At 35.0% G+C, this 70,196-nt stretch overlaps 9 protein-coding genes and 1 non-coding gene across 12 annotated transcripts; 4 read left to right on the top strand and 6 right to left on the bottom strand.

Moving 5' to 3' along the window:
- Positions 1–832: 832 nt before the first annotated feature.
- On the bottom strand, positions 833–2,392 carry LOC133291094 (probable sugar phosphate/phosphate translocator At5g25400). Its single transcript, XM_061489279.1, has one exon. It carries the CDS (start codon positions 2,169–2,171, stop codon positions 1,134–1,136), a length of 1,038 nt encoding a protein of 345 aa, XP_061345263.1. The 5' UTR covers positions 2,172–2,392; the 3' UTR covers positions 833–1,133.
- An 8,241-nt stretch (positions 2,393–10,633) lies between these two features.
- On the top strand, positions 10,634–15,108 carry LOC133291053 (beta-glucuronosyltransferase GlcAT14B-like). The gene is made up of 4 exons (XM_061489233.1): positions 10,634–11,290; positions 12,041–12,116; positions 12,259–12,374; positions 14,055–15,108. Exons 1-4 carry the CDS (start codon positions 10,735–10,737, stop codon positions 14,567–14,569), a joined length of 1,263 nt encoding a protein of 420 aa, XP_061345217.1. The 5' UTR covers positions 10,634–10,734; the 3' UTR covers positions 14,570–15,108.
- Positions 15,109–16,966: 1,858 nt separating this feature from the next.
- LOC133291089 (uncharacterized) lies at positions 16,967–20,371 on the top strand. The gene is made up of 2 exons (XM_061489270.1): positions 16,967–17,680; positions 19,759–20,371. Exons 1-2 carry the CDS (start codon positions 17,072–17,074, stop codon positions 20,119–20,121), a joined length of 972 nt encoding a protein of 323 aa, XP_061345254.1. The 5' UTR covers positions 16,967–17,071; the 3' UTR covers positions 20,122–20,371.
- Positions 20,372–20,555: 184 nt separating this feature from the next.
- On the bottom strand, positions 20,556–24,269 carry LOC133291090 (uncharacterized). 2 transcript variants are annotated; one of them, XM_061489271.1, is made up of 10 exons: positions 24,192–24,269; positions 23,879–24,006; positions 23,675–23,747; positions 23,120–23,227; positions 22,637–22,719; positions 22,438–22,476; positions 21,828–21,898; positions 21,636–21,750; positions 21,396–21,498; positions 20,556–20,891 (listed from the first exon to the last, which is right to left on the bottom strand). In XM_061489271.1, the coding sequence occupies exons 1-9, from the start codon at positions 24,235–24,237 to the stop codon at positions 21,424–21,426; spliced, it is 738 nt and encodes a 245-aa protein (XP_061345255.1). In that variant the 5' UTR covers positions 24,238–24,269; the 3' UTR covers positions 20,556–20,891; positions 21,396–21,423. The 2 variants fall into 2 exon arrangements, with proteins under 2 accessions (XP_061345255.1, XP_061345256.1); XM_061489272.1 differs by lacking the exon at positions 23,120–23,227 and having other exon boundaries at positions 20,560–20,891.
- Positions 24,270–24,429: 160 nt separating this feature from the next.
- Positions 24,430–27,654, top strand: LOC133291087 (protein BUNDLE SHEATH DEFECTIVE 2, chloroplastic). Its single transcript, XM_061489269.1, has 5 exons — positions 24,430–24,595; positions 24,714–24,811; positions 25,618–25,684; positions 26,528–26,624; positions 27,336–27,654. Exons 1-5 carry the CDS (start codon positions 24,538–24,540, stop codon positions 27,412–27,414), a joined length of 399 nt encoding a protein of 132 aa, XP_061345253.1. The 5' UTR covers positions 24,430–24,537; the 3' UTR covers positions 27,415–27,654.
- Positions 27,655–28,216: 562 nt separating this feature from the next.
- On the top strand, positions 28,217–28,298 carry TRNAS-GCU (transfer RNA serine (anticodon GCU)). The gene has a single exon. It is a non-coding gene; the product is annotated as a tRNA-Ser (tRNA).
- A 95-nt stretch (positions 28,299–28,393) lies between these two features.
- LOC133291113 (peroxidase 25) lies at positions 28,394–29,880 on the bottom strand. The gene is made up of 4 exons (XM_061489308.1): positions 29,683–29,880; positions 29,208–29,387; positions 28,921–29,083; positions 28,394–28,815 (listed from the first exon to the last, which is right to left on the bottom strand). Exons 1-4 carry the CDS (start codon positions 29,878–29,880, stop codon positions 28,394–28,396), a joined length of 963 nt encoding a protein of 320 aa, XP_061345292.1.
- A 26,150-nt stretch (positions 29,881–56,030) lies between these two features.
- LOC133291112 (G-type lectin S-receptor-like serine/threonine-protein kinase LECRK1) lies at positions 56,031–58,599 on the bottom strand. Its single transcript, XM_061489307.1, has one exon. It carries the CDS (start codon positions 58,555–58,557, stop codon positions 56,170–56,172), a length of 2,388 nt encoding a protein of 795 aa, XP_061345291.1. The 5' UTR covers positions 58,558–58,599; the 3' UTR covers positions 56,031–56,169.
- Positions 58,600–59,233: 634 nt separating this feature from the next.
- LOC133291120 (G-type lectin S-receptor-like serine/threonine-protein kinase LECRK2) lies at positions 59,234–61,851 on the bottom strand. Its single transcript, XM_061489316.1, has one exon. The coding sequence runs from the start codon at positions 61,831–61,833 to the stop codon at positions 59,434–59,436; it is 2,400 nt and encodes a 799-aa protein (XP_061345300.1). The 5' UTR covers positions 61,834–61,851; the 3' UTR covers positions 59,234–59,433.
- A 1,049-nt stretch (positions 61,852–62,900) lies between these two features.
- Positions 62,901–65,617, bottom strand: LOC133291080 (SPX domain-containing protein 1-like). Of its 2 annotated transcripts, XM_061489261.1 has the most exons (4): positions 65,071–65,617; positions 64,381–64,507; positions 63,419–63,612; positions 62,901–63,355 (listed from the first exon to the last, which is right to left on the bottom strand). In XM_061489261.1, the coding sequence occupies exons 1-4, from the start codon at positions 65,368–65,370 to the stop codon at positions 63,170–63,172; spliced, it is 807 nt and encodes a 268-aa protein (XP_061345245.1). In that variant the 5' UTR covers positions 65,371–65,617; the 3' UTR covers positions 62,901–63,169. The 2 variants fall into 2 exon arrangements, with proteins under 2 accessions (XP_061345245.1, XP_061345244.1); XM_061489260.1 differs by having other exon boundaries at positions 62,902–63,612; positions 65,071–65,615.
- Between the last annotated feature and the right edge of the window lie 4,579 nt (positions 65,618–70,196).

Consider the following 70,196-nt stretch of genomic DNA (forward strand, 5'->3'; position numbering starts at 1 on the left):
TGATGGTTTCTACTTTAATCTCCTAAATCTCAACAGCTGTAATTGAACGGTCTAATATTTTCCACTACGCCAACAAACGACGCACAATCAATATTTTAGGTTAGGCGTAATTGAACCGTTCGTATAAGCAATCCAGAAACACAGTATATCTCAACTTAAAATCACTTGGGATCCTGTGACAAGTAGACTTACATTGTCTTCCATTTTTATTCAACGATAATAATGAAAGACGCAAAGCTCCATTAGAGATAGATGCCCCCACAAGCAAATAGCAGAACATCGTATGCAGCATATACCCTCAGAAGCAACATATCAAGATCTACTACACAATGAAGCGAGAAATGGCAGCAACCACAACCAAGCAAGCAAAAGTGGAAGCTACAAATGCGTGATGAAAAGAATTAGAGGTAATCGCTCGTCTCACGTATGGTTACTACCAACTAGCGATCTCACATAAGTCCACTAAGTTCGAATGACCCAAGCAAATCCAACAAAACAGAGTATAGAAAACAAATGATGAAACAAGCAGGTCCATTCTCTTGTTTTTAGGAGGCGACCAGGGGGTTCCAAACTTGAAAACTGACTATGGATAGGAAACAATGTAGATGGTGTTTCTAAAAGAAACGAGCAGTGATCGTGCAGAAAGTATAACCTAAACCAAAAAAGATGTGTGTGCTCAGGTTACAGACATGATAAAATTTCTCCACTACTTACAATGCATCTTTTGTACGAGAAAAACAAGACATTTCAGGGGAGTGGAGTTGAAACAGAAGAATTGTTCAATATCACAAACACAAGCACAAACGCAAACTTAAGACATAACAATCATCAACTTTGCTATTCAATGATAAACTTTTGGAACATCCACAATGCTTAATTCATTCTCCAGTGGTAAACACAAACCACTGAATCAGTAATATAAGGGACAAATGTCAATCGCAGCCCCAAAAGGGTAAGGAAATTAAACAGGGAGAAGTAACAATAATAATAATAATACTAATAATCACCTAATAGAAGTACAGCGGTACACCACATACCCAAAAACAAAACCTGCCTCATCCAACATGAATCGAACAGTAACAAACATGTCCTCTTTGTATCCAAGAAAAGATATCACCAGTTCAATCAGTGATTCAGTTCTGGTTCTCGCTCTTCCTCCCAGTGCCTTCCCCTTCTCTCTGTTCCAACAATCTTCCAGCCTCTTCATCAGCCTGCTGAGCCTTCTTCTGAGCCTCAGAAGCCTTGAGAGCCTGCAACTTGGAATGATTATAATACGCAACCCCCAAAAACGCCAATCCATAACCAATCAAGTTAATGGGAGTGACCGTGTCCTTTATCACAGACCAAGAGAATGCAATCAGTAGCCAATCCTTGACAACCCCAGCAACATTCATTGTCAAAGCCGAAGTCTTTCCAACCAGCAAGAACACAGCGAGATTCAAAGCAAAAGCACAAGTGGAATTGGTCCCGAAAATCACAAAATCCAAATGGAAGCTAGAATTATCCCTCAACGAAGGGTACTCCACAATAAGCCAGGGGATAGACAAGAACACCAAACAACAGGGAGCAATGTAGTAAAGAGAGGTAATAGGGTTAAGCGAAATCCCCTTGGAATTAAGCAAAATCTGGATCAAAACCAAGCGAGTGGCCTCGAAAGCAACAGCCATAAGCTGAAGAGTAACACCCCAACCATCGAATTTGGCTTCACCATAAGCAGCAATCGCAACACCAACAGAGATCGAAACCATGTTTGCCATGGTTTCGTTCTTAAAACCTTCCTTCTTGAACAAGACCCCAATTGAATAGACAGCGACAGGCATAAGGGCTTTCAGCATCTGAATGAAAGAAACAGAGAGATAGATATATGCGGAATTGGAAAACCAAAGGGAGAGGGAGTAGAGTGCACCGATGGGGACCACCGATTTAAGGTACATCTCGCGGGACATTGAAACAGGCTCCACCAGCTTCAACACGCGAACGAGCATGTATGCGAGGGAGGAGCAGAACGCCATGTGGATCATGGTCAACGAGATCGGGTACGGCCAGTTGTACATCTTCCGATCTAGTATGTACTTGTTGTACACGATCACCGTGAAGCTCAGGCAGATCCATATCGCCACGTACGTGTATGACAGGATCACTTTCTTCACCACACTATCGGAGATCGCCATTAGAGATAACCCTAACCCTGACCCTAACCCTAACCCTGAAGTGATTTAATCAGGGACGGGTTTGGTTCTCGGTTTTTGAAGAGGGTGGAAACGTGCAAGAGAGGGGATCTAGCGGAGATTCAGCTGATCAAACATTCAATGCGATTGGGGTTTCGCCCAAATCTGAAAGGAGGTTATGAAATCGAAATTTCGAGTGATTCACTTTGAGTGGAGAAGAGACGACAGTAATGGATAGTTTAATATACGCTATAATACAATGTCCTAGTTGGTAACATGGGACTTGGGCTGTTTAACTTTGTTGGGCTTTCCTCGTTTTGATACCCAACCCCAACAAAGTTCGATGGGAAACGTTTGATTTAGGTGACGTTTAGTTGTGTTGTGTTGTGTGATTTGAAAAGTATTTGTCATGCAGATAAAATTATATCCAACGAGTTCAAAATGATATTATTTTAGGTTATAAAGGAGTGTATTAGATTGGGATTTCAAAGAATTTTAATGGATTATTTGTGGACAAAAAAATTCTTAGGTATTCGATTAGGATTTGAAAGGACTGAAAAAAAAAAATCGCATGGTATTCGATTAGGATTTTAAAATATTATTTTAGAGTCCATCCAAATCCTTTAGTATTCAATCAGAATTTTAAACAAAAGAAAAATAATCTTGTGGTATTCAAAAATCTTACGATTTTAATGATTTTCTATTGGTGTGGATTTCGTGAGACTTTTTAGTGAGAAATATGAATAGGATGTCTCTCTCACAATCTCACCCAAACCCCTATGATTTATTGATATTTCTCTATTGCAGTGTTTTCTTCTTTCTTTGGTGGGTTGACCCGCTCAAAACCGAGTTCCGCCATGGGAGCTTCGTTAAAGCTCAAAAGCAGCTGATTTTTTAGCGATTTTCATTACAAAACAATCCAGAAAAACAAACCAATAAGATTCTAATATAATCCATCTAAAAAACAGCATATTTTTTAGAGTTTTTGGAAGTTTGAAAAATGATTTTTCAAGTTATGGTCGCGATTTTTTTTTGGCACAAAAAACTATGATTTTTGAATTAAAAATAACATAAAATCCTCAAACCAATTTTCATTTTACATCAATAAAGCAAGATCAATCTAAAGAAAGATTGAAACTTTCTTAATATAAACCCTATATTTCATAACAATACATTCACAAACAAAATTCTTTCGCTATAGGAAATGATTTCAAACAATTTTTGAATCAATAGGTAACTAAATTTTTTTTTTTCAAAAGCCCAAAAACAATTTAAGGTTTTAATGTATCGATTGAAAATAATTTGAGAATTTTTCTAAACTTTAATGTAATAAAACCCATAAATTCAAATTCAAAATTTTCTTAGAATACTCAATGAAAATATGCATATGATATATGGTTAGAAAACTCTCATCACGTAGAACAAAAATCTCAAGATTTTCAGGATCAATTGCAAAAAATTCCAAATGATATTTATCATGAACTTTAGGTTCTATATGTAAATTTAGAATTATTTTAATAAATAAATAAAAATTAGATCTTATAATCATATATGCATAGCTTTGATACCAAATGAAGAAAATAATTTTAAACTCATTGGTCAAACCCAAGAGCATGAACGAGAAAATGTTAAAGCATGGAGGACTAGTATAATTTTAGATATGTGGAGAGTTGTTGCTAAGTGACTTTGAATGTTTGTTAAATATTATATTAAGTTTTATTGATTGAGAAAATTATATCAGGTTTTACTTTTTTTTTATTAATATCATTGCATTTCTTTGTTATTTTTTTATTGACTCTTGTAATTTTGAATGTTTCTTAAAAATTCATATGATTTTTTAAAATCTTATAAATTCATATTGTCCTTTCAAATCTTATAAATTCTATTAAAATCCTTTGAAATCTAATTTTATGAAATCTTGATTGTAAAAAATATCTTTTAAAAAAGTATTTAAAGTCCGTTCAATTCTAAACAATCTTTTAAAATCTTTATAGATTTTTTATCTCAAAAAAGTCTTTCAAAATCCTAATCTAATACATCCCCCTAAAATTAAAAAATCATAATGATAAGACTAATATAACCCTGCAATATATTAGAATTATAAAAGCACCTTGATTTCTGTCCTAAAACGACATCATTTTGGACTCACTGGATATAACTTATCTCCATTGACGGGAGAAATACTTTACCCAATAAATAAAGATAAAAATATTTAATTGTGTTATTTTAAGTAGGAGAAAGATACAAACTAATATTTTTTCATTTACAATTGAAATTAAAAAAATACTGATTTTCTTTTCCGATAATTTCTATTACTTATGTCATTCTCTTACTTAAAATGACATAATTCTATGTCCTTTAAAATGATAAACATCAAACTTATATACAAAGGATTAAAGACTTCTAATGTTATATAAGAAGAATTTATTCTCCTACACACACATAAGAAAGATGTAGATTCCACTAAAAAAATTTATCTTTCCTCTTTTCAATGAGATTGACATGTTTGTTATGTGTACAGGAAAAGATATTCTTTTCATATAATATCATAAGTCTTTAACGCATAAATAAACAAAGAGCCATCGGGGGCTTGATTTGAAATTTAATAAAAGGAAAATTACCTTAAAGACAAATATGGTAGGGTATCATTTAGTGGATGAATTATTGAGATTCCATGTGTCTTTTCCTTGTAAATGAGATGAGAATGAATTGATATAATACACTAAATTAGAGAATACTTAAGGGTTGCATCGATTAATTTAAGGAGGAACGCAAAGAATTGAAGTCATGTAAAGCCGGTTGGTTTGGTTGGTGTTAATTGTAACGCCCGCTAGTAAGAGGAGATTAGGAATTGGGGTATGGGCGCGAGAAGTATGCCACAAACAAACGGCGTATCACGTGGGGAACATAGGTTTGAAATTTGGGGATGGATGCGTACTCCCAACTTTGCCGTGTTTGACGATTTGTTTCACATGGGATGGGATACTTGACTTGGAGAACTTGTGACCAATTCAAGGACACATTAGGTTTCAGGATTCACTACCCTCATAAGCCTCCGATGCGGGGGTTAAATCAACCGGTCATGTTAAACTTTAATTTAAATAAGTTAAATCTATATAGAAATTTTACGCTTGACCTGGTTGAATAATCTGATGTAAGATTTGTTTCACTTATATTTAAATAAATAAAAGACCTATCCTAAATTTTTTAGCCTATTTAAATCTATGAAATTTTCAATATTTAATCAGAATTAAATTAAATAAATAAAATAATATTACTTTTATTAAAATTATTTAACTGATTCTTTTAATTAACAATAAACAATTCAATATATGAAAAAATTAACAGTAAACAATTAACAACTAACGAAATTCGACATAATTAATAGATAATTGAGTCTCTTAAGCATATTGGCAGAGGTTCAATTTGTAATTGAGTATATGAAAAAAAATATTATCAATAAAGATAAAACTTATTTCGGTAATCGCTATATCTCAAAAATTATTAGCCTTTCATTTTCGGCTGAGAAATACTCTACAAGAACTCAAAAAATTCAAACACGCCCATTCTCTCTCCTTGAGATGATGAGGTGTTCAAATTCAATAAAATGATGGCTGTGTTACTTAATAACAAATTACCGTTTGACACCTAGCTGCATGCCCACGTTACTCTCTTATATTTTAAAATATTGTTTATTTAAATACAAAAAATATTTTTTATTTAGTTTAAAACAATTATCGTTTTATACAATGACTTAGAAATTATTTTTAATCAAAAAAAATATTTATATTTAATTTATTTATTTTTTCACTTTACTAATATCCACTCTAATTTTATTTAGTGGAGATATTAATAAATAATGATAACATCAACAACAACAAAAAAGTTAATCCAACCTATCAAAGCTCAGCAAACAAACAAATAAAAGCCCCAAATTTAAGTAACAATATATTTACAAAATAAAATAAAATTAAGTAACAATATATTGTAAGGTGTAGGTGCACTAATCACCAGTCTCTGCATTGTTTGGCACAAATATATGGCAGTTTATTGTTCATTTTCTGAATTTGGTTCAAAAGTCACAAATGCATTCAGATTCCAAATTCAAGTTCCAACTACTAATCCAAATTAATTCCTCTAATTCTCTTACTTTAATTACAGATTCTTGTATATACAATCAATAATTTCTCTTGTTTTAAATTCCGCTTTTTTGTCTACCTCGGAAAAATTTCATCATCATCACACACAAACACACATATATCCTTAAAAGCATACTTCATGTAAATTTTTCATGAAAAATATATTACTTAAACTTATTAAAAAAAAAACTCAAGTGGTAACCAAATGAGAAAAGGTAAATACCCAATAGTTACTAAATCTAAAATGGAGAAGGGCAGTCGAATTACTCAATAACCGAGAAAAGGATATTATAAAGCTACATAAATGAGAAAATAAAAGGTAAGGGCAATGGTTGTCTCAGCAGAAAAGAAATACTTTGTGCCCTCACGTTGACTTTTGTGTCAAAATAAAAATAAAAATAAAATGGCGGCTCCGCAATTTTTTTGAGTAGGAGATAACTTTCTGTTTAAGTAGAAGATAATTTGTTATTTTCTATAAAATGAGTTTTTCTCAAAAAGTAAAGGGCTTTACTTCTCTTATGTAGTATAAAAGAAATTATTTTATGTTGTGAGATAAATAAAGTGAAATCCATTAATTTTTCTTAAAAAAAGAAGAAGAAAAAAAAAAAAAACACATCTTTTTATGTGAGTGTAATATGAGAGATAACTCTCATGTAATATAAGTGTATAATTTTTCAAAAGTAAATACAGAATAGTTAGGATAACTAAAATAGAGAACATGAAAATAATGTGAATTTATTGCTATTGAGTTTAAACAAATCAAAATTGGGATGAAAACAAAATAGTTAGTAAAATACTTAAGCCGTATATATTCACTAATTTGGAATTTATTTTATTAATCCTAATTTTTCTAGTGTATCAAATGTTGTGAGTAATAATAATAAGTGGCATGAGATTTTATGTTATTACCTTTTTAACACTTTCCATTTTTCAAATATCATGTGACTAAAAGATGACGTGCACAAATAATATACTGAAACTTCAACCTTATAAGTAAAATATTAACAAGGAGAGCGGCAAAATATGTAACCAAAACCTACCATGATGTAAACACATATTTTAAAACAAGTTGGCCTTGGTGGATTGGGCTCAAAGGAAACCCATTGCAGGTGAATCTATCAGCTTTACATTATATGGGTTAGGATGGAAACAAGCAGGCTTTGTACTTTGTAGGCCTCTGCTGCAAGCATTCCCCATCTCAAACGTTTTAAGTCCTAACGAAGACACAGTAAATCACTTAGCAAAAACTCCACACGTTTCAATGTTTCATGTGAGTATACCTAAATTCAATTTCACTCCATTGAATTAGATTACAAACACAATTTAATTTGAAAGTAAGTTATACATATTTTGTTACCAAACAAAAGCAAAAAAGGGAAAAGTATTTATCATTTTAAATGACAGAAACTTATGTTATTTTAATAGAGATACAGACACATAAAATTTGAATTTTAAATTAAAAAAAATCACATACTTTCTCTCTCTCATGATTTTCGTTTTTATGTGTCTATTTCTTTCTTAAAATGACATAACTTATGTCATTTAAAATGACAAACACCAAACCCTACAAAAAAAATGTTACCAAAAAAAGTTATACATATTTTATTCGTTTATTTTCTTCCACATAACACTTTTAATTTTAGTATCAACATTTTAAAATAAAAAAATCGTTCACGGGTATTTTTTGTTTCCTGAAACTTTGGTTTTCTACTTTGACTTAAAAGTGATCATCATTGATAGGAACTAAAGTGAGAAAAAAGAATGTGGAGTATTAAGATAACAAAATATAAAGCAATCAATTTGCATGTAAAATTTTCTTTTGTACATAATTAAAATTTATTAAATTTGTATAATGGCAATATCATTTATGCAACTTCTGTACATACAGCAGACCAGGATCTGTACATACAACATACCAGGATATGCTTACAGATTCTAGGATACACATACAGATCTTGGCTTTTTAAAAAAAATAAAAATAAATAGTAAAACCCACTTTATTATCTCAACTGGAGACAATAACTTTCTGTAGCGGCTATAGAGAAGCAGCTCCTTATAAAATATACAATAGCATAATTTTTAATACAATTCAATATTTTTATAAAATTAGAAATTCTTATTAATATTCTGCGTTTATAAAATTTTCGGATTGGTAAATATTCAGCAATCAGTATGTAATGGCCCATGATTTTGTAGCTGGAACCACTGATCCAGCGTGAGTGAGCGGTGCCCTTCAACTAACAGTAAGTGGGTACAAAATTGGTTGAGTGCACAATAATCGCGTTCCTCGCTCGTGAACCAGCTGCTGCCGACACTTGTTCACTTTAGCGGTCATGTTTATGCGCTGCTTTTGTTGGATTTGGATCCACACTGCATATATCCTCCTACACCTTTAACTTTTTTCTTTGCTCTTAAATTCACGACAGATGTATTATTTTATTTTATAAAATCCAGCTCAATCTTCTTCTAATCATGAAAAAATATAGAGAAATCTTATTACATATTTAAAAAATACCAGCTTACGTATTATCTTAATTAAAAAATATATCAACTTAATGCTTTAAAATAATTTTATATTTCTTTTTATTTTTAAAAATATCAACGTCTAAATTAAGAGAGTTATATTTCTCATTCAAAAAAATTTATTTTCACTAATCCTTTGATCTTTGCCCTTCTATATTTTGTGTGTGTAAGACCCACCCAAACTGTGTCTGCCAGAAAGATTTAAACTTATGCAATTAAAGGACAATTTTAAATCCCTTAAATTAAAGTTTAATTGCATCGAAATCATTTATTTTTACATTTGCTACTGGTAAGGGTGTAAATGGCTTGAGCCGGCCTACAATGGCATACGGCCTAGCCTATATTAAGTCAGGTTTGTCCTATTATAAATAGTAAAGTAGAACAGGTTTGAACTTTTAAAAAAAACTAGTTAAAAAATAAGTCATAGGCTTTTTTGTACAGATCGAGCCCATAAACCTACAGGTCGGCCTATATCATATTATTTATTTTAAATAAAATAAATTTATTATTTTAATAATTTTGAAAAAGTAATATTATTTTAGTTATTCTTTTAATTATTGAATGTTTAATAGGTTTAAACAAGCTAATTGACCTAGGTCAAGGCTTTTATTTTTTAATATTGGTTAGGCCAGACTTGTAATTTCAGACCTACACAGGCTAACAGGTCAGACCAAGTCCAATGTTTTTTACACAGAACTGACATATTTAAGTCAAAGCCGGACCTATTTACATCCTTAGCTACTGCCTACTGGCGACTGTCATTTGAAATTTTTCTTTAGTATTATCAAGGTAGTTAAAATTAAAATTTTACGTAAAATTACGAAAATAAAAAGGGGCAAGATATTCTTACACCAGTGTAAGAGTTTGAAGTCTTACACTCAATTTTGACCATTGATCCACTTGTATCCAATGGCTCACGTTACTAAAAAATTTGAGCCATTAGATATAAGTGAGATCAGTGGACAAGATTGAGAGTGTAACTTACACTGGTGTAAAATGATCCTGACCCAAATAAAAAATTGTAAGAATATAATTTTTTTTGGAATATTGATAAAATTATTTTAATAACTTTTTTTGTAAAAATATAAAATCACAATAATAAATTAAAATTTTAACTACTATGGATATTAAGGTACTTCCCTTTTCTTAAAAAAAATTTGTATCCTTATTTAAACTAATATTTTTATCTTTATTTTCTTCTAAATCCTAAATTTTTGAAACTCAAAAATTTGTTCCGTCATTTGCCCCCAGCAGTTCAGCTTTCAATTTCTGATCACCAATGTCAACGTTTTATCTTCCACCGTACTACGATTATGTTTTGCACCTTGCTAAATTTAATATCAACATCTCAAAACTAACTGTTACTAAGTTAGGGTGATTCAGTGACTCTAATATAAAAAGTTACATTTAATGTAACTTTTTCTTAAAGTAAGACAATAATAAAGCTTAGTTATAATCAATATGATTAATCACATTCAATGAGTGCCACGATATCTGTTAAGAAAGGTTAAATAATCAATGAAAATGACAAATCAAACAAAAAAAATTTAAATCTATGCACGTAGAGTATATAAAATTTTATTTGGTCCACTAAGCATTAAACCACAGATTGAAAGGGTCGTATAGGAATGTTAAGGGGGTAGAAAAAAAGCGACAAGGAATTCACTGACGCCTCAAACACTCCTCAACTCAAGTCAATTACGGATCTTCTGTATAATGACAAATACAAAACCAAAATATACTGTTAAATGTTGTTATTAGTATTAGTATTACAGTAACCTCTGTTTTTGTTTCTGTTTCTGTTTCTCTCTCTCTTTGTCTGTCCTTGTGACAGAAATACCCACAAAAGGGTCTAAGAAAAGAACATCAAAACCTGGCTCTTGAGTATCATCGCTCAAACTTCAATGGAAACCAACAAACAGCAGAAGAAAAAAAAGTGGCTTATGCCACTGGTTTTCTCTCTACTATTATCCACCTTGCTCATACTCATTTACATATTCGTTTCCTCCGATTCCTCTTCCTTGCTCTACCTCTACCGTGCACGATTGAGAGCTGAGGTTCCTGATTTCGTTGAGTCAAAGCTGAGGGTGTCTTCAACATCATCGAGCAACACTATTCCCAGGATCGCGTACTTGATCTCGGGTTCAGTGGGTGATGGGGATAGTTTGAAGAGGACCCTCAAGGCCCTTTACCATCCAAGGAACCAATACGCTGTGCACTTGGACCTAGAAGCTTCTCCACAGGAAAGATTGAACCTTTTTAACTTCGTGAGGAACGAGCCTCTCTTTGCTGAATTGGGTAATGTTAGGATGGTTGTGAAGGCCAACTTGGTCACTTATAGAGGACCAACCATGGTCACCAATACCCTTCACGCTGCTGCCATTTTGTTCAAGGAAGGTGGAGACTGGGATTGGTTCATCAATCTCAGCGCTTCTGATTATCCCTTGGTCACCCAAGATGGTACCCTCTTTCTTACTCCTCAAGTTTGAGTATAACGATGCATCGTTTTTGTTGGTTAGCCTCTGTGTGTGTGGTTTTTGTGGAAATTCATTGGTTCGTTAGTTATCTTTGAAATGAGGCAGGACAAAGACAAACAATTTATTTATTGTCTTGGCTGTTACCCAATTTTCAATTTTGTGTTTAATGATTTAAATGCTGTTTTGTTTTGAAGTGCATTCCTGAGAAGTGAAAACCTGATCTGCCTGTTTCTTAGTATATGTTAATGTTATTCTACCATTTAACAGCTGCGTTTTTGTTGGTAATTTTGCTCCCAGATAAATATAGAGACTTTTTGAATTTTAAATTTATCTGATCTGGTCCCAATTTGTTTTCAAATTGTTCTATCTTGTTAGTTTGCTCATCACTGAGTTGTTTGTTTTTATCGGCAGGCAGGCTTTTTCCTCTCTCTCCTTTAGCCCGGGGTGGTGAGGGGAGGAATACCAGGTTTAAGATAAAACTGCTTGAAATTCCACTAGTTTCTGCATTGATGTTTCTTTATGTTTAGAAGCTTAACCACTATTCCATGTATGTTGGATGAATACTAATATTTATAAAAGGAAAAATTTGTCTTATGGAAAATTTGATGGTTTGCTAGTGAGCTCTGTTAATAAGCTAGAACTTACAATAGAATGAGAACTCTGAACTATGTTGTCCTGTTTTCACTTTCATCCACTGATTTTTTCAATTTACTACATCTCTTTTGTTCAACAGATCTGCTACATACACTATCATCTATTCCGAGACACCTTAACTTCATTGAGCACACAAGTGATATTGGCTGGAAAGAGTATGTTGTTAAATCCTTTTGTCCCTTTTTTCAATTGCGTGGTTTACTTCATTTCCTTCAAAAGTAACAGGCAGTTTTGTGAAATATCAAATGTACCTCTTCTTTACTAGATTTATCATTTACTGTTTTCATTTTTCAATAGAGATCAGAGAGCCAAGCCTGTTATAATTGATCCAGCTCTTTATAGTGTCAACAAATCTGATGTATTTTGGGTGACAGAGAGAAGAAGTGTTCCCACAGCATATAGGCTGTTTACAGGTGAGAAACCCAGTATCTGATGCCTCTATTTTAATTCAATCTCTTTTGTTATTCCCCCCTCGCCAGCTTAATTATTTTGCTCTTTCAAATGTGTAGAATGTTTCAGCTGCATATGAGACATCTAACCCTTGAATAGATTGAAGATATTACAAAATCTCGAAGTGCTTTAAAAAATTCTGGATTGAAGTCAAATGGTCGTAATGAAAAAGAAAAAGAGAGAGAGAGAGAACAATGATGGTGATGTGAATCCAACTTATAAGAAAATGACTTCAGTAGCCAGTGGTTTTGAGTATGATTACTCAGAATTACAGCGCCTTTTCACTTTTGTCCATTCTTTTCTTCTCTCTTTATTATTGGCTATAGTTTTTCACATTTGTCTTGAACTCAATACTCCATGTCTTCAGGTAATCCAAATACAACCTTTGGCAAGCCTTTCCTCTTGAGCTGTGTATCCCTTCTCCTTTAATTCATTTCATTCATACATTATGTCTAATTGTGTAACATCCCAAGGGCTGACAAGAGCAGAGAGTGATCGTCGGTGCAAAAGAGGCACGGACAATGAGCGACTCATGCCAAATCTTAGGTATATGAATGAATCGAATCAATACCCGAAAGAAAGGGATTCTAGATACTGTGCTAGTATAGGATGGTACATTTGGGGATAACTTATAAGAATTAATTGGTACTACCTATATTAACAAAATGCATCTACTTTTCGATAGCTTGGAACGGAAGAACTCCGTAGTCAAGCGTGCTTAACTTGGAGCAATTTTGGGATGGGTGACCTTTTGGGAAGTTTTCCCAGGAAGTGTGTAAGTGAGAACAAAGCTCGCTGAAAAGTCTCGTGTTAGTTTGTGGGAACAGTCATGGATCTTGCAATGGTCGGGCGTTACAAGTGGTATCAGAGCAGGGCCTCTCTCCCAGTACGGTGTGGTTCGAGGACGAATCAGGCGGAAGGCATGTAACTTCCCAAGGGCTGGCAAGGGCAGGGAGTGATCGCCGGTGCAAAAGAGGCACGGACAATGAGCGGCTCATGCCAAATCTTGCAGATGGGAGTACATGAATGAATCGAATCAACACCCGAAAGAGAAGGATTCCAGATATTGTGTTGGTATAGGACGGTACAGTTGGGGATAACTTAAGAATATATATATTTTTTTGGTACATAACTTATAAGAATTAATTGGTACTACCTATACTAACAAGATACATCTACTTTTCGGTAGCCCGGAACAGAAGAACTTCTTAGTTAAGCGTGCTTAATTTGGAGCAATTATGGGATGAGTGACTTTTTGGGAAGTTTTCCTAGGAAATATGTAAGTGAGGATAAAGCACGCTGAAAAGTCTCGTGCTAGTTTGTGGGGACAGTCATGGATCTTGCAACCGGCCGGGCGTTACAAATTGCATAATTCAGTCTAGTGTCCTTACTCTTTATTTTAAGCTTGTTTAAACATGAAGCCATTTGCAGCTAAACTACCTCATGAGATCACCCAGTTTACTTGAATCAGTGAGATACATCTCCTTATCATCAATCAAGCTTTTTCAATAACCGTCCATAACTGGAAGACTTTGAAATCTGGAGAAATTAACTTGAAATCATTATTCCTAACTGTATGTTGAATATTACTACTTCATTTTTCAAGCTTTATGAGTTATATTTTGCTACTTGATTTTGCTCAGGTTCTGCCTGGATGATGCTCTCTCGCCAGTTTGTTGAATATTGTTTATTGGGATGGGATAACTTGCCTAGAATAGTCTTGATGTATTATGCAAACTTTCTATCTTCCCCTGAAGGGTATTTTCACACAGTCATCTGCAATGCTGAGGAGTTCCGTAACACAACCGTGAACCATGACCTCCATTTCATATCGTGGGACAACCCTCCAAAACAACATCCACACTTCCTTTCAGAAAATAACTACCAGAGCATGGTGGAGAGCAATACTCCTTTTGCTAGGAAATTTGGCAGGAACGAACCACTCTTGGATAAGATTGATACTGAACTCTTGGGGCGAAATGCCCATGGTTATGTACCTGGCAGGTGGTTCATCCAAGCAAATCCAAACATCACCAAGCCATATTCTTTTATAAGAAATATCACTGAACTTAGGCCCGGCTCGGGGGCAGAAAGGCTTAAACGCCTTATAAATGGTTTATTATCAGCAGAAGATTTTCAGACAAAGCAGTGCTCTTGACACACCTGTTATGCTCCTTGCTGCTTTTGCATCACCCAACCAGCAACAGGAAAACAATTGCTATGTCCAGTGTACACCTGAACTTGCTTTGAGACCCAACAGGAAAGATGAGAAAGAACCAAAAAAAGGATCACCTCTTCAGAAACACGGTTTACCTTCGACTATTATTTTTACACTAATTTTAACATGAACACAAATTTTTTAATCCATATATGTATCAATTGGTTCACATGATTTATTAAATTTTACTGGATGACAGTGTCAAGTCATCAATGCAATTGTTGTACTCTGTAGGATGTCTTTATAGGAAATGAGATTCAATTATATAATACACGGGCAGGACAAGCCCGTGAAAAATACTCACCAAGTCTTTTCTTCAAGGACATGCCCAAGTAGCTGCGGTATATCCTGTCTAGTCTTTTCCCTCCTCTTCTTATTCTTTTTCTTTATTTTTATTTTGAGTTATGACCTTCATGAGTTTATGTATAAAGGACCAGTAATTCGTATTTGGATTTTATTTTCATGAGTTATTTTCATGCTGAAGCATGTAAAATCATCATTTACTATTGAACCCATTCAGATATCCTCTAAATCCTCCATTTTGAGAAATGAATAAAGCAACTTGCCCATCTTGTGCCTGTGGATGAGAGTGATCACCAGCAGGAAACTCATCTACTACATTATCCTCCTCTATTATGCTGCCACCTTGTTTCTTTTTTCCCCCCTTTCTTCTATTGTGTTTTCCTCCACTTCCCACCCAGCTTCTCTATAACAGAATCGGCTACGCTCATATCAACCTTATTTCTCCTCATTATATTTCCAACTTCAATGTTCTTATAAATCAAGAGCATCCCACGAATTAGCATCATTAAAAGGAATGCTCTAAAACACGAAAAGCAGATTCAACACATCCACATTTTGAATACGTGTCCATTTAATATTGGATTTGAGTCATGATTGAATTGCTTGGCTTAGGACTGTAGCCACGACCTTGCATGAGCACAGGCATCGTCTTCGTAGCTGTGAATCTAGCTCTTCTAAATTCTAACTGTACATCTCACCCCTTTATTCTTTTGATGATGGATATTCTCACTCTCAAACTTTTTTACTACCAACTTACTACCTATCTAATCATCATTAGATTAATATTTTCTCTCTCTTCAAACATTTTTTAACATTATCTCTTTTTGATCTAATGGTGATGTGATGGGTAGTAAGTTAATAGTGAGAATTTTTGGTAGTTAGAATATTCTCACTTTTATTCTTTATTAAATCAACTTAATTTAGTTAAAAAAAAAAAATCCCCTTTTAGTCCATGTCAACATTTTTAAACTTATATTTTCTAACTTCTTTTTAATTTTTGTTCAACGTAAATTTTTTGATGAAACGAAGATCACATTTTTTGGTAAGAAAACCAAACATGCACGAACTTATAAAATGAATTTTGCGTTTTCATGTGTGTATATTTAGGGAAATATTTTTCTTATGCTGTTGGAGATGAATTATCTTATGTTAGTGAAACAAAACTATAAGAGGGACTCACAAATAATTGAAGAGAGAAAAGATAGAGGTGAGATTCACCTTTGTTATGTGTGTAAGAATTTGATTTATCTCATGTTGAATGAGATAAATATAACCCGTATATTTATAATAACGTAAACTTTGAACAAATAAATAAAACAATATTGATAATAATTCAAAATAATACAAAAAAGTAAATGACACCACACCATTAAAACTTTTAAAATAATTTTCTTAACCTATTATGGACCTAAGATGGAATTTCCGGTGATAGATGAAATTATTATTATTATTATTATTTTGGATTTTAAAATAAGCATTTTTTTTGATAGAAAAATAAGCATTATTTTGAACGCGAAAGAAATTGTCAAAGTATAAAAGAAATCAGAATTATCAAATGGTGGTTAGGTAGCAAATGAGTTAAGTAAGTAAAAAAAAAATTTCAATTTGATCTTTATATGTAATTTCTGGAAGGAGTTTAAATATTTTTATCTTTGATTCGTCCCACATTTTGAATTAATATCATAATTCGCTCAAAGAATCAAAGTTTGTGGGAATACCAAAAAGAGCCAACTCACTTAAAATAGTTAATTAGGATTGAGTTAACTTAAAAAATAAAAAAAATCAGAATTTGGTCTTGTTTAAAATTATACCTTTTAATTCTATGCCACGTAGTTAGTTACAGTTAAATACCTAATTAGTCACTTCTACTCCTCACCTAATAGAATTAAAATCACATTACTCACTAACCAACAAAAACAAAACACTTTACTCACTCAAGCACATTACTCACTTAAATGCATTTATCGCACGTGCATTACTAAGTTAAATACATTTATTCCACCAAACTTCTTTAATTTTGTTGCCAAGAGTTACTCTAGTTTAAGTGCAGTGTTGCTGTTCCCTGAAGGCTGAAGCAGATCCAAATCTCAATTTCATTGAGAGAAGCTGAAGCTTCGATCGTGATCACTGTCCTTTTCCATGGCAAATGCCTGGAAAAGAGATAAACCCACGAGACTAGTCTCTCCAAAGTTGCTGATTTTACTCTTCTCTTCCACTCTCCTCCTCTTGTTCTTCTTCTTCGGATTCCTCAACTCTCGTCCCTCAAACACAAACCCTGGCTTCATCACCGTCAACACCCATCTCTCCTTGAATGCAATTTCCCCTTTCGATTGCTTGAAATCACCGCAGGCCCACCCCGTCGTTGCAAGCACCGTGGAAGGGGTTCGTTACCCGTTTCTCTACTCGCTTTCGGATTTCGGAACCCTACCCGACAAGCCCCACAAGAACATCGTGAGGATGCTCAAAGGGAAACCTTTTCGCAAACCCGACATCTCGGTCACGATTCAGGATGTTTTGGAGAAGGCGAAAAGCGAAGGAAGAGATGGGTTTGTTGTGGATGTGGGTGCCAATGTGGGTATGGCAAGCTTCGCCGCATCTGCTATGGGGTTCCGCGTTTTGGCATTCGAGCCTGTTTTCGAGAATTTGCAGAAGATCTGTGAAGGGATTTACTTCAATAGAGTCGCGGATTTGGTTACTGTGTTTGAAGCCGCAGCATCAGATCGCCTTGGCAACATTACCGTTCACAAGGTGATATTTCTTTTTATAAGTTTCTTTTGTTCTGTGGTTTCGCTATGCTTGAATTGAATTTTGGTTTCTTATAGTTTATGGTGAGTTTATAAATTGCACTATTATGAGGGATTGTGGAAGAAGGCTTGATTAGTTGGATTACTGGATACTAATCTCATTAGCTCAGAAAAAAAATCCTCTAGAGTGCAGAGAGTAAAGTAGAGAAAATTGCAGTTGGGGGGGGGGGGGGGGGGGGGACAGTTTAGATTCTTATAACGTACAAAGCTTGATAATGATAAATCAATTTATGAGAACCATTTCCTTGATTTTCTAGAGTGGTTATCCACTTATGCTTTACACTGTATAAAGGGTGAAGGTGAATCGGCTCAAACTTCTAGTTGGACATTCCAAATTTATTAGATTGCAAAATTTAATGATGAGCTTACATTATATTCCCTTTGCAATATTGACCATGGAATGCCATATGTAAATATAGTTAATGAAAATGTTCTCAGAGTTGCTTCCTGTTTAAGTATAGGACGCAATTAGTGATATTTCAATTCTAGTTTCTTTAGTTTATCTTGGAATAGGTTCCGTATTAGAGAATAACGTAAGTCAAAGCATATTTTTTAAGCTTCTCTGGAAGTTATTAACATGGTAAGTAAGGTAGACCCAGCATGCCATTTGTATGGAGCTATTATTCAGGACATAACTGATCAACTTAATCTAAATCATATTCTACATGAGGCTAATCAATGAACAAATTTATCGGCAAAACATGACCCGAGTGAAGATTTATTGGTTCTTTAGCTTACTGATTGCATCCTCCTCCTCGGTTTTCTCTTTCCTTGTTAACTGAGAATTCTACTCTTATCTTCCTTGGGAGCTATCTTTTCTGTTATCTTCTCTTGTTTACCCAATAAAAGAGATGTTCAGCTTCCCATTTGAATTTCGAAAGATCTGATTCGCTCAGGTAACCATTGGGTTGGATGGAGATGTCAGTTCGGTCTTAGGTTCAGGTGATGGTAATGACTTCCGAATATTCCCCAAAAAATCCCTCAAATTGCTGATTCAAAATTTGTTAGGGCAGGATAATCCTAGCACCTGCCATATTATGAACAATGATTGGATGACACATTAAAAAATGTATTTAAAGAGCCAGCTTGTCTGCTTTAGTTGGATAAAATTGGATGAATGTCTTAACTCATAAGTCTCAATATTCTCCTCTTGAGGTAGCAGCTTGAAATGCGGTCTCCTAAAGTTTCTTATGTATAATTAACGATGGTTGCTTTCTATATCATCTTAAAAACAATGCAAAAGATGGTGTGTGCATTATGGTTGAAAAAATGTTTAATTATTTGGAATAGATGCTACAAAATTCTGTTTTTAGTTTTAGTTCTGATTATATGATGGAGAGCAGGCTTCAAGACCAACACCAATTCAGCCTTAAATATTTTTACAGCCCTAAATATTTTTACAGCCCCAGGACAAAACCAAAAAGCAATTAAAGGCAGTTACTGATTAGTCAGTCATTATTATTAAGGGTGAGCAATTAAAGACGGTTACTGATAGGGGAGGCAGTTGCTAAGTAGTCAGTTATTATTATTAAGGGTGGATTAAGGAGTAGTTTGAGGAGAGATAAGGTGTGGGACTATGTTGTATGTAGAAATAGAAGGGGATAACGTCTCTAGGGCTTCAGTTTGTAGTCTGCTCTGTTTTTCTGCGTCTGCAGGGTCTTGGAGTGATCCTTCAATGCTGGCAGCAACCTTTGCTCTTATGACTTGTTTTACTTTTTCTTTTCTTAATTAAATAAAGTTCCATATTTCTCCTCGGTAAAGAAAAATCTCTCCTATCATTATAGCTGTCAAGTCTTACTCCATGGTTTCATATGAAAGTTTCTGTTTTTAGAAATGAACTAGTTTTGGGGAGGAAATTTAGAATAAGGTCTTCAACTCACTGGTGAGAGTTTGAAACATTAGGCCAAAGCCTCATTGCATCGGACAAGAAAAAAAAGAAAATGGAATCATATATTTTCTGATGCAATTTCTGCTTGTCTTTCCTGTGCTAATCACTTCAATTTGTTTTACTTAATTTACCAGTTGGTTGGTAGGCTGGACAACAGTGCGGTTTCTGCCACAGGTGCAAAGATGGCATTTAAGTCCAATGAAGAGATAGCTTTTCAAGTAAGCACTGTTCCTCTCGATACAGTGATTCCAAAATCAGAGCGTGTGCTTCTACTCAAAATAGATGTTCAGGGCTGGGAATATCATGTTCTTAAAGGAGCATCCAAGTTACTCTCAAGGAAGGGAAGTCAAGCCCCATATCTCATATACGAGGAAGATGAGCGTCTATTGCAGGCCAGTAATAGCAGTGCAAAAGAGATTCGAGACTTCCTCCGAAGTGTGGGTTATCATGATTGTACCCAACATGGCACAGATGCACATTGCACCAAGAAGGATTGATCACAATTTCGGTTTTCAGTTTTGCAGCCCCTTCCTGGAAAACCAAGTCATTGCTAGTTTCCGCGTACACTTTTTCCACTTGACAAACATCATGTGTCAGACAATCCTTGAGCGTTGAACCATCTGATGAATTGATGGCCAACAGCAAGCTGCTTAATAACTTCATGATCATGCAAAAGTATCCATCGATGGAAGTTGGAAAAGCATATGTTCATGGACATGCATTAGCATTACCTTCAATAGGATTCTTGTGTAGATCTGTTCAGGTTTTACTGAGGTTTTGTAAACAAATCTTTAATTTTAGGCATTCGTTAAATATACACGTTTATATTTCCAGTTGCATTGAGACCCATTTATAAAATGTGTATCGGACATACCCTCCCCCCACCCCCAAAAAATAAATAGATCAAGGTTCTCATGTTTGATATTTCATAACAAATATTGAGTTCTAAATTGTACAGGGAATTATATCATTTGTGGAAGCCAACATAGTCCAAATAAATATGGTTGCACATCTTCCAGAATGAAGTAAAATCACTGGCCAAGCTCACAAGAAATAGGATCTGCTATACTAACGTGAACAAGACGACTCAATAATTGAGCTGTTTGTTTAGCTCCAACTTCTTGTCTACCTAAAACAACCGAGAACTGTGCGTGGAAGAGAAACAGGAAGGATTCTTCACCGTCTTACAACAAACTTACAAACAATATTAATCCCAACTTCACAAGCCTCTTTGCAGGGGTCTCAGACTCTGGATTTCTATGCCAAACTGTAAAAACACGTGCATTAAAGGAACTTTAGAATCATTGTATTCTAGGGTATGACGATCAAAAAACCGATTCTGTAGAGACCAAAATGAACATCAGCAAAATATCTGTTAATGAATAACACATCATACATTTATGCAAGGGCTATGTAATTTGTGGCACATCAGGAGAATTTCAGTAGAACTTCTCCAGCTCTCCCACAATTTTCCTTAGACCCACTTATGCTACAAAGGCAAGCATGAAGATTAAGGGGAGTGGACTCAACTTGCACAACTATTCACCCAAGCAAGGACCTCAGAAGAAAAAATAGACATTTACAGTCTAAAGAGGTTGATGCTCAACCTAATAAATTAAAACGGATGCCTAAATGGAAGACAATTGTGCCAATTGCCAAAACAATACTACCTAGCAAGATTGGTATGTCAAACAGGAGCTTGTATTCCGTCTCTGAATTTGGTATATCTTGAAATAATAGAATGATTATAATTCAGGCGGGGGATTGATACCTTAGGCTCTAACCACACAGTTCAGTTCTTATGATTCTTTTGGCCCACTAGTTTTTGAAGGGCCAGCTCTTTCCGCCATAGTGTCATAAAGCTGCTTCCCATTCTGCTTGTCAAAATAAATCACCATGAAACAATTAAATGTTTAAGCTTAACTTCTGCAACTAAAGTAAGAATGAAATTTAATTTCTGAACTGTTTCCTATATGTATATATTGGCTCTAATTGCTTCCAAACTGCTTACAAAGATTATCGGGAAGAAATGAATTTGTCCCTCGGGCTTTGTTTGTGTCTCCTTGAAGTAAACCAAGATAGGGAAGTTTGGCCACCAGAATTCCCAATTAACAAATGTTGAGTACCTGTTGCATATCAATCTGGTTTTTTGTCCTACTGTTGTGAAATTCTAGTCAGTATAGAAACGAAATTGGTTACTTACTTCCAGCGGTTTCTTCCTCCCACGAAAACATTGTCACCTGATTCCTGGAGCTGATCACCTATCTTTACCTCCTAAACCACAATTTTTGTATATAACTCTAATGTGAGCAGCTAAAGATAACAGAATGCTAAACACCTTGGAATGGTAAATACACATCAACATGAAGGACATACACGCACAAATACTATGCAGATGAAGTTATACATTAGGATGGTAACTGAAATTGGATGATGATTTGATATCAATATAAACCATATATAAAGGAACAAACAGTCAAACTGCAGAACTCTAAAACATAGTGTGTTTAGTAATGAAGTTTAGTCTTTTCGCATCAAATTAAATCTATTTAAGAATAAACTCATGCAAAATTTGAAGGCAGAAGAGGCAGAGGAATTGCTACTAAGACATAAATGTTTGAAACGTAATTGTTCTCAGAAATCACTTGAATTAACAATATTCAAATCACTTTCAGCTATAGTAAAACAAATGCAACAACCACAAAAAAAAAAAATGCTGTTCAACAAAGTAAACAATAGACACAAAGTGTAGGAAAGTAAATAATAGTATGTATAGACCACAAAGTTCTTGGAGAGGAAACAAGGGAACAAACCAGAGCCTCATCATCAAAGACGAATCTCACTCTAGTGGTCTGAGGAAATAATAACAGAAAAAGTCAGCTTCTGAAAATGGAATGGAAAATATAATACAGCTTTTTAGCGAAATGAGTGAGAAGTCAGCAGACAAATTAACGTTATAGCCTCTTTGAATTTGCACCTTTCTTTATTAAACTGTTTTCCACAAATAATTACCTGGAACAACAAAAGCAATCCAAGGAGACCAACAGGTACAGCAGGTACCAGATTATCTGTGTAAACCAACCCGCCAGCTATACCTGATAGTACAATTTTGAGAGTCATAATAATTTATAACTTGTGTGAATCTGCTTGTATAAGGAAAGTGTTGAGATATATAGTCTCACATTGGTTGTATGTGCAACTAATGTGGAGTTTATAAGGTCTTGGGCACTCCCACCCTTTGAGCTAGCTTTTGGGGTGGTGTATCCCAAGGTTCTTTACATGATATCAGAGCCTCGTGTTCTGTCGTGGGTTCAAATCTCGCCGCCCCCCACTTTCTTTCCGATGAAATTTCTTTCTTCGCACAGGTAGTTGGGCCTGTGCATTATCCACCCTTCAAGCCCAAAGGGCTCTCGTGTGAGGGGGCGTGTTGAGATATAGCTTAAGCTTTTGGGTTGAATTGGTTATTTACATGGTATCAGAGCCTCGTGTTCTCACCTGGGTTCAAATCTCGCCGCCCCCCACTTTCTTTCCGATGGAATTTCTTTCTTGTCTTGGGCACTCCCACCCTTTGAGCTAGCTTTTGGGGTGGTGTATCCCAAGGTTCTTTACAGAAAGGCAAAAGAGACTAGGTTATCAACAGCCGCAGGTTGTCAGAAGAGTTAGCTAATCTCATTCCTCAAGATTTTGATTCACCTAAGTTTCATAGAACCCAAAACTAAGGCAACAGATAGTCAACATGGATACTTATTTTTCAGATGAGTCAAAGTCAATCCTTTATAAGGTTGTAATAAGCCCAATTAAAGGGCCACTAAACTTTGTAGTTATAAACAGATTATTCAGGACAATCTACATATTATGAATGCAAGTATTATGGAGTATGGCCGTTTTCCGAAGAACAGTAAATACACAATCAGCTCAAATATATAAGGCTATACCATGTCAGTAGTTTCCATGGTTTTAGATACAGCCTATAGTAAGCGTTATCACTTATTTGAAAGCCTAAAATTATGTGGTAACAGACATACAAATAAAGAGAGAATCAGTAACCACCAAGTAGTACAATTGGAATCCTGTAATCTGGTTCAGGAATCACTGTCTCTCTGCTCTTCACCCTCCTTCCAAGCTGCCAACAAAGAAATTCCACAGTTAAAATTCATATTAACTACATGAAAGAGACTTAAAATATATCCGAACCACAAATGTAAGCAAAGATAAATGAAATAGCATAGAGCCACAGAAGGGTGAAGCAGTGACCAGTGAGCTAATAACAAGACGGTTTCCATGGCTTCTAGCTATTTGTCTCCCAGAGAAACTTGGATTACATACAACTTTTCCACAAAATGAAGTCCTGAGAGCACTCAAGTATTCAACCTTTTCCCTCCCTGAAACAAACACATAACAGTAAAAGCCCACACCTAATATCAAAATTTCTCATTAGAAATTACAGTATCCGTTTGTGAAAATATCCACAGCTTATTTGAAAAGGGAAATGAAATTATAACTAAAATTGACACACAACACCAATGAATGAAAGAAACTAGATGAAATTGTATGTAGTTAAGCTTACTTTGGGAGGGAAGAAAGCGGTGTACGGAACACAGAGTGCTCGCCATTTGTTTGTGGTTCACAAAATCTATGTCCTTAATTTTTTGTTGGTGTGGGGAGAGCAAGAGGAATGATTTTACGCTAATGCCCACTATTTTGTGACGTCAAAGTTGTCGTATTCCGAGGTCGTGGAAACATGTCCAAGGGCATTGAAGTAACAAAGCGTAAACTTTACCCACAAATTCGAGGGCCTTATCTGCTCCAACTCGTATTCGTTGAGAACTCACTGAGAAGAGCTCACTCCTTCATTTCCGTTCAGACAAGGCTTAGCTACCCCTTTTGATATTTCGGAATCCCTGTGATTGTGAATGGCGCACTCTCTGTGTTTTGCTCCTATTTGTTCCTTGAAATCATCAAACAGACCTGGTATTCTTAACCCTCTCTCTCTCTCTCTCTCTCTCTCTCTCACTCTCACTATGTTTGTGCCTTCTTGTCTTTGTTGGGTTTTATGTAATTGAATGAGAATTTGTATCAATATGAATAGGGGCAGTCACCTGTAATTCGGTTGCCCGGAAGGCTTTTCCGATGAAAGAAGCATGTCAGATTTCTAAAGTTCGAAACTTTCAGTCTTTGGAGGTTAAGGTGAGATTGATTTTTGTACCCCATATACAAATAAAATGCTTTGTTCTTCAGTTTTTTAAGTCAAAATTGCTGATATGAACTAGTTAACAAACAAGTACCGCGGGATGGTATTGCGTAGACCATTGTAGTTAATCAGTTAGCTTTTTTCACTTCTCAGTTTGTGTCGTTGAACAGAAATGTGGTAACCTTAGGCAATCCTCGTTTTGTTATTTATGACCCTTGAATATTAAATTTAAATGACTAGTAGAAGGAAACTTGTGAGTATTGGACCTTCTTGTTGGAAAGATTCATGAGATTGAGTAATCAATTTCCATCATTTTTAGTAAAAAACATGCAGACATGTCAATTAAAAGTAATGTAAATATCGTCGCAAAGTAGAAACTATTAAAGGGAGAAAAGCACACACTGGGATTTAGATTGATTGTGCCAACTGCAGGGATACCTGGACTTATGCTGGCATGAGGAAAACAGTCTGGTGGATTGTCAGTTAATTTGTTTATGGTTTGTGATATGTGGTTCGTAGGCTGAAGAGTATGCATATCGTAGTATGGCATTGATTAATGTTTTGTGTGGCAACATTTGGAAGCAGTCAGTACTAACAATGAGTTGAGTTCTATGAAAGGATTTGGTGCTTAGTATTATTATAAACTGACGCTTAAGAAGTTGAGTAGATCATTGGCCAATTTAATTTTTCTTAAGAAATAGAATGTGGAACATGTAACTTGAATATGCATTAAATGCAATTAGTTTCTATTGTTTTGTTTGACTATGAATAATTGCACATATCTGGTTTTGATTTAATACAGGCTACAGAAGATAACAGTCAAACCACAAAAGTAAGGTCTATTGTTTGTTCTGATTGTGATGGAAACGGTAAGTGAATTATCACGATCTTTTGTAGTTTTCTTATTCTTTATTCAAAGATAGATTTAAATTAATGATTACCTTCATGTGATATTACATTATTAATAGTTTAGTACAAAAATTATAAGAAAATACCATAGTGATAGACTTCATAATAATTTAGATTGTTCGGTGCTTACTTGCTGTAAGGGCAAATCCCAGTACAAAAAAGCTCCTGGCTTGGTGAGGGTAGGGACGTGGGTTGATCTTACGTAGCCTTATCTTTGCAATTTTGCTAAGAGGTTATTTCAAGACTCGAACCTATGACTGGAAGGCTCATCCTCATTTAATGCTTCTTGTCTTGGATGAGAAATTTTTTACCTTTTCCTAAAAAAATTTATGCCAATCGTGAAGGCAATGTCTTGAAAATCTATTTACCTTTAAACCTTATTAACTTGATTGCTTCCTATTTGAGTTAAGTAGATGTTTTACCAAATACTGATATCACCTTAAAAAATGTAGTCACAAAGTCATGCTGGTTCCAGTGGGAACGTAGTTTATTTATTAGATGCTCAGCCTTTAGTGCTTCATTCTTCGGGAGATAAGCCAATTCGTCAGTCTGGAGATATGTTCACGTATTATCAGTTAGCTATTGCTTATCATGGTTCTCTACTGTGCATTTACATTCAGAATATTGATAATTCTTGAGGATGAGCCATGATTTTTTCAATGCATGCTTGAGGCCTACTGCTTTTGCTACGTTGGTAGCCAATTTCTTGGAGAGCTAGATGATATTTTAAGTTTTTTTTCTTCCCTTTCATTAAAGACATCAGTGTTCAACTCACTGGGTTGTTCTTTTTGCTCAACTGCCAGGTGCAATATCATGTACTCAATGCAAAGGTACTGGAGTTAATTCTGTAGATCACTTCAATGGACAATTTAAAGCTGGTGGATTATGTTGGCTATGCAGGTAACTGCCTCAAAATACCACACTCCTGCCTTTCCCATAATTTTATCCTGTGTGATCATGTGTACTGCGCTATGTTATGTGTTGTATGGTGTATCAGTATGTACTCATATGCATCAATTTCTATCCCTCCCCCCACCTCATAAAAAATGTATCTGCATCAATTTAGTGCTTGCCATCAATGAGTGAATAGAGAATAAATAAACAAAGTTTATCTTAGCTAATAAAGTTCAAGACTGAAGTTTATGTAGACATTTTAGTATTAGCATTAGCTGAATGTGTAAAGGTAATAGAAATTATTTCCCCGGTATATAATGTGTTCAAGTTTAGTAGAGGATCCAATTCAACTGATTGTAATCAATAACTATACTTCCGGGATAGAATGAATAGATTAATGAGGCTCAAATCCTGTCAAAATGCATAGAACAGATAATCTGTAATTGTCGGTATGCATTGTCCTGCATAACTTGTTATTATTACTTTTAGTAGTTGTATGGTTTTGTTGCTTTCCCTGATTATAATACTTGGAAAGTCAGGTGCTAAAAACTCATAATATGTAGTTCAAGTCTCAATATATGAAAAAATAAACACAGCAGAGTCATCTGAAGACTAACCATCACAAATAGGGGTGACCCTTGCCTACTGATTATAATTACCAATCTCTTGTTGGTTTAGCTTCAAGCCAATCCTATCCAACATCTATTTTTCTTGCAGGGGTAAAAGGGATATTTTGTGCGGAACTTGTAATGGGGCTGGCTTTCTTGGTGGATTCATGAGCACATTTGATGATTGAATCCTGAAGATTCCTCGTAGTTAAACAAAGAGAAAAAGAAGTGGGAATCCTCTGTTGGTTTTTTTGCAATGTGTATTTAACAATTCATTCTGCAGTTTGTGGCAATAAGATTTTTGTCTGAATTCATGATTGTTCTATGTTTGATTGTATACCCGCCAGATTGCGTTTAATTGGATTAAGCAATGGTGGAGGAAGTTTGATTAAACAAACACTCTTAATGATTTGCTAATGCTTTTTCAACATGTGAATATTCTTTTACTTAATTGCTATATGTTATTTAATTTGTAAATAGTGAATTAATAATTTTTTTTTAGAAAATTGAATTTGAAGATGTGTTACGAATATGATGATGAAACTGTAAATAGTTTATCGATTGCGTAGTCTACTATCTGTCTCGTCAACCTTATATTTATTCTTATTTGAAATTTTAGCCAAATATAAAATTTATTATAAATTTACACAGTTCAATCATTTTATTAAAAAAAAAAATTTCATAAAATTTGAATAAAATATCTTGGATATTACAAGCATAACATGTCAATTAGTGCCTATTTTAAAATATCAAAAATCAGTTCCAAAGATATAAACCTCATAGGTTAATTGAAATTATATTATTAGTGCTTGTAAAAATTATTTGCCTCATTAAAATCAATTTAAAAGACTAAAAATCCCATAATTTAAACCGTCTTGGCGGAGGAGCTAAATATTAAAAAAAAAAAACCAAAAAAAAAAAAAAAAATAGCTAATGTAGTTGAAATATCGAATGATCTATGATAAATAAACTCCGAAACCTAGCATCCAAGTCGCTTTGGCCGAGTGGTTAAGGCGTGTGCCTGCTAAGTACATGGGGTTTCCCCGCGAGAGTTCGAATCTCTCAGGCGACGAATATGTTTTTTTTATTATATCTATTTGCTTTTTATTTTTTCATACATCAAGTAGCATATGAATATTTGTTATACACGCATCCACAAGCGATGGATCAATTAAAATTGGAACACGCTTTTCTAATCTCTCCTTCATTGCCAGTCTTCACCTCTATACTACTCAACTTAATCATGGCCTTTGGAAACTCAAAATCAAATCTCAACCCCAGTAACCCTCTAATGTTCCCAGCATAGTTTTGCACCACAAGTCGTGTAGCAGAATCTTCCCACAGCCTCTGGTCTGATTCCAGAACACCATTACCATCACGTACATTCTTGAAGATACTAACATCAAATTTGGCTGGACTATCTTTGTCCAAAGCCACCCTTCTCAATCCATCTCCATTTTTTGGACAAAGTGCTTGAAGTTGGGCTAAGAAAGCTAGGTTTATAGAGGGATCAGCATTGCCAGAGGTGGTGAAATTGTATAGACGATAACTGAAGAACCGGCAATCTGTTTGGCCTATGGTATGTGCACCTGAAGACACACACAATTGTGACATACATAAATTATTGTACACCATATAAAAGTAGCACAAACATGTGAGTAACATATGCATTAAATACTTGAAAGAAAGCATACCAACTAATGTGACAAGATCATGATCATCCAAACTTTTGGCAGCAAATTTTTGCCTCTGGACAGAAACTGGGTCGAGGGGTGAAGGCAAGTTCGAGGCTTGGGATGATAAAGAAATCCTCCCATCTCTTCTTCCTGTGGGTACTGACCAACTTGGGCCATCACTCTGCCATTTTCACAAGTGTTAATTTTATCAATTCATTCAAAAAGACCATGTGTGTGTGTGTGTGTGTGTTTTTGCTAGAATGTGTTTCAAAAAGCATAGCGTTAGAGATTATTTATTTTAATACCAAATCAACAGCATCACGTGCTGCCAATGCTAGAATATCAGCACATGAGACAACTCCAGGGCATATGGCCTCTATTTGTGATTTTGCATCATCAATCACTTCAAAACCTCTTAGACCAAGGTTTGGCAATGCATTCCTCTCAGCAGAAGAGCCTCCAATCAAAATTGAACCATCGCATCCCTGTGGAATATATTGTCAAATGACTTGTCAATTGTATCTTAAAATAAAGGGATTAATGTTTCTCGTAAGACATAATTTTATCTATGGTACACATAAAAATATGTGAGACTCATCTGGATGTGGGGTCATGTGAAGAGAATAGAGAAAAAGAAAAGGATGGATCTCACGCACTTTTATATATGTTATGTGTAGGAAATAAAATTATCTCTTACAACATGAAAAACATTAATCTTTAAGATAAATTATATATGTATGGCTTTATGTGAGTGAAGGATTTGAGGTTGAGGTAGCTTACCTGGACAAAACAATCATGGAAATGAAGCCTGAGCAGGCCAGGAGCAATGGTTGGATCTTTGTTGAAGTGGGATACTACGGTGGACCGTACTATGGCCTCAGCATTTGGACATGAGGTAGAATAAAACCCAGTTTTCAGTTGGGCTTCTGCTGCCAAAGTCATCACCATAATCACTAGGGAGCCCAACACTGCATCCATTTCGTACCAACAATGCAAGCAGAAACTAGTATCCTACCAACTTCAAACTGGGCATTTGATGGTTTTCTCTATCACTTCCTTGCAGAATTTGTAGCACTGATTGTCACTTATATAAGGGTTTGTCTCTTGGCAAAAGTGTATCTTACGAGATATGATTGAGCTTTTCTTAATTATTTTATTCGGACGGTTAATAAGGTTTTGGGCTATTAGTCTATGACATTTTGATAAAGAGGAGAATATGCGGAGAAATTAAAAGATGGTTTTCCATTTTATGTTTTCTAAAGTTCATACTAAGGTGGATTTCACATTTTAGATTGCATTGTGGACAGCTCTTTCCATTACTCTCTTCTTATCTTTGATGCCTCTGCTTTATTCCTTAACGCGTTTCTGCCTTTTCTGTATATTATTTTTGCCCTGTAGTGCTCATCTTTTTGCTTTACTTGTTTTTCATTTTGTTCACATTAGCTTTTGGTTCCTGCACTATGATTTTAACTTTTGAATATAATTAACAGGGATAAGTTATTTTACATATTTTTTTTTTACTTATCTTTGCTTATCATTCTTCAATATCGTTATATTATAATCTCAATAAAAGAGAGAAATAATAAAGATAATTAACATTCTAATCTAATGATATTGGAAAGTGGTAGATAAGAGGAAAAAAATAAGTAAAATAATATATCCCATTTAATAGATCCCATAATATATGACCACTGTTTAGTTTTGAATATAATTAATAGATCCTATAATTTATATTAAGGGTTCTTGCACTATATAACTTTATTTTTTCTCTTAACATGATGATTACGGGAAAAGTTCCTATTCAAAGGTGCAAAACTGTTGAGATATCCAAGTGTGATGAGTCCCACATTGGTTGGTAATGAGCTAAGTGAAGAGTATATAAGTGAAAGAATCCATGAACCCAATGTTGGGTTTGCTCTTTTACTAAAGCCCAAATGGGTTATTAGTATGAGAAGAGCCCAAGGAACCTAGAGCCCAATGAGCTAGGGTTTCTTGGAATCCATATAAATAGTACCTCTTAAATCATCAGCCTCCAAGGTCTTTTTTGTGAGAAAGAGGCAAGCTCAGAATCTAATCAGTGCCCACACGCTTCCCCTTCCTCCTCGAGAAATAGTTTGGAAGATACGCCACAGTCCAGCTTCAAGGAGGTTGTTCGTGCTGCGGCACTGAGGTGTATATGAATCTAAGATTTCCTACAATTGGTATCAGAGCCTTGGCTGTACATTGGTATGTGAATCTAGTTTCACTATTCATGTAATTAGTTTTGCTTATTGAAATGTGGCACCTAGGGTTCTAGGATTATGGTATGAATCTAGCATGTGTATTTTATAATTCATTTTCATAAAAGTATAAATTTTAATCGGTAAAAATGCTTTAATCCATGGTTAGGGTCTCTTGTGTATTTCTCGATTTGTAACAAGGAGGCTAATCTCATATGATTAGGTTTCCTCCTTGCTGTTTTTGTTTATTTTTGGAATTTCTGTATATTTTTTTCAATATTTTGTAAAAGTTCAAGATCGAGAAATCGCGAGGAAGATGCGCAGTCAGCACTATCGGAGACTTTTCGAGGACTTACCGATCTCGGAATGGGGCGATCTATATATGGTTGGAAAGAGGACGGAAAGACGAACGTCACGGTGGGTGGATCGCCGCCATCGGAGACCACACGCTTCCCCACGCGCCTTCACAATAGTCTAAGAGTGGCCGCCACTCTCCGGCAAAGAATGAGAGAGTGAGGGAGCGTCCGGCCACCTTTTTGGGTGGTTCCGGCGGCGGTGCACTCGTATCTATGTGGCAGTCCTTCCCCTGGAGTTTCGGTCTGATTTGACTTCGGGTGACGGCGTGGCAGACCTGACGGCTAGGGTTCCTCTTTCACGTCCTAGGGTTTCTCGCCAAAGGATTGGGTCTTTGGGCTTTTGGGCCCGTGGAAACCCTAAAGGGGCTTGAGACAGATACTATGGGCTAGGAGAAAGTTGAATTCCAAAGTTGTAACATTTTTTTTATTTTCTTTAAAATAGGAATGTCATGGATTAAAGTAATTAGATTTTATTATTTAATGCTTTTATTGATTGGTATAAATTATATGATTGATAACATGCTTTATTGCGATAACATGCCATATAGAATAAGTGGTGCCATATTGTTGCATAATTTGTATGATTGCATGAGCATAATAGCTATTATGTCTTCAGCGACTAGTATGATAGTTATTATGGGATTATTTTGATTTTAAATTATCCTAAGAAATTAATTAATAATTATTATGATTTTTATTAAAAATCTAGATTAATAATTGAATTAATTAATTTTGGATAATTAACATCAAGACAAATAATCGTTATGGAAATTATTTTGATTTCAAATTATCCTCATAAATAATAATTATTATGATTGTTGCAATCTAGATTAATAATTAAGTCAGCTATTTAGATGATTTAAATCTAGAAAAATAATTAGAGAAAATTTTCTAAGAGAATTCTTTTATTTTGCGAGTAATTTGTGGGTTTTCTGAAATGGTCATGGAATAACACACGCTGCATACAACCTTCATGTATCATGATTGTTTGGAGCACAAGCTGACGTAAAGTGACCGGATTTCAGGACCTTAATGCTTTCAAAATTATGTTAAGCTTAGTGCACGTTTATCGGCGCTCTTACTTATATAGTTTTTGAAATCGAACAAAGGATACTCTCAATTAAATAATTCTTGGAAATTAGAAAATGTTGCTTATGTTGAATGGAAGGAGATTTAAATTAAGAGATTAATTTAACCTTCAAGCGTATTATAGGACCATTAATAAAATAATCATGTGAAGCCCCATCGAATAAGCATTATTGGATTTTATTAGATTGGACTTAAATATCTATGGGAGGAGATTTAAATTAAGAAATTAATTTAACCTCCAGGCGCATTGTGGGCCTATCAATAAAATAATCATGTGAGGCCCCAACGGATAAGCATGATTGGATTTTATTGGGCCTTAATAATTTCAAAATTTTAATAAAGTATTGTACGGCCCATCGTCAATAATACTAAGTTATTAAAGATAATTTTGAAATTAAACAATGAATTCGACATGGCTTATGAAAATTCTCAAACAAAAATGTTGAATGGGTGAAGGTTTTAAAAATTAATTAATTTTAAAACCTGCGGGCTCCATTTGTGGGTTTATTAGTGAAATGGTTATCGCTGAAGCCCCATCGGATAAGGATAATTAGATTTCACTAGATTAAATCTTAATAATTTCAAAATTTTAGTAAAGTATTGTACGGCCCATCGTCGGCAATGCTTAGACAATGGTTAATTACATTCAATTTTGGTAAAATTGTTAACCCTCCCATCGAGGCTCTGGTAATGGCACTGAAGGCCCAAATAACAATTTTGGTTTTTACAAGTGACTTGCCCATCGTAAGCCTTGTAAAGATAAACTGAAGGATTGTTAACAATAAACAAGAGTAGTTATGAGAATCTACTCGCACTTCGTTTGTTTATTGCATTATTTGTTTGTAATTGTGTGCTTTATATGTTTTTCAGAAAATATCTTAGAAATGATTTTGAGTCGAAAACCTCTAGATGGTACCAACTATGAATAAGTGAAAAGCAAATTTTTTGATATTGTTCTAAAACATGGAAGCTAAAATTTGTTCTGACAATGCGAGGGCCATAGCAACCTACAGAGGATGCGTCTAAGGAAACTAAGATGCATTTCACAGATTTGGAAAGGGCAGATATGGTAGTTCGCTGCTATATTATTGTCAGTCTTTCCAAATACTTGCAGAAGCAAGTGTACATGATTAAGAGTGGAGTGAAAATGCTTCAGACTCTTAATGACATATTTGCTGCGTCTAGCAGCTCTGCTAGACAGAATGCAGTCGGTGCAAGTTTTTGCTAAGAGTCTTGTTAAATCCAAAGGGAAACCCAAGGGTGGTAACAAGAACAAAATGACTTGGCTATCAGTTGTCAAACCAGTTGCTATGAAGAAGCCGCAAGGCAAGTTCTTCAAGTGCAGACTAAAGGGACACTGACAGAAAAATTGACCAGAGGTGATGAAAACAACCAGACATAGGCATATCAAGGCCTGATCAGTGAATGAATTATTGATTCAGGAATCACTGATTATGTTTGTTACTCTTTGTAGTAGTTCAAACATGGCATACCTGTCAGCAATGGACATAGATATTTTAAGCTTGAAAATGGAAACTTGTGTCTGCATTTGCAGTAGGACAAGTTATTTATACGACTATGGTTTTGAGTGACTGTTTATTTGTTCCGGATTTCAAGAGGAATTCAATTTTTGTTAGTTGTTTTGGTTAAAACATGGTTTGACAATGCAATTGATTCCTCAGTTACATTTCGAAGTTCATCTTCGTCTTGTTTTGTTCTGGTACATTGTTTAAATAGTCTTTATTACCTATGTCCTATACCCTTTTTAAATTTGTTATGTTGAATGGAAAGGATGATGAACAAGAACTTTCACCAAAGAAATAAAAGTTTCAAATGAAACATAACTTTGGCCTTTGTGATTGAGTCATATTATCTCAAGTAGGAAACATATTTTAGTTAAAAGAGGGACTGAAAGTTCAATAATCTTTTAACTAACAGCTACATGTTAGTCCTATTTGGAAGGTAAAATGGCCAAGCAATCCTACAAGGGCCAAAAAGGTTTGCGCAACTATTCAACTGGAACTGGTACATACTAATGTATGTGGACCAATTAGCGTTCAGACCAGAAGAGGTGATGAGTACTTCATTATATGAATGTTTACTCTGGATTTAGACAGATGAACCAAGTGCGCCATAAGTCTAAAGCTTTTGGAAATTCCAAGAGGTTTAGTCTGAGGCAGAAAAGCATGTAGGTGTTCAAATCAAAAACACTTTGGTCTGACTAAAGTGTTGGCTACCTGTCTGGTAAGTTCAGGTCTTACCTGATTTAAGAGGGGATAGTTTTTGTAACTGTAAACTCTAAGAACGCATTAGTTGAATGAAGTTGCAGTATGCAAAAATCAAACATTTCTAGACTTGGTGAAGATCATGTTCAGTTATTCATCTTTGCCAATGTTGTTCAAGGGAGATGCCTAAGAGAAGGAAATCTATCTTCTTAACTTGGTTCCGTCAAAATTTGTTGTAAAGACACCTAAAGAATTATGGAAGGGGTGCAAGCCCAGATCAAACCATATTCGGATTTAGGGTGCTACGGCACACGTCCTACAACAGCAGTCAAATGAGATGAAATCTTGTATGGAAGAGTGCATATCTTTTGGCTACCCTAAGAGAACTAGGGATGATTTCTTATTTAGTCTTAAGGACAAGATAATCTAAGTGAGCACTCACATGATTTTCTTAAAGGAGGACTAGATAAGAAATTATAAGCTCTTAAGTTAGGTTATTCTTGATGAGATTTATCTCAGATCAAGAATTTCCAGAATCTCTAGAAGCTTCATCCACTGTTCCCTTGATTGTTCAAGAGGGGATAGTTATATCTCTAAGTGAACAAACAAGAGAACCATGATTGGAAATTCAACATGATAATATATAAGTGAAACTAGTAGAAATATTAGTATCACATGTAAAGGAACAATATCAAGGATAAGCGGATCCTCAAGAAATTGAAGATCCATCATTTGACCCACTCTTTGTTTTACCTATAAATACACAAGGTCTAGTGCAGTGCATTCGTAGTGGGAGAGAACCCTGTTAACTCTCATGTTGTTTCTTGTTAAGTGACATTGATCCTCCTAGTTACGATAATACACTAGAAGATGTTGTTGATCAAGTGTTGCTCAGGCTATGAACAATGAGATGAAATACTTGTATTTCAACTCCGTTCGGTCCTAGTAAAGACACCAAGATGGGTAAAACCCACAAGGTGCATGTGGACATAAAAGACAAAGAGAGGATGGACAGAAAGGTGAAAACCTTCAAAGCTAGCTTGGAGGCATTTTTTGCCAGACGCCATGCTTGAGTCTATCCAGATTCTCTTAGTTGCTATAAGTCTCAATTATGAGATTTCATTTTGGGAGTTGGATGTCAGGATATCTACATACAACAACCAAAAGGGTTTATAACAAATGAGTAGGAACACACGATATGCAAGTTGTGAAAGTCTATTTCATAGACTTAAGCAAGCATCCAGGTCTTGAAACATCAGTTTTGATCAGGTTATCAAAATTTTGATTTTGAGAGAACCTTGATGAATGATGTGTATTTGTATGTAAAGGATACAACGGAAGATAGTAGCTTTTCTGGTACTTTATGTAGATGATATGCTCCTTATTAGAAACAATGTGGAGGTAATATCAAGCATAAAGAGTTGGCTAAGTTAGTGTTTTGGTATGGAAGTACTGGGGAAGCCAATTATATTCTTGGTATAAAACTCTTATGAGGCCGGAAGAATAAGTTGTTGGCATCACCTCAGACTACTTACATTGACAAAACTCTTGCCAAAATTCAACATGAGAATTCTAAGAAAAGAATTATAATTCTCAGATGTGGAATTCATCTTCCTAAGGAGTGACCAAAGACTTCTAAGAAGGAAGAATGCATGAGCAAGATATCTTATGCTTTGGCAAAGGTAGACTCACGCATATCATGTTGGGCGTTAAACCAGACATCTGTCACGTAGTGGGAGTAGTGAGATAGTACCATTTTGAACCTAGAGGAATACTAGATTATTGTTAAGCATGTACTCAAGTATCTTTGGAGAACGAGAGATTATATGCTAGTATATTCTAGTGGGAGTCTTGAAAAGCTGAGTTTTCAAAAATTTAGTTATTTCAAGTGGATATTGACTCAAGAAAATCAACCTCGAGCTATGAGTTTTTCACTAAACTCAGATAGCATTAGAGGTAGATCTTGCAGACCCAGTTACTAAGAGTTTGCCTGAACTTGTGTTCGAGAGGCATGTTACTTCTTTGGGTCTTAGGAGGATCCCAGACTTGCATTAAGCAAGTGGGAGTTATTGGTTTTATTATGCTCTTGGAGTAAGACGATGAAACAATAAAATCATTTTCTGAATTTCATAAATAATGTTTTATTTATTTATTTTGCGCACTAATTACAAACATAAAGGTCCAGATCAAATTGTGGAGTATATGATCATATGGATATGTTCATGGAGGACATGGTCATAGTATCTCACAATTGATGAATGGAGTCATAGCCGTTAAATAAAGTTGGGCACTTTATTCAGGCTGCAATATTTTATGAAATGATTTTGTCCGAATCATTGTAAAATATTGGTGTGAATTAACATTCACATTGAAAGGATCAAGGAGAGATTTGATTAAGGTTGTTTTTCTGTCATAAGGTATCAAATCTCCAGTTAACTATAGTTATGTGATTGCTCTTAATCCTGAGTTTATTATAAATAGGTAATCAAATAGTTTTCATTCTTTGATTTACCAACGGGTGAGGTTCGATCTATTGACGGCCAATAACTCGGTATTTTGGGAGTGATATTATTTGATTATCGGTATTTATGAGATAAACAACATGGAATTTGTAGGATATGTCCCCTTGATATGTTTCGGTACTTGGATATTAAAGACACTGGCCAGTGCATGTAATCCATGAGAGAAACTATCATAGTCAAGGGAATAAATAATTGATTGAGTTACAGAAAACTTGTCAATCAATTATAGACATTCTACAAAGGGGCGATGCATATTCATGTTATAAGTGTTGTTAATCTTGGAGTTCAAGTTCGGGCTTTTAGTGGAGTAGCACCGAATTAGATAATCATTCGTTGATTATCAGGAGGCTTGATTAATAACAGATGGTAGATCCCCAAGCTAGCTTGAGACAAGGGATGGGGTAATTTTCGGATAGATGATGACTTATGGGTTACATGATCTTGGGTTTTACGACTCAAGTTTGTAACCAAAAGAGCAAGTGAGAGATTGTTGGGTTTGCTCTTTTACTAAAGCCCAAATGGGTTATTAGTATGAGAAGAGCCCAAGGAACCTAGAGCCCAATGAGCTAGGGTTTCTTGGAACCCATATAAATAGTACCTCTTAAGTCATCAGCCTCCAAGGTCTTTTTTGTGAGAAAGAGGCAAGCTCAGAATCTAATCAGTGCCCACACGCTTCCCCTCCTCGAGAAATAGTTTGGAAGATATGCCACAGTCCAGCTTCAAGGAGGTTGTTCGTGTTGCGGCGCTGACGTGAGCTGTTCGTGAAGAGGAATCCTACAAGGGAACATTCTACACGAGACTTGCGCACCGAGAGGTAATTATGAAACAAGGATGATTCGGTAAGCATACCAATGTACTAGGTCTTAAACTGCTTCCGCATAAATCTAAGATTTCCTACACCCAATGCCTTAAGGTTTTGGGTTGAGACATGGTGTCGGATCCACTTGCTACGGTTGGTGTAGCCTTAGCTCATTGGTGGTGGTTCCCCGCCACGGGCTTCCCCTGGACCTGCTTGACATTGGAGTTTGAGGGAACGAATTTCCCCACTCTGGTATCAGAGCCGGATTGGGCTCGAGCTAGCCTAGTGATTGGCTAGGAGGCGGGTCGAGTACTTTGCGCTTCGGGTACTCGGTTGAGGGGGAGCATACCAATGGTGGGTTTCACACTTGAGGGGGAGATTGTTGAGATATCCAAGTGTGATGAGTCCCACATTGGTTGGTAATGAGCTAAGTGAAGAGTATATAAGTGAAAGGACCCATGAACCCAATGCCTTAAGGTTTTGGGTTGAGACATGGTGTCAGATCCACTTGCTACGGTTGGTGTAGCCTTAGCTCATTGGTGGTGGTTCCCCGCCACGGGCTTCCCCTGGACCTGCTTGACATTGGAGTTTGAGGGAACGAATTTCCCCACAAAAACGAACAAGAAAATGTGACGACCGTTTGGGAACTGTTAGTATATGGATGTTCTAGAGACAATTTTTTAATTAGATTAGGACATATGTGGACCTTTGTATTGTCGCGAATAAATAAAAGTACTATTTATCCTGTTTCATATTTTGTCTCAATATTACTGTTAATATTTTATGAGTAATTGGATAAACCCCTTGGGATAAAATAAGTATCTCTTGAGTAGTATTTGTGATGAGATCACGATCATGAGGATTCAAGGATACTAGATATTTATTCCTAATTTTATGTTCCTAGTCTAGAAACACTGAGAATGGGGATCAGCGATCTTGGGTAAGACTAGCACGACTTATCTACTTGTATTCGGATACAAGGTAAAGACCTCATGAGCTACAGATATGGAGATGTCTTAGCTAAAGTCGTGGGTAGATCTATAAGGGTATAGCTCGCACTGAACAGACCCACAAAAGAGACTCTATAAGGAAATCTCACAGAGAGTATCATTAGAGTAGTCTCTTTATATTTGGGTATGTCTTTCCTTAGACCAGAAGTTATTACCTAGACTGTGTTCTAGAAGGCATGCTTTGACTGTATACCTCGTCTGCTTGAAACATCGAGACTCATAGGTATACTGTTGGGCTTGTCCTGAAAAAGCACAGGGCTAGAGTGATAAGCTGAAGGAATTCGTCAAATCTCTGTGAGAAATTAGGTTATCTGTAAATCGGAGAAATCGGGATGACATTTACAGGGACTCGGGAATCTATGCATAGTAAAAGAGATCATGAGATGATCTGCCTTTAGAGTCAGTAAATTGAAGATTCCCTATTTCGAATAAAGCTTACCCTAAACCGCAAGGGTTGATACGTTTCCTTACCCTAGGTTTTATGGGAAGGTAACCGAGATGAAAGGAAATACATACGACAACCAAATATGTGTAATAGGATGATTATGTCATTAACCTAACTAGCTCTGGGGCAACAAAGCATTGCTAGTGCTCTATGTTGTCATTAGATGAGTTGTGGGCTTATTGGGCTCAAGCCCATTTATGTCAGTGGCTATGTTGAGCCTAATGGGTCACACACTAACACCTTATTGTCATGACAATATAGCATTAAGGGTATTGGGCCTAATAATGGTTATTAGCCCAAGAAGAAGTTTGGAAGCCCACCAAAAGGGAAAAATGGCGCATGGTTAGTTAATGGGCTTGGATGGTCCAAGACATTACTAATTAATTTAATTAGTTAAATTAATTATCAAATGTTTAAATTTTGAATTTTGAATTTGAAATTTGAATTTTGAATTTTGAATTTGAATTTTGAAATTTAAAATTTAAAATTTGAAATTTGAAATTTTGAAATTTGAAATTTGAATTTTGAATTTTGAATTTTGAATTTTGAATCTGAATTTTGAATTTGAAATTTGAATTTGAATTTGAAATTTGAATTTGAATTTAAAATTTAAATATTTGAACGTTTGAATTCGAATTTGAATTGGCTATGAAAAGTTGTTTCATAACAAAAGGATAAGATAAGATCTTGTTGGAACAAATCCCAAATATCAAGAGGAAATCGTTGAGAATCTTCTAGTGAGGATATAGGGCGCTGATTTTGGCATCTGATGATGGTCATAGGATCAACCAAATGAGCTCCAGTCAGATTTGGTTTGTTGAGAGAATAAGTGAGACAGTTGGTTCAAGTTTGAATGCATCTGCTCAACGTATCTGGACTGTTATGAGGCCAAGTGGGGCGCACCATATGGCTAGCCATATGATGGTTATTGCGTCAGATTCTTGTTGAGATATTCACTTGATATCATGAGGATGTGAGAGGAGGTTGTTGACAAGATTTGAATTTTGCAACAACTCCACTCACCCCCTAGTGTGCGCTACATAGGGCTTTATTTAAGTGAAGAAAATCTGATTTTAATTAATCAATTCTCTCATCTCCTTGTGGGTTCCTTTTGTCAGATTTTTCTTAAGAGAGTTTTGAAATAACCTAACCTTTTTCAAAGTAAAACCTTGCGCCACTTTTGTGTCTATTCTTGCTGAATATTCACTCTTCTAAACACCTTGACCTAGCCTCCTCCTTCACACATTGGACGCATAGCTTGCCTCCATTGGTGTTTTCGTTGGTAGCCTTGAAGAAGAGTTCTTCCGTCTTGACAAAGGGTGGTGTGGATCAACATTAGAGGGCTTGCATCTTCAAGCCTCATCTTGATCATTCTCAAGTTTTGAAAAGCAAACAAGGTAACATTCATGCCCTAAAGCATGTTTCTTGATATGGTATGTGTTATTCCGCTCGAAAAATTTTGTTTTTCCCTCTCACATGCCTCGACCTTCAAGGTCAGTATCTTTCAGAAACAAACCAAGTCTATACTCGTATAAATATAATAAAGTTTTATATAACATTTTTGTAGTATTAGTGTCACTATTCTCTCCTTCTCGTGTGTCTATACTAGTAATAAACTAATAATATACTTCTAATTCTTCTTGATGGTACTTGAGTCCTCAAATTAGGGAGAACTATAGTGAGAGAGAGAGGAATTCCTTAACATTAAGCTAATTCTTGGAAGTATTTTTTACTTTTATACTAATAAATATTATAAAAGAAATCATACCTAACAATTTTCAAACAATGCAATTTATACTTTGGTAGGATTTAGGCAAATAAATATTGGCATTTCCTTGTTAATTTTAAACTCAAATATTGCCAAGTGTTACAAGTTCAGTAGAATCAGGACAATCTTTTCTTTTTCATTAATTTTTGTGTAAAATGATAATATAATTTATGTGTGTAAAGGTATCATGATAATTTATTATCTATACTACGTATTTCTAATGGTTCTCCACATTGATGCATAGTTTGTATTCTTCTATAATTATCATTATTAATTATTCATTTAATAAATTAAAATAAATACATAAAAAAAGGAAACTCGAACATTTCTCATTATTATTTATTTTGTATATTAAAAAAATACAAAATATGAACTTACAGGCACAGTCTATCACATATACTAGTATACCAATCGTTGTAATTTTGGTTGAGTCTAAATCGGTAGATAATTTAATTCAAACATTTCACTATAACACTTTTGAAACATAAAAAAAGTTTAGATATTATATGTAGGGGAAAATATTTTCATTTAGCGGAATTTTTTTTTTCTTCATAATCATATAAAAGTCAATAAATTTCATTGTAAACAGAAGAAAGAAAGAAAGAAAAATAAATCAAACTCACTCATTTTTATATAAATATGACAAAAAAAATATCTACATGAAAAACAAAAATATTTTTCCTATATATAAATACATGTACACTTCCAACTTTTAGTAGTTCATATTTGCTACTAGATTGTTTTTGATAAAAAATTATTTTAAAAAATTAACTAATCCAAACACGCAGCAATACAATATTATTATGAGTAGAATCCAAAAACGTGGGTTCCTTGTGTTAGACATAAATTAAAGCTTTCAAAAGTACACCAAAACAAATAATCGAAGTAACTTCATGTAATAAGAGTATAATTACAGATAAGAGAGGAAGCAAGAAAAGAGTGTTAGAGAGAAAGAAGAGGAGGAGGAAGGGTTACTGAAACATTTCATGCCCTCTTTTCTAGGCCCACTTGGCTATTTATATCTCATAGTTTATTGTAATTTGACTTATCAAGTAATTAAAAAAAAAAACAGTAAACAGTAAACAGAATTAACAATTCTTATGGATCCCCATAATGAAAGCCTTTGAAATGGGCAGGCCTTCTCCTCAGTCTTTTGTTGCTGATCTCATTGGCAATTGGACTTAAACATGCAGATTGAACCATTACAGTACATTCAGAAGAAGCTCTGATTTGTATTCTAAAAAAAACAAAAAACAAAAAAGCTCTGATTTATGTTGAATTGAAATATAGGATTGTAGGTCAACCCTAAAATAGAATAAAAAAAATTAAAGAAGCATGTGAGGTACACAAATGGCAACAATGAAGATAAAAGATGTATCCGATAGCGAAGCTTTCGCTAGAGTAGAGTGTGAAAAAGATAAGGAACACTGTGTACCGTCCTCCATGATAGAATTAGGGTTAAGATTTATTGATCTTAAAAAATATTAAGAAAAACAAATATGAGTATTTAATTTTAATAAGTGTTCCCACGCCTTCCTAATACCTTTTTTGTTGTACCAAAAAACAAATAATACCTTTTTTTTCTTCTTGAAGGACATTGGTACGGGGTGTATTGGATTGAGATTTTAAAAAAATTTAATAAATTTTTTTCGAAAAAAAAAATTCATCGGTATTCAATTAAGATTTTAAAGGATTGAAAAAATCACGGGATATTCGCTTAGGATTTTAAAAGATTATTTTAGAGTACATTCAAATCCAGTGGTATTCAATCACGATTTTAAATAAAGAAAAAATAATCTTGTGGCATTAAAAAATCTAACGCTTTTAGTGAATTTTCTATTGGTATGGATTTCGTGAGATTTTTAATGAGAAATATAAATATGATGTCTCTCTCATAATTTCACCCTAACCCTTAATATTTCTTAGATTTCTCCATTACAGTGTCTTCTTCTTCCTTTGGCAGGTCGACTCACTCGAAACAAGGTTCCGCCATAGGAACTTCGTCAAAGCTCAAATATAACAGATTTTTTTACCTATTTTCATCACAAAACAACTCAAAAACAACAACACGACAATATTCTAATCTAATTCATCTCAAAAATAGTAGATTTGGAGCAGGGATCGCGATATTTCTTGGCACAAAAAGATATGCTTTTGTATTAAAAATAAAATGAAACAGTGGAAAAATAACAGGGGAACAAAAACTCCCCAAACCAATTTTCGTTTTACATCATGAAACAATATCACTTTAAAGAAAGATTGAAACTTTCATAATATGAACCCAATTTTTCTGAACAATACTTTCATGAACGAAATTCCTTCGCTATAGGAAACGATTTCAACCAATTTTTGTGTCAATAGCTCACTAAAAACATGTTTTTTTAAAAGCGCAAAGGTTTTAATGTATCGATTGAAAATAATTTGAGAAATTTTTTAAACTTTTATGTAACAAAACCCAGAAATTCATATTCGAATTTTTTTTAGAATACTCAATGAAAACATGGATATGATATATGGTTAGAAAACTCTCATCACGTAGAACAAAAAATCCAAAGTTTCCAAGATCAATTGCAAAATATTCCAAACGAAATTTTATCATGAACTTTAGGTTCTATATGTAAATTTTGAATTATTTTAATAAATAAAAAAATTATGGGTCTTATAATCATATATGCACAGCTCTGATATCAAATGAAGAAGATAATTTTCATCTCATTAATCAAACCCAAGAGCAAGAATAAGAAGATGCTAATGCGAGGAGGCTAGAATAGATATGTGGAGAGCTCTTGCTTGGCAAGATATCAAATTACTGAATGAAAAAATTATATTAGATTTTAATTTTTTTATTAATATAATTACATTTCTTTGTCATTTTTTTTATTGAATCTTGTAATTTTGAATGTTTGTTAAAAATTCATATGATTTTTTAAAATTTTATAAATCCATATTATCATTTCAAATCTTATAAAATCTTGATTGTAAAAAAAATAAATTAGAAAGTCTTTAAAGTCATTACAATTTTTGATAGTTTTTAAAAATCAATAAAAATTTTTTTATCTCAAAATAATTTTTTAAAATCTTAATCCAAATACATCCTTTAATTTTGATTTGGCTTTGCCAGCTAAGGTAAAGCGATGGAATGGACTTAGGAGCTACGCTGCACGGGCTTAAATTGTGATTAGCAGTACACTGTCAAAAGACTAACACCTAGTTTTGTATCCATATCATTATTATCCAAGCATAGGAGCATCATTAATTTTTATATTTAATTTAGATACCGTGCATCATTCATTCAATAACAAATGGTTCACACCATGTTACGCAAAGAATAATAGAAATAGAGATTGGCACATACCGTTTTGACTGGGCATGTGGTGCAAGGAATAATAGAAAATTCCTTTGCGCTAACAGGGACAGGGCACAAATCGTTAAAATTGGGCCATTTTAATTTGGCTGTTATCTATTTTCCAGTCATTTTGCCTTGGAAAAGGACAGTGAAGACGATCAAATTTTTCTTGAGAAAATAAGCGAATTTGATTTATGGAAAATTTGAGATTTGGATTGTAAGGAACCAAGTCAAACAAATGCAAGCTACAAATAAAATTTCATATTTTCCAAAAAATAAAATAAAATTTCATCAAATAATAATAAACAAATAAAAAATTTGTCGCTTTCATTGTCAATTCCGTGTTCTAGACTTCAATAGAGTCTACAATGTAATGGCTGGTGATAAACTCTTAGTTTGTTATATTTTAAAGGATTACAATTATTTTTATATCTAGTCAAAGACATGAAAACTTATGTACCAAAAAAAAGACATCAAAACTTTATAATATTTTGGCTAAAAAGCATGAGCTTTGAATTATTGACTCATGTGAATTATTTAATCTTGTTTTGTAGGACAATTGAATTGAAATGGAGCATTGCAGTAATGGTTAAGCTAAAAGGACTTAAAGCGATAAATGAAAAGCAACAATTTAGTGAAAAACTTCTTAAAATTGTCTTTTAGCCAATTTTCATATTGAAAATAATGGATTTGGATCTTGTGTTCTTCATAGAAGTTGTAGATCTCTCTTTTATCTTTTCAACGAGACTAATATCACATCAATTGGATGAGTATAGATCAAGTTATACCCAAAATACCAAATCATGTTTTTATTGTCAAATTTTCTAATCACTTGGGCACGATTCTGGGGCGGCTAAGAACATCTTAGGGAGGCAGAGGAGCAGTTCCAGAGGGGAGAAGGAGGAATATTGATCAAGAACTCACCTTGGATACCATTTAATCAATTTTTATCATGAACTCTCTTTACTCTTCTTGTCTTGTTTTTGTTTCTATGACAATGTTAGGCTAGTTTCTTTTTTGTAGTTAGGGTTAGATAGAACTAACATATTCCTAGCGTTATCTCTTCCTTTCCTGTAAACTGATATTTAATTTCATGTTATGCAATTAATATGCTTTTAATTCCTAGTTTGTTTGTGATTTGACCAATCTTGAATGAACACATGAATCTTGCATGATAATAAAAATGGTGGTATATGATTTTGATCTGATTAATTGCTGGGATTTGAATGATTTAGGAATAAACTTATGAATCCTATGACTTTATGATTCTTGTTCTTAATGCTATCTCTAGGAGATATTACTAAGAGATTAGGGTTTTGAATAAAGTAAATGATTAAATCACCAAAGGATTGACGTTTAATTAACATAGAAAGAATTGTCACTAACATGAATTGAATTTTAGTGATAAGAAAGGGATAGATTTGTTAGGAAGAAGTTGGGGAAATCGAATCCTTAGCTACGCCTTTGCATAATTAATTTTAATCTGTTCTTGATTGTGTTCTTGAATCCTTGTTCTTGTTTTTGATATTGTTAGTTAATTGTTAGTCTAAAATTCTGTTTTATTAATTTAAACTCAAAATCTTTTATGGACAATCAACTTTGATCGTATAGATACGTTATTGCTTGATACATTAATCCTCGTGGGAACGATATCTGACTTATCACTTTATTACTTGTATAATTGGTATACTTGTCGTGATCGCAACAAATTTTTGGCACCATTGCCAAGGATTGAGTGCTATCAATATTAATTTTATCTATTAAATCATATATTGGATCTTTTTTTATTTGTTTTGTTTTTTATTAGTTTAGTCATTTTTTTATTTTTATTTTTTGTAGTTTAGTAGACCCGTTAGTTGGATCCACTTTTCTTAGTTTCTCTTGTATATGCAACTGCAAGACATTGTTGATCTCAGTGCCTAATAGTACGAACCAGAGTTACAACACATCCTAGGCATATGAATCATCCTTGTAAATTATCCTATTTCCGCTACAATGTGTGAACTATGATCATGAACAAAAATATACAAGCCAGACTTGAAATAAAAGGATATTTGAAATATTATTGAATCGTATTTGAATCTGTACATAGGGGTCTCTATTTATAGAGACTTCTTGACCTAATTTTGACCTAATGGGCTTGGCCCAATATACAAGTAACGGACTAAATAAATACAAATAAATGACTACATAATTACTAATAAATGACTACATAATTACTATTTACAACACTCCCCCTCAAGCTGAGGAATAGATATTTATCATTCCCAGCTTGCTAGCAAGTTCTTGAAATCTATCTGAAGGAAGCCCCTTTGTCAATAGATCAGCTAATTGACGCCCAGTGGGAATGTATGGAGTGGTAATCAACCCGCTATCAAGTTTCTCTTTGATGAAATGGCGGTCGACCTCAATATGTTTAGTCCGATCATGTTGAACTGGATTATGAGCTATACAAATAGCGGACTTATTATCACATAGCAGCTTCATAGGTCCCTCACATTTTATTTTTAGATCATCAAGTACAATTTTCAGCCACAGTAACTCACAAATGCCTTGAGCCATAGCTCGAAATTCAGCTTCTGCACTTGATCTGGCGACCACATCTTGTTTCTTACTTCTCCATGTCACCAAGTTACCACAAAGAAACATGCAATAACCAGTGGTAGAACGACGGTCAGTCACAGATCCAGCATAATCAGCATCTGTGTAGACTTCTAAAGATAGATTGCCATCACGTCGGAATAACAACCCTTTACCAGGAGTACCTTTCAGATACTGAAGAATTCTCTCTACTGCCTGCATATGTTTCTCCTTTGGATCGTGCATAAACTGACTGACAACACTAACAGCATAAGCTAAGTCTGGTCTAGTATGGGCCAAATATATCAATTTCCCAACTAGCCATTGATATTGTCCTTTATCAACTGGAGGACTCAACTCTTCATAGCCCATCTTGTGATTCTGCTCAATAGGAGTATTAGAGGGTTTACACCCGAGCTTTCCTGCTTCTTTGAGAAGATCAAGAACATATTTCCTCTGGCTGATAAAGATTCCTTTGCTCGAATGAGCTACTTCTATCCCTAGGAAATATCTCAGTTTCCCAAGGTCTTTGACTTCAAACTCAGAGGCAAGCCGTGTTTGCAGAATCTGTCTCTCCACAAAATCATCACCTGTGATAATAATATCATCAACATATACAAGGAGCACAGTAAGCTTCCCATTTTGGGAGTGCTTGAAAAAAAGAGTGTGATCTCCTTGACTTTGTTTATATCCTAAGGTCATCATAACCTTAGTAAACTTTCCAAACCAGGCACGAGGTGACTGCTTCAATCCATACAAGGCCTTTTTTAATTTACAAACTTTATTTTCTCCCTTCACAGAATCAAAACCAGGCGGAATTTCCATGTAGACTTCTTCTTAACTCACCATTGAGGAAAGCATTCTTCACATCAAATTGGTTTATATCCCAATTGTAATGGGCAGCAAGGGATAACAAAACTCTCACCGTATTCATCTTTGCAACTGGAGCAAATGTTTCTTCATAATCAATGCCATAGGTTTGAGAGTAACCTTTGGCAACTAATCGAGCTTTTTATCTCTCAAGAGTTCCATCAGAATTATATTTCAGGGCATAAACCCATCTGCACCCTACTGCTTTCTTTCCAGTAGGTCTATCAATAACCTCCCATGTTTTATTTTTCTCCAATGCATTCATCTCCTCTTGCATGGCTTGAGCCCAATTCCTATCTTTCAAGGCTTCATGTACTGATTTTGGGATTGCAATAGAGTCTAGTGCTGAAATAAAGCTTTTGTGCTGCACAGAAAGATTAGCAGAGGAAACAAACTGGGAGATAGGGTATTGAGTACAAGAGGGACAGGAGGGACAAGATTTCTTGGGACAAGCTCTTTTTCCTTTTCTAAGAGCAATGGGTAAATCATCAGAATCAGTAGTAATGGGTAAGTCATCAGAAGTATTAACATCATGATCAGAAATATGAGATTCAGGACTTACCAGTGGTTCAGACGATTGAGGTTGCTGCTGAGACAATGTGGGTTGTTTCCTTCTTTCAGGTGTTATAATATTTCGTATCTCTGGTGTACTTGATGTATCAATCACAGGAGAATCAGTCACAGGAGGATCAGACACAGGAGGAACAGACAAAGGAGAAACAGACACAGGAGGAACAGGACCAGGTGGAGGATACACTGACATAGGTAAAGAAGTAGACACTGATGATTCAAACTCCAAGAAGGGAGGTGATGAGATTTCTGGTGAAGGATTCTCCCCCTGAAGATGAGGACCTTGGAAAAAGGACTCAGATTCCTGAAATGTAACATCCATAGAAACAAAAAATTTCCTACTACTAGGGTGATAACACTTGTAGCCCTTTTTATCAGGAACATAACCAAGAAAAACACATTTAATAGCCCTAGGGTCCAACTTACTGCGATGATGTTTATGAACATGAACAAAAGCAACACACCCAAACACTCGTGGAGGACGACTCATCATAGTTGGAATAGAAGGGAAAAAAGAAGTCATAGAGTGAATAGGACTTACTTGGTCAAGTACCCGAGTGGGTAAACGGTTGATCAAGAATGCTGCAGTAAGAATAACATCTCCCCAATAGTATTTGGGTACATGTGTCTGAAACATTAATGCACGAGCCACTTCAAGAAGGTGACGATTTTTTCTTTCAGCAACCCCATTCTGTTGGGGGGTGTCAACACAAGTAAGTTCATGAATCATACCGTTATTTCTTATAAATTGGGAAAAGCTATGATTAACATATTCAGTACCATTATCTGTTCTTAGTCTCTTGAGTTTTTTTACCAAACTGGGTCTCAATCATTTTATAAAATTGAAAGAACAGTTGTGGTACCTCAGACTTTCTTTTCACGCATTAAGTACACCCAAGTTACACGAGTGCAATCATCAATAAAAGAAACAAACCATCTATTTCCAGAACTATGAGGGACTTTAGAGGGACCCCAAACATCAGAATGAATAAGATCAAAAGGTTCAACACTCTTAGTAATACTAGAAGGAAAAGACACACGATGATGCTTAGCAAATTCACAAACATCACAATGAAAAGACTCAACAGATTTAGACAAAAACAATGACAGAAATAAAGATTTGAGTAAACTAAATGGAGGATGACCTAAGCGCTTATGATGAAGCCAAATCAAAGAATCAGCAGTTGATTGACCATGAGACATCAAGATGTGATTTGTTACTTTATTTGCAGGAGATTGTGACACCAGATAGTACGACCGACCTTGCTCTTTAGCACTACCAATCGTCTTCCCCGTGGCGAGATCCTGAAAAACACAATGGGAAGGATATAAGGTTACAGTACAATTCAAATCTTTTGTAATTTTATGAATAGAAAGAAGATTCGTGGAGAGTTTAGGAACATGAAGAACATCCTTAAGATGTAAGGACTGCTGTAAGTTTATGTCACCAGAACCCGCAACTGATGTATGAGAGCCATCAGCTACGGCTATTGTATGAGTTCCAATGGTAGGATGATAAGAGGTAAAGGAGTCAGCACAACAAGCCATATGATCAGTAGCACCAGAATCAACAACCCAAGAATGTTTAAAATCATTACATGAAGAAAGGAAAGAATAAGTTTTGGAGCTCATACCAGTCATAGTCAAAGCACTAGTATCAGATGGCTTACTCATAGAATCAAGAATGGTTCGGAGCCGTTCCAACTCATCTGGACGAAATGCAGGTTGGGTCTTATTAGGTGTAGGAGTTATTTCAGAGGAAGTAAAATGCGCTTGACCACGCAACTTTGCCATCTTTTCTAAGACAGATTGCTTTCCATAAAGTCGAAAGCATAAATCCTTGATATGACCTGTTCTTTTACAATAAGAACACCATCGATCATCTCTCTTAGGCCTAGAAGAGGTACCATCATAAAATTTTGAAAAAGAACTCCTTTGAGAAGAGGCCATACTGCACAGAAAATGGTCAAAGAAAAGCTCCAAGAAGCCAAAAAATCACAAATAAATACCAAACGATGTCCGATCAAAGAGAGGAGCACAGATCCAGAAAGAGGATGAAGGGACGATCAAGATCGCGGTGGTCCGATCCGGAAAAATGGTCTCACGCGCCGCCACGCGCCGGTGAGATTGGCTGCACGTGGGCTTCACTCTCGGTTGAAGGGGTGGCGCGTGTGGGCGCGTGCGGTGGCCGTCCGGTCTGAAATTTCTGGAGCAACGTCGTCCGGTGAGCGCGGTTCTTTCTGGGTCTGTTCGGAGTTGAAAAACCACCGGGAAAGGGTCCAATCGTGATGAACAGATGTTGTCTTGTGATGAAGAATAATGGAGACGATGAACAGTAACAGAGATCCAGTATAACAGAGATCTTCTCGGTCCTATGTCCCCGGAAAAAATGCGGTGGCGGCTGATGGCAGCGAGAGACAAAAAGAATAAAAGGTTATTGTTCTAAAGACAATAGGCGCGGAAGCAGAGCCCTCAGGATCGAGAGCTCTGATACCAACTTGAAATAAAAGGGTATTTGAAATATTATTGAATCGTATTTGAATCTGTACATAGGGGTCTCTATTTATAGAGACTTCTTGACCTAATTTTGACCTAATGGGCTTGGCCCAATATACAAGTAACGGACTAAATAAATACAAATAAATGACTACATAATTACTATTTACAACACTCCCCCTCAAGCTGAGGAATAGATATTTATCATTCCCAGCTTGCTAGCAAGTTCTTGAAATCTATCTGAAGGAAGCCCCTTTGTCAATAGATCAACTAATTGACGCCCAGTGGAAATGTATGGAGTGGTAATCAACCCGCTATCAAGTTTCTCTTTGATGAAATGGCGGTCGACCTCAATATGTTGCTTTCATATATTGAATCTTTCTGTGAGTTTCACATTGTGAAAGCAGCAAGATAGTATATTGACATAAGTTATTATGACTACTTGAATCGCAATTGTAATCATATTTCTTGCAAGAATTACATAACTTGCAGGATAACCACGTGAGAAAAATTGTGATATATATGATTTATTTTGACAATCTTATGTCTCTACTGTGAAATTCATTAAAGTTGCAGGGACCCATGAATGATGAAAGGCAAAGATATGAATCTCACCTGCAGAGATCCATCAATGATGAATAGTAAAGATATGAATCTCACTGGAATGCAAATAAACTTAGCAAATGTTATAATTAAATATCTGCAAAGTTATATATGACTTATCTTGAATTATTTTTAACTTATTCTGAATGTCTCTGTTGTGAAATTCATAAGATTGTAAGGATCCATGAATGATGAAAGTCGAAGACATGAAACTTGCCTAAAACGTAGAAAAGCTTAAAAAAATTTACAGTTGATATCTGCAAAGTTTTTGAACTAATTTGAACTAATCTCATTGAAGTTATCATTCTTAAGTGATATGACTCTATTCTTTGAGGTCCATGACAGTTACAGGTTTTGATGAACAAGCGAGATACATGAACCTCGTTTGAACCTGCTACAAGAACAAGAACTTGAGGGTAAAACCAAAAAGGTTAAAAAATCAAGTTGTTACTTAATGGTAAAGCCTAAAATGTTAAAAACTCAAGTTGAACCTCGTTATAACTTGCCAACAGTGCTTAAAGTTCTTAAACTTCGATTTGAAGAAACTTGAGGGTAAAACCTAAAAGATTAAAAACTGATGTTGTTAATTATTACTAATTAACAACATTGATGCATAGTTTGTATTCTTCCATAATTATCATTATTAGTTATTCATTTAAAAAATTAAAATAAATATAAAAAGATGAAAAGGAAACTCAAACATTTCTCATTATTATTTATTTTGTATATTAAAAAATACAAAATATGAACTTACGGACACATAGTTTATCAATGGGTTTTATGTTTGTTATATTACATAACCTAACTTCACTCTCCTACACACACAACAAAAAGTAGAGAGAAAATGAAATAATGAAAGAGAGAGAAAAAAATATGAACTCCACTTCTTTGATCTGTGTGTAGGAAAGTGGAGTTAGGTTATGTAACATAACAAACATAAAACCCTTTATCAATGTACTAGTATATCAATAATTGTAAATTTTGTTGAATATAAATCGATAAATAATTCAATTCAAACATTTCATTGAAAAACTTTTCATACAAAAAAAATAAATTGTTTCGATATTATATCCGATATATATAATATATGTACACACATAATATTGCTTCAACTTTTAAGTATTCCATATAGCATTATTTGTTAATAGATTTTTTGTTATAAAAAAATTTAAGGAAAAAATATTTATTTTTAAAAATTACTAATAAAATATTACTATAAATAGAATCCAAAAACGTGAAACTCAATATATTTTTTATTAAATTTGAAAAAAAGTAATATAATTGACTTTTCTAATTTTATCCAACATTTTATAATTATTGTTAATTAAGTTTTATTCTTTCTATTTTTGATAAAAGAGTGCGTACTCTTATAATACTAAAAATACGCTCCAAAAGTAGACCAGCACAAACAATCGAAGTAAATACATTGAAAAGAAGCTCTGATTTTATGTTGAAATATAGGATTGTAGGTTAACCCTAAAATAATATTGGGTTTTATAAAAGTTATGTTGTAAGAAAAGTGATGGTGTAATGTTATAGAGATTCGTTTTGCGTGCCATAATATTTTTTTTTTTTACTTCAAAAAATGCGGATCTCACAAAATGTAGTGTGTGTGAAATTTTTTTTTGTGTCATGTGACATGACATTAGATGCAAACTCCAATAATATTTTGGGGGTGTTTTAGGGTTTTGGAAAATTGAATAAAGAAAATTAAAGAAGTATACGGGAGGTACACAAATGGCAACAATGGAGACAAAAACTGTATACGATAGTGAAGATTTGGCTATAATAGAGCGTGAACAAGATAGTTTGTACCTTCTTCCATGCTAGAATTATATTTAAGATTTCTTGATCTTAAAAAAAATAAAATAAATATGAGTATTTAGTTTTAATAAATGTTCTCATGCTTCCTAGTAGGCTAATACCCTTTTTTATGTACCCAAAAACAAATAATACCTTCTCTCTCTTTTTTCTTTTTTTTCCTTCTTTGGACATTGTTAGTTTTGAGTAGGGGTGTAAATGGGTCAGGTTGGCTTGGCCTAGCCTACTGTCCGGCCTACGTTAAGCCTGGTCTAGCCCGGCCTACATTGAAAAGTAGAGTAGGCTTAGGTTTATAAGAAAGTCTTTTTAACAAATAGGTCATAGGCCAATTTTGTCAAGCCTAGCCTAAAGCCTTGTAGGTTAGCCTATTTAATTTTTTAAAATAAAATAAAATAAAATATTTATTTTAGGGTATATGATATGGGTTCACTTTTTATGCAGTTACTGCAGATAAGTTATCTGCAGAAAGCCCAATACGACATCGTTTTGGGGCAGAAATCATGATATTTTTGTAATTTTAATTTATTTCAGAGTTATTATAGTCTGTATAATTATAATTTTTTAATCCTTCAATTTCAAAATGACGTCGTCAGATAACTTATCTGCATTAACTGCAGAAATATTTTTCTGATATGATATACATTACAAAGCTGGGGTATTATGTTGACTCTTTCTTGTTTGTCATTTTTTATGAATTATGAGAAGTACTAATGCATGCATGAATGAAACTTTGCTCAGTATATTTTTATAGTTACTTTTTTTACTATTGTAAATTTTTTAATGCTTACTAGTGAAATTTATATCTCGTGTAAAAAAATGCAGCAATTTATGAACACATTAATGACTTGTAATGTCAAGCGAATATTTTAAATATTGTTAAAAATATTTTACTATGGAGGCCTATAAGGCCTGTAGGTCATATAAGACTCTCTAATTTTTAAGAATAGGCCAGACTTGACCTATAAATAAAATCTTTAGTAGATCAATAAGCCAAATAGACTGAATATTTTTTTACGTAGACTTAAGCCAGTAAAATCAAAGCCCAATCCAGTCTATTTACATCCTTAATTTTGAGTTGGCTTTGCAAGCTAAGGTAAAGCGATTGAATGGACTTTGGGGATGGAATTCTGAGAACTACGCTGCACGGGGCTTAAATTGTGACTTCGTCGTACTCTGTGAAAAGACTAGTCTCCTAGTTTTGTATCCAAGCAAAAGTCCATCATTCATTAAATAACAAGTATGGTCCACACCATGTGATGCAAAGCCATAATAGAAAATTCCTTTGCGCTAACAGGGACAGGGCACAAATAGTTAAAATTGGCCAATTTTATTTTTATTTTTATTTGTATCTCTTTTCCAGTCATTTGCCTTGGAAAAGAACAGTGAAGACGATCACAATTTTCTCGAGAAAGTGAGCGAATTTGATTTATGGAAAATTTGAGATTTGGATTGTAAAGTGGCAATGAGAACTTCAGGCTTCAGGGTGAGCGAGTACTGAGGAGTGACGAATGTTCAGGGTTTACCAAAAATAAAATAAAATAAGTAAACATGGCGTAAGGAACCAAGGCAAACAGATGCAAGCTAAAATGAAATTTCATCAAACAATAATTACAAAATCAATTGTCGCTTTCATCGGCAATGCCGTGTTCTGGACTTCGATAGAGTCTACGACGGATTGGCTAGGCACAGGGTCAAGTTGCAGTGTACGGTGTTTAGACCTTGAATGTTACTATTCTGACAACTCCATATCAATAACTTTTTTGGTCGTTCCTTCTTTTTCTTTTTTATCTGTGCATTTTGTTAAAGAAATATAATATAAAATTATTTATAAAATCTTTAATTACCTTCTTAAGCTTTTATGTGAATTGATTTCTTTATCATCACGTAGTTACGAGTTCAATCATTATCGTCATCTCTCATCCCTTACAAACTTGAATTATTGAATTAGATGGTTGCTTACCATGATATTAGAGTCCTCACGAATAGATAGTCATAAGTTTGATCTTCGGTAACCACCACCTTCATTTTCTAGTAGTATTAAGTCAGTATAACATGGGGCTGATGTATTTTTCACAATTAAAATCCAAAGATCTCTCATGTGACATGATATGTTAGAGATATATAATATAAAATTATTGAAGGCGTACCATTTAACTCCTTGAACCGTTAGTTTGAATTAATTGTTTTATATGATATTAAAGTCTATGTGCAGGGGCTATTGCATAAAAGAACGTATTAGAAAGATATAATATAAAACAATGAATGGGCCTTCAGTTACCGACTTAATTTTTAGATTGAATTAATGTTTTATTATTTTTATTTCATTCAAATTGTAACTTCATAAGAAAAGAAGACTATCTGCTGCTAAAAGAATTAACATGAGAAATAAGTACTTTAGCTTTTGGCTAGGTAACCTTATTTTATTTCAATACCACTCAAGAGACAAGCTTACTAATTGAAAGGATTACAAAACTACGCAACAGAACACAAACAAATAAATTGAAACTAGGCAACATGAACACTGCAACATTTTTCTCACTGAGAAAATTCACATGGAAATAGAATTTGGACAAGGAGGAATTGCTATATCGGTAATCCCTTCTAACATCAACAACACACTTTTCATTGTTGGCCGGAGAACAGGTTCATCATTAATACACCAAAGTGCCACCTTAACCATATTTTCCAGGACATTTATATCCACGTCTTGCAAAAGAACGAGCCTATTGAACTCTCCGGCAACAAAGCACTTGTAGGCCCAACTGGTCAGAAGGACCTCCTCAGGTTCCGAGACATTAACTTCAATGTTTCTTCTGCAACATAAAGTTTCCAATAGTACTATTCCATAGCTATAGACATCTACCTTCACTGATATTGGGGTGTTCTTGTGCCATTCCGGGGCCACGTACCCTCTTGTCCCTCTAACCCCTGTGAACGTTCTGGTTTGATCTGGCATTAGAAGTTTTGCTAGCCCAAAATCAGATATCTTGGCAGTCCAAAACTCATCCATCAAAATATTTTGAGGCTTTATGTCACAATGAATGATTGGTGCCTCACACTCTTCATGGAGATAGAGGATCCCTCTTGCAACATCCAGTGCTATTTTCACTCTTTCATCCCAATCTGGAATTCTTTGAGCCCCAAAGATAAGATTTCCAAGGGAACCATTCCTCATGTACTCATAAACCAGAAGCCTTTTAGAACCCTCAGCACAAAACCCCAGCAATCGAACTAGGTTCCTGTGGTGGGTTTTTCCAATGGCTCGCATTTCTGCTTGAAACTCCCTTTCTCCTTCTTCAACTAACTTCTCTAGCCTCTTAACCGCAATCAATCTTCTGCCTTTGTTCAAAGCCCCTTTGTAAACTGCTCCAAAAGAACCCTTACCCAACTCTTGTTTGAAATGATTTGTCGCTCTTTTCAGCTCACCGTATGAAAATCTTCTCAGAGCCAACTCTTCGTTGAGGCCCATGTTCCCAGTCTCCATCAGCCTTTTGTACATTAATACTCGAATCTTGTACATGTAATGGCTGGAGATTGCAATAGTTGAACACAAAAGCACAGAAAACACCGATGTAACAACAATAATATGCACCATTGCTTTGTTACTTGCGCTCTTAATTAGAGGTGGTTGTTCAGCAACAGGTTTGTCATCCCCCTTCCAGTTTCTGAGGATGTCATTTCCCACCTTTAAGAATACAGTGGAGGACTGAGTTTCAGCTTCATATATTGACCTACTGACATATCTCAAAGGAAGTCCGTGTTTCTTGCAACTCCCGCCATCATAAAGTGCAGCCCAACAGTTGCAATCAGCCAGACAAGCATAGGAGCATTCTTCTTCCTCTGACATTTCAGCCTCGTAATAAGGACTATCCCCCCATTTAATATTCTCCATCGAGACCATGTTATAAAACGCTGCACCATCTTTCTCACCTCTACAATCTGCTTTTGAAAAGCTCCTTTTGCAGCCAAGAGTCTCTTTATTTGGATCTATGAAGTCAAAACCCCGAAGACAATTACACTTTGCTGTGTTGTCATCTAATGCGCAGAAGCTGTTGAAGCCACAAAGACCCTTTACTTCACATGCATTGCCGCTCGGCCAACTTTTTTTTACTTTTTTGCCACTTTCCTTGTTAACATGCTCATACAGCCGAAAAAACCCATCAAAATCGAGGGTTGCACGGTAGATGGTCGAGTTCCCATTGTTGATGTTGTCAGCCAAATATCTAACGATCAAATTATTGCTATCTCTGATCTGAAGGGAACCTGTTTTGTTGAGGTAAAGATGATATTTGAAACCAACGATACCAGTGGCCCAGTAAGCATCCCATGGTGTGTTGGCTGTGTTTGCTGGATATAGAACAAGATTTCCATCACCCTGCATAACGAGAAGAAACCGTCCAGTTGAGGGGTTGATTGCTGATGAATTAGACAACAGTTGACTTCCGCAAGGTAGGGATTGACCACCTAACATGGTATCAGTTGGGTGATCAAAACTCTGCCATATGATGCTGGAATCGTTGTTGTACAGTACCAAGTTTCCAGAATCAAGCATGGAGGCAAAGGAAGCTGTTGCATTAGCATTAGCAATAAGCTTCTCTTGTCCTTGCTCTACTACTACAAGTTTACCATCAAGGGTTAGTTGTAGCTTTGCATTTGAGGTGACTGGAGGGTCATCTCGGTTTGCAGTCCATACCACCACTGTATTGTTGTTCTCCACGCCAACCAACCATATTCCGACGACAAAGCCATTGTCTTGCCGATAAAAGCCAAATGCAAATAGACCAGAAGGGGAAAGCCATGAAGTGGGGGGGTGAGTAGGGAAAAGTGAGGAACCAGGTGGTATGTTCTTTGGTGGTTGTGTTTCAGCTCTAGTACCAGCAGATGACAAGGACATGAACAGCAGCAGGAAGGTGATAGTTGCACCAATAGCATCCATAACTACTTAACTGTACTATTTGGTCTAGATGATCTGAGATAAAAGAGAAGTAAAATTACTATTTGCTAGTACAGTCAGTCATTGCCTTGCAATCTTGCATAACTTAAATTTAAAGGAAATGGCCTCGAGAGACTGTCAACGTCTCCACTCAACCTCAATGTGGAAAATTGGAAATACAAGACTTTTATGGTCAAAGTCTACTAAATGGCTATTATCGAACCACCAATGGGAATGGGAAGGTAATATCTTCCAACCAAGTAAAGAAAAATAAAAATAAAAGAGAGGGGAAAGATTCTTATGAGACAGACGTGTCTCAAACATCATCTCCATTATTTCAAGATTATCCATCATGAGTTTCAGAGACATAGTAAACAAGGGTGTTCTCTCTCCTTCTTGTATAATAAAAAAGTTACATGATACTTTCTTCTCTTTTTCTTTTTTCTTTTTTCTTTTTTCTTTCCTTAGTTGCCGGTATTTTAAGAGGGATTCTGAACAAATAATTTTAGTATATATGTTATCACAACCGGAAAGAAATACTGATGTACCTCCATGAAAATAAAGAGTCTTTTATTTCTTGAACTGGCATGGATGACAAGTAGGGAAGCTAACTTTTGATACAATTCATTACAAGAACAGAGATTGAACAATAATTCAAGATAAAAATGAAACTACGGTATGAAAATAAAAGTCTTTTATTGCATGAACTACCACGGATGGCAATTAGGGAAGCTAACTTCTGATGTAATTCATCACAAGAACACAACCTGAACAACAATTCAAGATAAAAGATAAAAGATAAAAATGAAACTACAGTAGTGCACGTACTAAATATACGTGTAAAAAGACAAATTATACAAGCAATAAAATGTCCCTGGATTATTTAACCAAGAGGGCTGCAGAGGGAGGAATTGGAATATCTTTCAATCCTTCCAACATCAAGATGACATTCTTCATTGAGGGACGAAGAGATGGATGGTCTTGCACACACCACAACCCCACCTTCACCATTCTTTCCAACATCTTCCAATCTACATCATCTTCATCTGTAACAAGCCGATTCAACTGCCCTGCTGCAAAGCATTGATATACCCAGCTGGAAAGAAGTATCTTCTCAGGTGAGGAAACATTCATATCTATACTGCTTCTGCGGCACACAATCTCCAATAATACCACACCAAAACTGTAAATGTCAGTTTTTACCGATACCGATGCATCCTTCTGCCATTCAGGTGCCAGGTATCGGCTTGTCTCATCCCCTGCTGAATTGTCCTGCTTTAGCCTTGCTAATCCAAAATCAGAGATCTTTGCAGTCCACGCTTCATCCATAAGTATATTTCGAGGCTTTATATTGCAATGAATAATGCGGACTTCACACTCTTCATGTAGATACAGGACCCCTCTAGCCACATCCATTGCAATTTTCAATTTCTCTCCCCAGGATAGGTGCTTCTCACCGTTAAAGAGAAGCTTTGCAAGAGACCCGTTACTAACATATTCATAAACAAGAAGCTTCCTAGATCCATCAATACAAAAACCAATAAGCTTAACCAAATTCCTATGATGTGTTCGAGCAATGGCAGTAATTTCAGCTCGGAATTCCCTCTCCCCTTCGTCAACAATCTTCTCCAATCTCTTGACAGCAATACTTCTGTTACTGTCACCTATTGTACCTTTATAAACAGCTCCAAATGATCCTCTACCCACCTCTTCCGTGAATCCTCCAGTTGATTTGACAAGTTCATCAAAAGAAAACAAACGCAACGAACAATCTTCAGTAAATCCCAGATTTTCACTTGCAGACAACGTTTTATACATATAAACTTTACGTCTATAAGTGAAGAAAATGGACACCGCAAACCCCAAACAAAACAACGAAATGGAACCCAAAGTAAAGGCTAGAATCATTATCAGACTTGTCTTGTTATCATCAACAACAATAACAATCTTAGGCTTAGGCTTAGCCTTAGTTGGACTTGGCTGAATTGGAGAAAAACCCGAAAGCATCTTTAGGAGGGCCACGCCCACGGTTGATGAATTTTGAATCCTTCTGGTATATACAAGTGGAAGCCTATATTTTTTGCAGTTTCCGTTCGAATATAATACTGCCCCGCAATTACAATCTTGCTGGCAAGACTTCTTGCAAGTTTCCATCTTCACAGTTATAACTGAATACGGAGTATCACCCCAATACATATTGTCCAATTGAGTAACATTGTACAACATCGTTGGGTCTTCAACACTTTCACAATCATCTTTGCTATGGTTCTGCACGCAATCCAGAGACACGTTACCACTGCGTTTGGAGGGGACGAAACCAGGACAACACTCACACACAGCATTGCCGCTCATGTTGGAGCAATAACTGTTCAAACCACAAAACCCCGGGATTTGACATTGATCAGGCAAGGCTTGCCACAGCATTTTCACAGTTGAGCTAGTATTGCCCTCAAATTGGTGCTCATACAATCTCAAGTTCCCATCTACATCTAATGTTGTGCGGTAGATTGAAGTTGAGTTCTGCGACTTGTTTCTAGGGATGCTATCAGTAAGACAGAGAAGGTCTCTGACATAACCAGTTACGCAAAGAGAGCCTTCATCGTTAAGACTGAGATGGCTTCCCTCAAATTGAGTCTGTGAAGCCCAATAAGTATCCTGTGGATCTTGTATTCTGCTCGCAGGATAAGCAACGAGATTTCCATCATATTGCATGCTGAGATAGAAACTTCCCCTCGAATGGTCTAATTTGGACATACTTGAGACCAGGCTGTCACCTGAAGTTAAATACTGACCTCCTAATATGGTGTCGGTTGGATCATCAAAGCTTTGCCAGATAACAACAGATTTCTCATCATAGAGCACAAAGTTTCCAGAATCATTCATGGATGCCGAAGCTATTGGCTTTGAAACATATGGAAGCGACCTTGAATAATCTGAAATTGCAGTTGAAATGAGATCATGGTCTTCCTTCCCATTTCGAAGAAGCAACCGGCCATCCTTGGTCAAATCCAATGAGGAATTAGAGGAGACTGGAGAACTATCACGGTTAGCAGTCCACACAATTGTGTTTTCAGGTGGAGTGACCAGCCATATTCCAACACCAAAGCCACTATTACCTTGTTGGTAAAACCCAAAAGCAAAATGGCCAGAACTTGATGCCCATGAACTATGATTGCCTTTAGGAGAGAGCGAAGACCCCAACTGAATGATTTTTTCAGCTGTGGCTTCTTTTGCAAATAGCATCAAGAACAGTAAGAACATAACAGGTGTGGAAGCCATGGGATTTGCAAATTACACTCCTGGTGTCTCAATAGAAAATGATTCTTACTGATTAACTCACTCGCCAATCAAGAATATTTAAGGACAAAACATTATTATGGGGACTACTTAATAATTATCCATTTCAAGAGTTGACTGGCTCTCGTGCCCTGCTACACAAGTCCTGCACCAAGAAAGCAGCACTCACAGGTGGGTACCCATGCCGTGTTGACTGGTAAAGGTCCAACGTGGGGAAAAATAAAAATGGGTCCTCTATATATATATATATATAAGAATTTATTTTTGATCCCATGATGTTTTCCAAATCTTTTGACCCAACATAGACTACTAGCATTGCAAGTCTCTCTTTCCTATCTAAGAGATGCTCCGCATACGAATGTGTAGACGGGAGATTATGTTACTTCCTTCCTCCTTGATCTCTCAATTATAAAACTGGTATTATAATTGAATCTAATATGGTTTGCTAAAACTTGCAAAGCTTTCAACTTCTACCCGTTTTCCACCATAGATATTTACTGACATTTGACATCACATGAAAACAGAAACGATTAACAGCCCGTTTCTTTCAGCCCGTTTCTTTCCGGTTCTCAAAAAAGTAATTTTTATATCTCCTTTATTTATTTTAAAAGTATTTTTTATAAAAGTTAAATTTATTTATATTTTTATAAAAATATTTAACTTTTGAAAAAAAAAAACATATTAACTTTTGACTTCTGCTTTTTTTTAGAAGTTATAATTTTTAAATTTTGAAAAAAAGTAAATTTTTGATTTTTTTTGTAACTACTACTTTTTTTAAAAGCAAATATCCAAACAAACTAAAAATAAAAAATGTTTTTTTCAAGAAAAAAAAGCAACTTAAAAAAAAGTTGATCCAAACAAATCCTAAGGATTGCAAGGTCTTATTCCGCATATAAACCACCAGTAAAATTACCATTAATGCTATCACTGCCACCATTTAACTTTTCTGTAACACCGCCATCTGAGTACAGCTTGGCATGTGCTCGATTATTGTAAAATTGAAACAATGGAAGGGGGAAACCTATAAAAATAACTTCCAAATGTAACATTATATTATGAAGCAGATACAGAATAATATCTAATTACATTACATATTGAATACGAGCGTAAGCAAAATGTCAAAACATAACTCCTGTGAATTCTTAAGGTTTTATTATATTAAACCTATAATTCTATAGAATTAATTCCATCTTTACATTTAGCATCTTACATCTGTGTTAGTATCTAAAGCGTGCATAACAGAGGCATCGGATTTGAAAGAAAAAAGAAAGGCGCGAATAGCCATCCCACTACATTGCCCAAAACGTAACCCAGCAGGTTACTTGGCTGCTTGTTCCAGAACCGGGATTTTCTTCCATGTTTCTTCCAAACCACTTATCTGCAACGGTGGCAATGAAAACATGCTAACTGTCGAACTTCCACTTCTAATTTCCTGCAAAACATGCAAAGCTGATATGGTACTCTTCATATAAAGGCTCTCCATGTACTCGATCTCTGCTAATTCCTTAGGCATCAGCAAGCCATCACTCTTGGTAGTGGTCGAAGTTGAAGGATCGCACCCTTCAACTTGGGGAGTTGTCTCACCAGAAGCTGGAGGATCATTCATAGGGAAAAGGCGGTCCAGCATTGTTTCACACTCCTTTACAAGCTTGTAGAGCAGGTCAATGGTAAAGAAAGGTTGTTGCAAGACCTTCTGAATGAAAGGCAGGCGAATGAGAGCACCAGTTCTCTTGTCATACTTCTTCAGTATTTTCACTAGCCCTGTGGAAAGAAATTGAGGTAATAATTAGATATCTGGAGCTGTTGATATAAAAAATAGAAAGAAAAAAGCATCCTCAGTAACACAATCTTCAATCTATGCTCAAAATAACCAACTTTAGGCCGATCACAGAAGCGTATCACCAGAAAACCATTTGATCTAAAAGTACAGTTTTTCACTTGACATAGTGGTTTCCCACTAAAAGCTGCAATGTAGACATACAATAATCATGACAGACCTTTCTGAAAACCATATCTTATTTATATGCCACGTGCTTTTGTAACATTTTCAAACCAGAATCACTTTCGAGTTACAAGTAAAAGGAGTGAAACTCCTTCGTTTGATTGTTTACGCTTTAAGATGATGTGACCTTTGCTTACTTTGTAAAAGGAATACTTATGAAGATCAGCATCATATTTAATTCGAAGATTGAGGACATACTATTCTTGAATTGGCTTACTAAAGTAGATAGAGGAATAAGAATCCATTATAGAGGTATCAAAAGGGCTGAATGTTCAATTAAAAGCATATAATTTGTCCAACCAAGTTGCCCAGAAGAATTTTGAGGAACAATGGACAACTTGTATTGGAAATGAATCCTATTCCTATTCCATCTCATTACTTGACTTTATCCATTGTATTTAGAAGTGCTAAAGTTCCTAAATGAACTTGGACCATGTTTTAGCATTTAAAGATTACAAATATTGTTATATTTCCTATATCAACTAAGAAAACAAGTGGATATAATATATATTGAAAGTTGAAAGTACCTGTGTAGTTAAGGGCACTGTAGTTCTCCAGCAAGACCATCTCTCCGTGGAAATCCACAATTTCCTTGCGAATTTTCATCATCCGTTCACTAGAATACTTTACTTTGGCAACCCTATCTTGTAACTCCTGCATATTTTAACCGTAACAAACATTAGAGAGCACATATACAACTTCCTGTTATCCAACTGTTTTACAAATTATAAATAAACTTGTGTCCAACCAAAAAGTATATATATTATACTTATTACGCTTAAACCGTGGTTATCCATAAATAATCAAATGGCTTAAAAAGAACCAATGATAATCTTCTGGAGGAGAAAAGCAAGACAAATTGACATTGCCAAATTGCAATAAGAATCTTTACCATTACCTAGTGGAAATCGGATATTATATTTGATCACATCAAAATTCGTCATTCATATTCATAATTTGTGTACTTAACATTTATTCGCTTATCAAAATTAAACTCCGTAACAATATAACGACTTGATATTTATTTTTTATTTAAGAAACATCTCGACAAAAATTTGTTCAGAATTCATCCAGATTTAAGAATCATGATTAATGAATAGGTCAAAATAAACACAACATCACGAGTACGAAAATTCGCGTATTGAATTGGAGGAAACCTAAAATTTAAAAGAAACAGGTGATAGAAAAATAAAGGAATGACGAATTGATGAGAGTACCTTGAGCCTAATAATGTACTCTTCCTCCTTCTCAACGAAGAAGGTGTTGAATTTCTCGAGTTCATTCTCCAACAAGTTCCTGAAGTCTCTCTCCTCGTTGGACATATCCACGGCGTCGGCGGCTGAATCGCCGTTGCCGGCATCGATCCTGAGGCGTTTGGAGGGGCGGTCCTCGCCGGCGGAGGGCGCAGGCTCGAGCTGCTTAAGCTTCTTCTTGAGTTCCTTGTAAGAGAGGAACTTGTCGCGCCATTCCGGTAGGGTTTTCTCGATCTGGTTGCTGAGGCTCTTTCCGAATTTCATGGCTTTCCGTTACCAAAGAAAAAAAACGATGATATAAAAAAAGAAAAAAAGGTACGTGAGAAAAGAGAAGAAAAGAAATGAAGTGGAGACTGGAGAGGAAAGTGTTTGGAAGGGAAAGTGTGTATATGATGAGGTTGGGAAGAAGAAGAGGAGGAAAAAGGGAAGAGAGGTGGGTAATATAACGGTAAAAGGGAGGGAATATTCGGAGGGTATTGTTGGAATATCCGTAAATAGAGTATATCTGGGGTTTTATTCCCTCTCTCTCTCTTTCTCTCTTTCTTTACTGCTGTACTATGCACTATGTGTGCGAGGGAGATAGGAGTGGCTGTTTGGGTTTGTGCTCGGCATAAAAAAATATTCCAAATATAGATGCGTTGATTGTTGACGACATGTATTTTGTAATCTCTTGCTCCTTTAACATTTTCATTTATTTCTCTTAACATTATAAAAGGATATGGGCATAATACATTTATTACAAAAGATAGGGTAATAAAATCGGATAACAATATAAAAGGATATGGGCATAATAACCTTCTATCCTATCTTATTTTTAATATGTATTATATAAGCAGTCTAATAAATTATTATTATTTTATCTAGTGTTGTGAATTATATGGTGTCATGTTAAGATATAAATATCATTTTTTAACATGATTTTATATAATTTTTTTAAAATTAATTTTTAAAATATTATTTTATTTATTTACACATTGAATCTTATTTTAAATTATTAAAAATTTTAAAATTCATAATATTAAATAAAATCTATTAAAACAGATATGTAACTTACAATTTTCTTTCAAAATAAAAAAAGTATATCTCATCACATGATTTTTTAAAAATTAAATTTTAAATTTATTGTCAATATTGATGACTGATGGCTAGTGGTGGTGGAGGCTGTGGGGGCTAGTGAACGGGTAGCGGTGATGGTGCTGGCAATGGTTGGAGACAATTGTGGTAGCTGACCGATGACGGTGACGACTAGTGGTTACATGATGGTTGTTGCTTGGTGGTTAGGAACGATAGTGACTCGGGGGGGATAGTTGGTTGATTGTGGTGGCATGGACAATGGTAACTTCAAAGATGGTAGTGACTGATTGGTGGTGATGGAGGATGCGGGTGGCATGGCCCAAGGTGGTGGCTAGTTTAAGGGGGTGGGAAATGGCGACAAAGGTGATGGTGGTCGATGGAAGTGGTGGTGAAGTGGGGAAAGTGGGAGTGTCTGGCTATAGCAGTGGTGATTGGTGCCTAGTAGTGGTAGTCGGTGACAATGACTATAATGGTGGAGGTAGTGGTGGTTGTCGTGGTCGATGGCCGGCAATAGGGGTAACAATGACTAATCAGCAGTAAGCGCTAATCCTCACGTGCCCAACAAAGTTCGTAAGAAAAGATCATACATATTTGGGAAAAAAGGAACATGACATTTGTTTTCTTATCTTGGTTCATTCCTAAGCCGAGTCTGTTGGTTAAGGTTCATACTTTGCATTCAGATAATGGCTCTTGTTAGCAAGATATAGAGAAATCCAACAAGTGGTCCCGCGGAGGTCTGGTACCGTTGTGGGCCTCTGACTTATTTTTTTTATTTGGTAGTTTAGGCTTGGGCCCATGAATAGTTATTGCTGCCTAAGCTTATGTATATTCGCCTTGTAAACTAGTAACTTGTAACGAGTGCGGTGAAAAGAATATAGTGTACGTTGCTGGACGTAGCCCACATTAAGTGAACCAGAATAATTTGTGTCTCGGCTTTTATTCCCTTTCTCTATTCTCAATTTGCAATTGTGTGTGCGTCTTCAGTCCCAATAATCTCCCATTATAATAGCTTACCCATCTATGAATAAGATAAAATAAGCTAACAGGATATGCTTAGCATATCCAGTTAATTCATGGAACAATGTATAAAAACAGAATATCATATCCAATTAATTTTCTTTACTAAAAACAACAATAGGAATCTCTATTCTTTATAAAATGAATATGGGATATAATATCATTTTTTTGCATAGTTTTGATTAACCTGTGCGGCCTTAAATTACTAGTTAAGAAATTAAAACAAAATGTGTTTAATATCTTAAATGATTTTATAAATATTTAATATTTACTTTATTAATAGTTGAAGTAATTTAATCAACAATAATAAAAAAATATTTAAAATTTTAAAAACATTTAGTATAATCACTAAAATATAAACTTTGTAATAATGTACAATTGACTACATGAAAAATAAATAAATTATTATAACAATATGCAAAGAAAGCTGAAAAATAGAGGCTTTTTGACCCTTTGCCCTTATTAAATAAAAATCAATGACTTTGTTCCCGTACCAAAACTATACATCAATTTGTCCTTGTTTAATCGATTACACGATGGAAGTAATCGATTAAGTGTCTAAGATTTAGTTAATCGATTAAATTGTTACTTTTTGCTTGTGCATCTCGAGGAAGGGTATCCCATTCTAATTTCCACGTGCAAATTGCTCTTGGACCATAAGTTTCTGTCAAACCATTTGAATGAGTCACAATGAATCCTGGTTCTTCCTTAATGAAAAGCACATCCGGGGGTGGTGGAGAAGCACCTGTCATCACTGTTATTTTTCTTGGAAGAGGCTTTCGGACTTCAAGTGGTGAATTTATTATCATGTTTAAAACTGCAGGTGCTCCCCCCATATAGGTTACCTTGTGCTTATAAATATTGTCAAATATCCCTTTAGCAGATACACTTCTTTGGCAGACATTTGTGCCACCCTGAGCAGCAATACCCTAAAGGAGGCATCATCCATTGCAATGAAACATTGGAACACATCATAAATATACAGGCATAGACCTTGTCGCATTAAGAAGATCTGTACCCCAAAGTAGCAACGAACCAGGAGGCAGCTATTTCCTTATACGTAATTTTTTTTTTCTTAAAGTTCCTTCAATGGTAATCGTTTATAATGATTGCGTTTGCAGTGAAGGAATAATAATTTTGCAAACGCGTGGATAAAAAAGGGTTGCCCATCTTTTTTAAAAGTAATAATAATTTTCTTATCAGATTCAAGTTAAAAAAGGTTGTGTTTACATCATCAAGTTAATAATTTTCTAATTTTGTGCAGTGTGAAATTAGAGCATGCTCCTTGGTTTGGGTTTGTATGATCAAATCAGAGCAGAGCAAAGGTGATTGTGTTGACGTTTCTAGCATATTGTTGAGATCGACAAGAACTTTCTTTTCCTTCAATGTACTTTGGAAAATTGTCTAGCCACTTGCATTATGGCAATGAAGAGGAGTGAGCTAGTGGAAGAAAATGAGATCATTGATGTAGCAAAGCTATTGAAAGAGGAGTTAGATATTTGAATAGTGATCCTTTCAGAAATGCTGAAATATTGACGTAGCAAAAGCTATTGATAGGGGAGAATTTTAAGCTATTGATTCATCGAGATCAGTTTCTCTCTCTGATTGTAAAGAGAAAGAATGTGGAATTGAGGTTGGAGTGGCACTTGAAAGGATTCAAATGAATAAAAAGTTGCAAATGAATTAGTTGTAGATAAAAGACAATATTAATGGCTCTAGTGAGAAGAGCCATAGTATAATCTAAAAAAGTCGTAGTTTAATCGATTACGTAATCGATTAATTGAATTTTAGACACTTAATCGATTACTTCCCTCTTGTAATCAATTAAACATGGAAAAATTAGTGTATAATTTTGGTACTAGGGCAAAGTGATTATTTTTTATTTAACAAGGGACAAAAGGGTCAAAAAGTCAAAAAGTGGGGTAACTTAAGCGAATTAAGAATGGCGAAACCAAGGGAAACAAAGGGGAGCTTTGCTAATTTATGACGCATGGTTTAAATTCCAAGACAATGCAAATATTCAAATATTCGCAATCACAAAATCTAGATGTCAGCTATAAAAAAAAAGTTTAATGTTTATCATGTCATACGTGATGAAATTATCTTTTATACATACACATAAAAAAATATAAGATTTATATTTTCTTTTATTCTTTCTCCTTTCCACAAGGCACCATATGGGTTTTTACAAATATGAAAAATATTAAATCCAAATATATATATATATATATAAGGATATGTTATTCTACCTACTATTTTTTCTGCCTACTTTTGTCTACCACTCTCCAACACCATTAGATCAGAATCTTAACTAACATTTATGTTTCTCTCTCTTCTTAAGATTCTGATCTAATGTTGTTGGAGAATGGTAGGCAAAGGTAGGCAAAAAAAATAGTAGGTAGAATAACCTATATATATATATATATATATATATATATATATATATATATATATATATATATATATATATGGGATTTATACTTCTTATACAACATAAGAAAAGCCTTCTTGTTATAAAAAAAAAAAAAAAAAAGCCTTCTTATGCTACACTCACATCATTTTGCGTGTCAATATTTTTAATTTTTTTATTTACCATTTTCCAATGGGGCCTATCTGAGTTTGTGTGTGTTGCAAAAATTCTCATCTTTTTTTTTTTTTGATAACAAAAAATTCTCATCTTATGTCACATAAGAAGTGTAAACCCCTATATATATATAAGAGTTATACTTACTACCATCTAAACTTACCATCCTTACAACCAATCTAATCACTGTTAGATTAGATCAAAATCTAACGATGATTAGTTATTCCTGATAATCTTAATTTTTTCTCTCGCATCCCCTCTCTATCTGCCCCTCTCTCTAGGTTTCCATCCCCTCTCTGTCTGCAATTTAGATTCAACAATTTAGAGATCGACCTCAAGTAAACATATATGAGAACCTTGCCACTTTTAGACAAGATAGGATAATAGATGAGTATATATATAAAAAAACTCTAAA

Source organism: Gastrolobium bilobum, unplaced genomic scaffold (genome assembly GCF_033153095.1).
Source record: "Gastrolobium bilobum isolate Gb01-03AN ecotype WA unplaced genomic scaffold, APGP_CSIRO_Gbil_v1 utg829, whole genome shotgun sequence".
Taxonomy (NCBI): Eukaryota; Viridiplantae; Streptophyta; class Magnoliopsida; order Fabales; family Fabaceae; genus Gastrolobium; species Gastrolobium bilobum.

What these genes read in the sequence shown, in the direction of transcription:
- LOC133291094 (XM_061489279.1), bottom strand. Translation starts at nt 2,171, where the DNA reads ATGGCGATCTCCGATAGTGTGGTGAAGAAAGTGATCCTGTCATACACG.
- LOC133291053 (XM_061489233.1), top strand. Translation starts at nt 10,735, where the DNA reads ATGGAAACCAACAAACAGCAGAAGAAAAAAAAGTGGCTTATGCCACTG. An exon ending in TCCCTTGGTCACCCAAGATG is followed by an intron (nt 11,291 to 12,040) that starts GTACCCTCTTTC and finishes TTTGTTCAACAG; the next exon opens with ATCTGCTACATACACTATCA. An exon ending in AGTGATATTGGCTGGAAAGA is followed by an intron (nt 12,117 to 12,258) that starts GTATGTTGTTAA and finishes ATTTTTCAATAG; the next exon opens with AGATCAGAGAGCCAAGCCTG.
- LOC133291089 (XM_061489270.1), top strand. Translation starts at nt 17,072, where the DNA reads ATGGCAAATGCCTGGAAAAGAGATAAACCCACGAGACTAGTCTCTCCA. An exon ending in GCAACATTACCGTTCACAAG is followed by an intron (nt 17,681 to 19,758) that starts GTGATATTTCTT and finishes TTAATTTACCAG; the next exon opens with TTGGTTGGTAGGCTGGACAA.
- LOC133291090 (XM_061489271.1), bottom strand. Translation starts at nt 24,237, where the DNA reads ATGGCGAGCACTCTGTGTTCCGTACACCGCTTTCTTCCCTCCCAAA. An exon ending in GGAGGAAGAAACCGCTGGAA is followed by an intron (nt 21,751 to 21,827) that starts GTAAGTAACCAA and finishes GATATGCAACAG; the next exon opens with GTACTCAACATTTGTTAATT. An exon ending in ATTTCTTCCCGATAATCTTT is followed by an intron (nt 21,499 to 21,635) that starts GTAAGCAGTTTG and finishes TTTGACAAGCAG; the next exon opens with AATGGGAAGCAGCTTTATGA.
- LOC133291087 (XM_061489269.1), top strand. Translation starts at nt 24,538, where the DNA reads ATGGCGCACTCTCTGTGTTTTGCTCCTATTTGTTCCTTGAAATCATCA. An exon ending in GAAATCATCAAACAGACCTG is followed by an intron (nt 24,596 to 24,713) that starts GTATTCTTAACC and finishes CAATATGAATAG; the next exon opens with GGGCAGTCACCTGTAATTCG. An exon ending in TTCAGTCTTTGGAGGTTAAG is followed by an intron (nt 24,812 to 25,617) that starts GTGAGATTGATT and finishes GATTTAATACAG; the next exon opens with GCTACAGAAGATAACAGTCA.
- LOC133291113 (XM_061489308.1), bottom strand. Translation starts at nt 29,880, where the DNA reads ATGGATGCAGTGTTGGGCTCCCTAGTGATTATGGTGATGACTTTGGCA. An exon ending in TCCATGATTGTTTTGTCCAG is followed by an intron (nt 29,388 to 29,682) that starts GTAAGCTACCTC and finishes TATATTCCACAG; the next exon opens with GGATGCGATGGTTCAATTTT. An exon ending in CACGTGATGCTGTTGATTTG is followed by an intron (nt 29,084 to 29,207) that starts GTATTAAAATAA and finishes TGAAAATGGCAG; the next exon opens with AGTGATGGCCCAAGTTGGTC.
- LOC133291112 (XM_061489307.1), bottom strand. Translation starts at nt 58,557, where the DNA reads ATGGATGCTATTGGTGCAACTATCACCTTCCTGCTGCTGTTCATGTCC.
- LOC133291120 (XM_061489316.1), bottom strand. Translation starts at nt 61,833, where the DNA reads ATGGCTTCCACACCTGTTATGTTCTTACTGTTCTTGATGCTATTTGCA.
- LOC133291080 (XM_061489260.1), bottom strand. Translation starts at nt 65,370, where the DNA reads ATGAAATTCGGAAAGAGCCTCAGCAACCAGATCGAGAAAACCCTACCG. An exon ending in AGTACATTATTAGGCTCAAG is followed by an intron (nt 64,508 to 65,070) that starts GTACTCTCATCA and finishes TAAAATATGCAG; the next exon opens with GAGTTACAAGATAGGGTTGC. An exon ending in CAGTGCCCTTAACTACACAG is followed by an intron (nt 63,613 to 64,380) that starts GTACTTTCAACT and finishes TTCTTTCCACAG; the next exon opens with GGCTAGTGAAAATACTGAAG.